We start from the raw sequence: 60,413 nt of genomic DNA on the forward strand, positions 1-60,413 counted from the left end.
CCTTAGTGATTCTGTGATTCTGTGATATTTCAAATACTGTAACTAGTGTAAAAAACAATACTGCTACATTTTTCATACATGAGGCCGATACCAATGTGTACTGTACTTTTTTTTTTACCTTAATGGCTTTAAATCGCTCAGTTTCATTAAGTTGATTGTTGTAACAATTATTGCAGTTGCAGTTGTTGCAAAAATCACCATTGGCAAAGCAATCACAGTATCTATGATTAACATGCAAAATAACATAAGAAATTAAAATATTAACCGGTTTAAGTATAAATTTTTAATTGTAAAGTCTACTTTTAGGCAGAATGTTCAGTTTCTATTAATGGAAAATGTTCCTTCCTCTGTAATTTAACCATATCTAAACCTCGACAAAGAGCTTCTCCCTCTTTCATTTTGTAAAATACACCCAGTCCATCAATTAATCAAACTTTAATTATTGTGTATACATCTCTGTGCATATTATTTATGTATGAGAGCATCAGCAAGACAAAGAAATTATATTTTAGTATACAGCATTTATATTCTACACAGGATTTTCCAGATATGCTGTGAACAATCCTTCTAGCTTCTCTTTTTATTTTTCATACTTCGGATTATATGCAGTCATCTACACCTCTGCACCAAATTCTGAGCTTGCGTGACACTAGTTTATATCAACTGTGGATCTTTCTAACTCAGTATCAGATGAGTAATTTTTGACACATATGTACTGTTCATTTTAAAGCACACATTTCTTGTACGTTTGTCCTTTCATTTATACACTGGTTTTAGCATTTGTTAAATATCGGTAAATTATTACTTACAATTTAAGACACTGAGATTTTGTGCAGTTACATGGTTTCTTAGACTTTCTAACCCCTGAACCAAAAGGTAAGCTACACAGGTTGAAAAAGGAAAAAATTAGAAAAAAATACACAAATACAACTACAATGAAAACTAATTATTTTATAGCTTTGAAACAATAAATACTGATTCTATTTTTTTACACCAATATTGGTGCTACTTAACAAGTGTAGCCTCACACAGAGTGTGTGAGAGAGAATAAGCAACCTGTAATCTCCCTCTGTCCACTAGATGCCACCACCTGAGAGAGGTCTGCCCTTAGTCATACAACCTGGTAATGATTGTGCAACTGCAAGGCTCTCTCACCTTTCACATTGGGGTTGCATCTCCCTCTTATTTAAAAATGAGCTGTGATTAAATAGTATTAAAAGAATTCCATTATTGTTAGAAATACCAGCTAAGCACATGATACTTAGATATGGAAATATATCAATTAACTTAGAAAACTAAATTTTGTTCAGGCAAAGGGACAGCACAATTGTACTGATCCTAAGAAAACCTGAAACCATGCTACATAGTCTTGACCGCCAGCAACTGGCATCATTACTACTGAGATATATACACAGAGCATTCTTACAGAACTGCATTTTTGTTACAAGAGAGAAGCAGCTATGCAACATGAGTCTAGGAGTCATTGCCAGTTTAAAATTCAAAAGCCATTGTGGATATAAGATGTTTCACGCATCTCACCCCTCTGAGGTCATTTTCACTGGCCCATGCAGATTTGATTCTAGATGGAATGTGGCAGTGCTAGCTACTGGTTGTAGGGGTCCATTTTCAAACTGTTCAACATAAAATGCATATATTGTGTTTATGTTAACTTTTTAAAAAATACTCTTGTAATTTAACAGAGAAAAATTAACACAAAGAAAATGCTTCAGCGATAGTTTGATTTCCAAGGTTACTGATAAAAACTCATGGAAGTAAAGAGTCATGAAGACGGCATGCATCTGCCCTTGGAAACTGTTCAGTATGTCAGGAATCCCGTTTCTCCCAGCACAAAGAACCAAGAACTGCAGTATTGGCACACTATTTTCAATTTATTGATAATTTGAGGTTCAGTTGCTTTTAAGTCTGGTAGTCAGTTGAAACTGGCTAGTGGCTTGATGATTTACATCATGTTCAGCTGCAATATGACATCTAATTAGTTGAAGACTAAGCAAAATATAAAAAAGAGTCATCTCCCAGGCCAAGAAAACACACTGCAGATCTGTTGTTTCTTGACACATATGATTAATAAGGGCCTGGTTATGGAGAGAGACAAGGGAAGAACAATTCAGATTACGCTGATATTACCTGTAACAGAGGGACAGTGAATAATTGTAAATCACTGTTATTTTAATAGCTGATTAATCTAGCTGGCCATAAAGAAGAGGACAATTAATATATTTAAAGCAAGAGAAGAAATCTAATAAACAACTAGTTTGTTGTAAAGTTAGAGAAGAACCACAAGGATGTCTACATCACTGCTCCAGAATGTTTAGGCACCAATTTGCAGATATACTGCCTTTAGAGATGAAAGACTCCCTAGGTCATTGTTTGATCTGACCCTTGGGTTTTTTATTCCTACTTTTATGGTAGTGGCTGTATCCACAAACCATTTTCTGTGTTTGTACCAACATCTCATATTCACTTCACACAAATCAGAAGTTAACAATTAGAAATTTCAGTGATTTTTGCTACCAGCTCTGTTGGAAGTAACACATGAGAAGCCAATCATCTGCAAAGATTTTTAGTCTTCTGTTCAATTTTCATAAACAAAAATTATAAAGACTTAATGACTGTTAAATCCTAGCCAAGAGAAAAGAGCGTAAAAAATCCTACTGGAAGAAAATATTATTCTTCTTCTGGTAAACATCAATGTGCTTTCCTTCACCACAAAAGAGTCTTAAAATGGTTCTCAGAAATAACATACTCTATATAATACCAAATTGAGGGTTTCAAAACCAGAAAAAAATTATTTTTCTTATGGAAAACTGTATTTTTAATTCTGGTATTATTTCTAGAAAATGTTGAAATCAGAAACCTTTATATGCAGAAAGTATGCTGAGAGCAGAACTAATCTGTCCAAAATAGCCAAACTGTCTTTAGAAAATGCATATAATTGTTACTTTCCAACACACACTTAACATTTGGAACATTACTTTCCACTTTAAGAAAAGGAAAAAGAGTGTATATTGTACTTAACAAGTCTAAAGGATAAAGCTTCTTTACCTCTTGTTCATTTAGAACCAGCTCACCCGGAACAGGCAAAAACTGCCCCAGTACAGCTGTTACAGGGTCGTCCACACCTGAAAAGAAGACATTTACCTGAAGACAGCAGATCTACTCACAGTGTATAAAATTTCATTTATGCATAAATATTTTTTGAATTAAGCATACAGGCAACACAGGTAAATTGGTATCTTCAACTTATTTGTTAATAAAAAAAAATTACCTGAGGCTGGCTGTCCTCTGTTAGCCCTTTCTCCTACAGCTTAAGTTTGAACCCAAATTTACTCTAAAATAAATAGTGTCAATGAAGGACCTAGAAGTTTTCTCTCCAGAAATGTTCTTCTCATTGAAAAAAAAACAAGACATAAACCCGATCACACAAAAATACCTGACATAAGAAGCCACCACCAATTTGTCAGCTAGGAATTTGAGCATAGTATGTTTTTCTCTATGACATGAAGTACATTTAAATTCAAGTGCCATAGACTTAAAATATTTTGATAAAATAAGAAAAATGTCAGAAACAATTAAATATATTTAACCTGAGTTCTTATTTTACAAATTTCCAGAGTTCTGAGAGAGAATCTGGAACAGAGGTCTGCAACTTATGCAACAATTTACAAAAAACCCAGGGAGAAAACCATAGCTGTAAGAGTAAGTCTTTGTGTAAGTCCTGTTGAAGAACTGCCTGTAAGTATATGAGCATCCTAGCCTATACAGAAAAAAGCAAACATCAGTCATAGTAAGATTACAAGATGGATCTTATTTATACATGTACTTACTTCCTTCTCATCTAAAGAAAGAAAAAAAAAAAACCTTAACTCAAAAGTTGAATAGTCCCTAGACACTTTTAGATATAATTTCTGTACCTAATTCTTTTACTTGCTGTGAAGATGAGCAAAACAGAGGAAAGCTCAAGCAAATAAAAACTAAGAAGCGTATGCCAACACACTCCTCCTCAGCTTTTTCTTCTCTAACATTACAGCAAATGAATGAGAGTTTGAATTTTATAAAGAACATGACCTTTAACTTGAATATGCTTGGTTTACTCTTTTGATGGCTTATGACAAATACAAGTAAATGGGCTTTATACCTGGAGCATCTGCTGAGAGTCGCTCACACTCAGCACCTACTGATATTGAGAGCAGTATCTGTGCTTGTATAGTGCTAAATATTAAGTCTTTGTTTTCTCATTGCCACCAAAATGCACCACTGTAATAAAATTATAATAATAAATAATTAATTGAATCACGTTAATAATGTTTTTGATGAAGTTATATTTAGGTAAAGAAATATTTATTTAAATTTAAACTAAACCACACTCATTTAAACTAAACCTCACACATTTTCTGCTATTCAAATGAAAATGTGTTACTCCATCTAAACAGCATTAACTTTAGGGCCTCAAAACCCACGTTCTTTAAAAATTGATAGCATTTAAAGTTCACATAATTATGTAAATACTGGTGAGATATTCTGAATCCTGAGGCTGAAGTATACTCATAGGCCGCAACGCTGCTCTTCATTTATAGAGAAACAGTGACACTTGGTGGCAAGCTAGGGTAAATGCAAACGTATGCAGGTGCTTAAGTTATATGTGCTTTATATGGAAAGCAATCTGTATATTAAAAACTTTCAATAAATTCAACATATACATTACATCGTTCTTATTACAATGAAGCTCCTCGAAATTTTTCAGTTATAAAATAAAGTAAAAAATAACTGGTGATAGCTACATTAGCTTTAGCTCACCTCACACTGTTGCGGCCTAAAAACATAAACACATGCAGTTGCACATTAACAATCTATGATATACTATCCGACAGGCTAGAGAAAATTTTCTTTTTTATTGTACCTGACTGAAGGTAATTATGTTGGTTGTGATACTCAGGAATTATTTGAACTGATTTTAGTTCTTGTGTGCCACAAGTTACACAGAGTATTTGAGTACCTCCTTCCAACTGGCAGATAACCTGGAATGAATAATGAATGATTAGCTTTACCTTAGAAACTGTAATTCTAAGCATATAAAGGTTTTCATAAGAGAACCACCTGTCTTATAAAGCTTCATAATCACAGACTGGAATCTCTCAAACAAATGGATTATGGATGAAGATGTTTGCTTTTTGACCCTTAATTTTAATTTATTTTAGGAAGCAGCTATTGAGATCTAACATTGTAGCTCCTAAACCTAGGTGATATAGATTCCTGGTTCTCTAAATTGCTCCATGGGGACTTGAGGAGCATATTGTAGCTATTTACTAGTGTGCTGGCTTCAGATTCAGTTTCCTAAACAGAACATGACATTATAATTGCTCATGTTTAATTTCATTTATTTAGCCATGATTTTAAATCAAACTTTTCCTTCAGATGAAGTAATCTTCATATTGTTTGGCTTTTGGTTGGTTTTTGTTTGTTTGTTTCTAGCTGTTAAATAGAAAAAAATGTTTTTTTTAATATACATACATATAAAGTAGCAGTATAACTAGATAAAATTTAGACTGAGTCCAAGGAAGTGACTGCCTTACTATTCTTGATACACCATTTACTAAGTGGGTCTTCTTGATGCTATCACAGTACAAATAAGTTAATTTTATCTAGCATATAATTTTGCTATCAATTACAGAATATAATTACCACAGGGTTGGAATCATTTCTGTGTGAACATCTGGATTCCTCTGCTACACTGCGCAATGCTAATAACTTGCAACCAGACTCATCAACATTTGAACTCTGAAAAATTGCTCTGTCTTGGTGATTCTCAATAACATTACTAACTGCCTCTCTTACCTCAGCCTGAAATACAAAGTTTTAATTCTTAACAGGCATGCTTTAAAATCTACTTTAAATTCCAAGCAAATACAACAAATGTAAAAGTTAACCTGCATAAATCATGTATTTTAAAGCAAGGATTGTATTCAAATGAAATACGGAGAATAGTTAATTTACTTGTCAATGGCAGAATGATTTTTGCTTATATTTCAAGTAAAAATATTCCTGAAGAATACCAATGAACCATAACATACTTTACAGTAACAATGGTGTTGAGTGTCTCTGCATCATGAAGCATCAACTGATTTCTAAACTGCCTTGGAGAGGTTAGGCAATAGTCATAGCAAATTAATGCAAAACAAGGATTAATCTTGAATTATATAACTTGACTGTGGATCATTGGGATTTAGTCTAAGTAAGAAGTAGTCACCTGAGACTGGACTGCAAATTCAGTTATACCTGTAAATCAGACTTCCAAAATGAACTTTTGTTACAGTGATCAACCACTGCGTGTCATGGCATTCTGTAATAGATGTGGTGCTACTTGCATTTGTTGAAAACCAATTTAACACCTGTCTTGCTGATCTATTAACTTATTACAATGTCATATTCACAAAAGTCACACTTCCAGATGAAGCTTTGCCCATCAATACACACTTTAAAACACTGAATGGACAACCTTGAAAAACCTGGTTACAAAATTCCAGTAATTTAAAAAAAATCTCCCTTTCATGAAATACCTGAATTTCTATAGTTTGGCTTACACATGTCTAGCAAATTATATTTGAAAAAAATTCAAGCATTTTAAGAGAATAATTTAGTTGCAAAGAACATGTCTCCATAGCCAGGGAATGCTAATGTTAAAGCCAGATTTTCATCCTCAGCTCTATTCCTTTATATGCACTGCACACATGACAAAGGCTCAAATACTAATCAGCTTCCCAAGGGTATTTGGTGGAGTCCCTCTAGGCAGTTTGTGTTCAGGTGGCCTTAGGAGAAGCCCCCTCCCTAACTGGCCTCAACTGGAACCAGAATGTACAAGTGGCAGACAGGAGCCAAGTAGACTTGAGCTAATAGGAACGGAAACAGGCAAAAAATACAAATACTATTCTTCCTTCCTCCACAATGTAGCAGTGTAGGAAATCTATGGAGTAACAGTTTTCTTTCCCTCCCCTCTCTTTTGTGAACAGATCAGATAGGACAGTGTTTGAAAGAACCTTTTACCCTCTAGCAGTTAGAATAAATCCCATTTTAGACATCCAACATTTGGACAGATTCTTCCAATAATAATAAAATCTTGCATGCATACTTACTATTTCATCACAGACAGAAGCACTAGTCTGAGGTAAGCCACAGATATCACTGGAATATTCTAGTACATAAAATAAAGCATGTTTTGTTTACAAAAAGATCCATGTTTTATACCAAGAACTCCTTTACAGCATCAATAAAAGAGATTTTGATGTCACTATTCTTGCGAAAGAATATCCTTTTGTAACAGACTTGCTGGGAAAAACAGACTTCAGTTTGGGTCTTTTGATGTCCTTAAAAGCTTTATTGTGCCCATTTGGTAAAACTCATTTAGCTTCAGGATAAACTACCTTGTAAGATCAAAACTAGCAAATCAGTTTAACACTGAGCAGGATTGTGAACAGGTTATGGGCAGAATACATCAAAGAACTGCTCACAAGCTTACTGTATTATGAGCATAAATTCAAATTACCTAACTTTCATAACCAGTGGTCAAACTTCAAAGTGAAATAAAAACATTGTTCAACTCAATTACAAAAAAATGTGCTGCAATAAGGAATATCTTCTTCACAGTTCCCTGAAGGAATGGGGAGGTGGTATGAGAGGAAGGGGAAATGAAAAGTAACACTGAACTATGCGGTTGAATCAACATACAAACAGTGGTCCATTCTCCTTTCAAATGTTCTTAGTTATATTAATGTTATCAGAAAAGGCTCATACTGTAATTTGCCAAATCCAGAAATTAATTATTTAGCTATTTAAATCCTTCCCTAAGATTATAAGAGGACCAAAAATAAAAAAACCCTCAGTCACTTGGGGTACTTACCATTTAATCAATTGGTCAAGTTTTGTAACTGTATAGTACTGTTTTGGGTTCCTTTAAATTGATAAAAACAAATACATTTATTCTTACCTGCAACTGGAGGTATGAATGATCTGAACACCCAAAGAAAAGAATGTTTTGTTTATAACTATTTTATGCATTAAATGATTCATTTTTAAAAAGCCAAATGAATAAACAAAAAACGGAGTTAGTAATGTTTGAAATTGGAGGTTATTTACATTTTCATGATGTAATTAAGCACATAATGCTGCAGCCTATTCAGCATTACCAGATACCATTATACACCTTGAATATTATTTCTGCTTTTTCTGCTAAACGTATAGCTATGGTTCAGATCTAATGCATTTACAACTATAATAACATCATGCTTAATACCTACACTTGTATTTTCAAAAACAAACCAAATGAACAGAAAATGGAACAGAGACCAACTATTTTCTAGTTTCAAATTAGAATTGAAACTGTTTGAATTAGACAATTTGCTCTCTGTCTGTGCTGTGCGTCCTCTTAATACATATTAACAGCAGTTTAGGAGGGTAAGCAAGCAGCGTAGATACAACCCATCCACTTTCTTTATTTCAATAAAGTTATTTCTGACAGAGCAGATCAAGGAAACATGCAGATTTAGTATGATAAACTGTAAGGATACTAGGAAGAGAGCTGGGCAGAAAATTTTTTTCTAAATCTCATTTTTAGGTTGTTGTATAGAGACTTAACAAATTTTTATTAAGTTTAACTTGACTTTGAAGAAAGCAACCGTTATGCCTTAATCACACCTTTATTTCCTAAAGGCTTCCACCTGTCTTTTGAATCTTATTAACGATTCAAAAGATTGAAGGTCTTGATTATTAAAGAACTACTGGTAATACTGAGCATGTGTGTAAACAATCTTCTAATCCAGAGATACTTTTAATAATTAATACTGTAATCTGAAATTAGAAAGAAAACCAAAACTGCCCATCCCTGGTATACTGTTCTATTAGGTAACTGTACGGTAGACCTCAAGCATGTCAGGATGAAATGCCACTGGGAAACAGACTGGGCTAGGTAGTGTCAGCAATGACTACTGTGATAGGAGGTTTACTGCACAGACAGCCTCGCAGCTGACACCTGGCTTCAGACTGGCACTTTGGTGGGATACTGCAAGGGAAAAAAATCAGACATTGTTTTCAACTGAGTGATTTTTGCGAGTTTGGGGTTTTTTTTTAATGCTTTTAATTTTTGAATCTGAGAACACCACTGTTTGTCAAAATATTTACATGGGAAAAAATGTCAAGTGATATGCTTAATTATTTCAAGATAGTTTCTCAGAGGAAACCTCAGTGCTCCTCTAGAAGCAGCCACAGTGCAAACTTAAAATTTGGAGATTTCTACAGATGACATCCTACAGCCATAAACAAAGATGCAAGGACACATAAGTATTCTACATATGAATACTCTGCATTAAACAGGTGGATTTGGTCCTGTGAGCATCACAAGAAGTTTTATGCTGCGTACATTTCTAGATAGGAGTTGATCCAACACAGAAAATGTAACTCCACACTCTACAGAAAAGCTGACAAAAGTAGTAAGCAATGGGAAACCCCTCTCTGACAAAACTACTTTCCTCATGGAGATTTAACAATACAGCCTATGGTTTACTGTGCAAATAAATTATTTTTAAAATTTATAGTCCAAATGAGTTAAAGATGACAAGTATGTCACCTGTGGAAATAAAGAACAACAGTTAATATCCTATTTGTACTTTGTACAATTACCTAATAGTTGCTAATGCAGATGGCAATACATAAAACCAAACTGGGTATATTTGTGGCATGGTAAGAGTTTTTTAAGGATCAAAATAACTACCATGCCATTTAAAAATATGGCTTATAGTATGGACAAAAAAAGAACAGCAGCCAGAATCATGTTCACACTGCATGCTATTTCTGACAATATAAACCAGAAATTTATTTCTGTATTTACTACTAAGTTTGTTCTGGTATAAAATTTATGACATAACTTTAAACATTATGTGGATCCCGTATAAATTTTAATGCAGCAATTCCCCACATTTAAATCACAAATAAGCATGAATGTATAAAAATTCCTATCTCACTTAATCTTACTGGTATCATTCTAACATTTTGATCGGCCCTTCCTTCTGGAGAGAAAATGCTTGAAGTTGGAATGTTGCAATTTTTAGGCTGCATCGCTACAGGAGAAAGAAAGTGGACACCATTTGAAGGCAGATTAGGTGAATGCATATGCTCAGCTTCTTCTGGAAGATTTAATTCCTTGTATTTTTCAAGATCATCATCATCACAGCTGTTGTTTCCAGGTGGATGTACTTCAACTTTTACTATTATATTTTGATTTTCAATGGTAAGTGGATACTTGAACTGATCTAACAAAGTCTCTCCCACGTTTACAGTGCGTAAATGATTGTCTTGAGTAGATAGCAATTCTTCTTCAATGGGATTATTAATTACTGCAGTTTCCAGATTAAAGATTTCAGAACTAGCAGGACTATTTTGGCTAAGTATTTCAGTTACAAATCCGCTGTCTATTACTGATCTTGTATCAGGCAATATCTCATCCTCCATAGTCATGGACAGACTGTCAACTGGATCTTTTTTTTTTTTTTCATTGAAGATGATTAAATTTTCTATTTTAGTATTCTTCTGAATAGTTTTTCTATCTAGAAGTGAATGAAATAGTCTTAACCAAACAACACATATAAATAACACTGACGATTAACCCAATTAACATGTAACTGAAAGAGTATGTTGGGGTTCTGAATCTAGCTTCGAGAAAGTAGAGGCCACCGTGCCAACACAAACATGCTGCTTTTACCATAAGAACACATTCTTTGTAACTTTTAAACACATTACCAGCATTCAAACTTAAATCAGAATTTTGCGACTTGGCTTTATAGTAACCCCAAAAAATCAATCACGTTTGATGCAGTACCTGTAGACAGCTATAATTACACTGTTCTAAGTTTGAGTCAGTCAGGCATGTTAAGACCAAGCCTTATCTATACTCTCCATGTCACTGTTGCCAATTACAGACAACAAAAGCCAAAGCACCTCTACCCAGAGATCACAAGGCCCCCATTTTTAATGGCCAAGATCCACCTGCACTGTCATCACCACTATTTCTGGATTTAGACTAAAGCAATATGGGGAGGGTCCCCGTGACTGGACTGGGATGTGGCAGCCCTCTAAAGGCTGAACTCTCTGACCCATATGCATCAACCACTACCAGCTCTGGGACATCCATGGGGCAGGAGAGGGAGACCAGCACTGCCCTGCTTTGGCTACCCTTCCCTCTCACCCCACATCACCACGCTGGTTTCCAGGGCAGAAGGGGAAGCAACAGGCCCCACGTCCACCCCGGGCCCTCAGCAGAGGGCATGCCTCTATCCCTTCCTCTAGGCAATTCACCTTCCCTCCCATAGCTGGCGCCCGCTCTTCAGTGAGTGGGGAGCAACGACCACGCGCCAGACCGTTATGGGAGGCTGGGCATGCGCCAGAGCACAGCTTCCAGCTTGCCCCGCCCCCTGGCTCTGCCCACGCAGGCGAGTCTAGCAGTCCACAGAGGCAGTAGCTGAGCTGAGCACACACACGGCCTGCGAATTATGTTGAGTGTTTGGGGGGAATTTTTTGTTTGTTTTGTATTTAAAGTATAATTTCCTTTGGAAATGCTCTCGCATTACAAGGAGTCAAAGATAAATCAGGACCCTGGTACAGAGTAAGAGGTTATTTGCTATAATCCATATAGAAGAGTGCTACTCAGCACTGGTAAGGCCATACCTGGAGTACTGTGTCCAGTTCTGGGCTCTCCACTATGAGAGACACATGGACATACTGGTGAGGGTCCAACAAAGGGCCATGAAGATGATTATGGGACTGAAGCATCTCTCTTATAAAGAAAGGCTGAGCTGGGACTGTTTAGCCTAGAGATATAAAGCGGAAGGGACGGTGCAAAGAAGATGGAGCCACGCTCTTTTCCATGGTGCCCAGTTATAGGACAAGAGGCAACAGGCACAAACTGAAACACAGGAGTTTCTCTCTGAATATCAGGAAACACTTTTTCACGGAGTGGGTGACTGAGCACTGGTCCAGGTTGCCCAGGAAGGTTGTGGAGTCTCCATACTTGGAGACACTCAAAAAGCCTTCTGGACATGGTCCTGGGCAACCATCTGGTTGGACCAGATGACCTCCAGAGGTCCCTTCCAACCTCAACCATTCTGTGATTCTCTGAAATAGCCGGCTTCCAGCTTCTGCTCTTAGAGCCCTTTCTCAACTCATTATGTAAATTTTGGAATTGTCACCCCAGTGCCATAAAGATTTCACAGTTTAGAAAACACTACGGCCATTTAAGATAAAAGATGGTTTCCTTGAAAGCAGAAACTGAATCTAAACTTTTCATTTTATATTTTAATGTCTTAATTTTTAGGAATTTTGTGTGTTAAAAAAAAAACACAAAAACCACCCACAGCAACTAAAAACTTATGCTGCTGGGACTGTTTAGCCTAGAGATATAAAGCGGAAGGGACGGTGCAAAGAAGATGGAGCCACGCTCTTTTCCATGGTGCCCAGTTATAGGACAAGAGGCAACAGGCACAAACTGAAACACAGGAGTTTCTCTCTGAATATCAGGAAACACTTTTTCACGGAGTGGGTGACTGAGCACTGGTCCAGGTTGCCCAGGAAGGTTGTGGAGTCTCCATACTTGGAGACACTCAAAAAGCCTTCTGGACATGGTCCTGGGCAACCATCTGGTTGGACCAGATGACCTCCAGAGGTCCCTTCCAACCTCAACCATTCTGTGATTCTCTGAAATAGCCGGCTTCCAGCTTCTGCTCTTAGAGCCCTTTCTCAACTCATTATGTAAATTTTGGAATTGTCACCCCAGTGCCATAAAGATTTCACAGTTTAGAAAACACTACGGCCATTTAAGATAAAAGATGGTTTCCTTGAAAGCAGAAACTGAATCTAAACTTTTCATTTTATATTTTAATGTCTTAATTTTTAGGAATTTTGTGTGTTAAAAAAAAAACACAAAAACCACCCACAGCAACTAAAAACTTATGCTTTTGGTTACAAACTTCCACCCCACCAGTCCTGGGTCTGCAGCCATGAAAGTCAGGGAAAAACAGAACAAAACAAAACTCCTTCCCTCTGAAAGGTTTCATCTAACAGATAATTCTTTTATTCTACTACTTCCCAACAGGAGTTCATTAATCTGAGCCAGAGCTGATTAATCCCATGCATCATGTACAACTACAGCAACATTTTCCAAGTATAAGATACATCTTGTAATTGCCACCTTTAAAAACAGGCAAAGGGAAGAAGGGAAAAAAATCCAAAAAATAAATCAGTATTTTCTGTGCCTAGAAAGTTTCCACACAGCATTTCTGTTCAGACTGAACATATCAGTTTAGCACTTCAGTATCCAGCCTTGGTGGGGAATGAGTGACATACAACCAGGAACTAACAGGATCTAAGAGCTGAAGTGTGTAATTAAAAATCACTGTGTTCTTTCATATAGTGAAGGCTGCAACACCCAGAAAAACTGCAAGCTAAATGACTGTGAAAATGATCTATCACACGAAAGTATTTGGAGGGTTTTGACGGTGGGGTTTTTGTTGTTGTTTGGTGCATTTTTTTTAATTCAACAGCAATTCAAAAAAACAGCACATGAACCTTGAAAGTGTAAAAAAAAAAAATCCTCTTCAATTGTCTCACTAGTAGTCCCTAGTTTTAATTCAATTTCAAAGGAGTTTTCAGGTACTGTGAATCTTCAGATAAAGCAAGTAGCATTTTAACAAGGTTAACTTTCTGTGCCTGAACTAGTTCTCCACTGCCTTACCATTCATATTCTATGGATTATTCACTGTAAAGATCAAACCAGTGCTATCCACTAGCTTGCAGACAGATTGTTTCACAGAAACATTCCAGCAGTTATTTGGATCTCATGAAAAAAGCCCATCTAAAATAAGACCAATGTCGTTTCTTTTTTCTACTGAACCTGAAAAAGATAAATTATTCATTAACATATTCCCTATTAACTAGCAAGACATGTATAAATCACTGCTCAAATGAACTGAATAGTCTGCTACTACCATTCCTAACTGGATTTAATAGCAACTATTTCACAAGTCCAGAAACAGCAGTGAGGAATCTCGGAAGAAGATACAAAAGATATTGAACATTGTACTAGGTAGCAGTAATTGTGAAATTTTGCTTTATTTTTTGAAGTCACAGAAGAGAGTAGACAAAGTGTTGAAGGTGAATAACCAACCACAGATGTAGAGTAATTGAACAAGATTAAAAAAACATAGCTTAAATTAATGTATTTTATACAAGAAAACAATTGATACAAAGGCTGAATTAGAAACATGATTTTCAAAGGCAGGCACATACTTCCTTAGTCCCTCAAAAAACTCAACCCTTAACAGAAAATTTAGTTTGGAACTGTGTTAATCCTGGACAATGGTGGCCTCTAAATGCACTTAATGCTCTCCTAATTTCTGGCATGAAATAGCTGAAGTAAGAAATTTGGAAAATGTGCATTCGAGGTATTCCACCAAAATTCCACACTGCTATTTAATAAACACGTCCATTTATTATCATCCAACCTGACTTTTACCACCTACTCAACCCTAACTTTGAGCTCTGAAATCACTATCTGAGAATAAATGATTCAACTTTTTAGTAACAAATTAATAGTTTTTCTGGAATGTGAACATTTTACTTTATTATAAAGTATACTGTACTGGAAGGTTCATTCCAATCTAGGTAATTTCAGTGACATTCCTATGGCTTTCGAGCAAAAAAGCAAGCAGTTTTACTGTATGTACACAATATTGAACATAAAGATTTAATTATTAATAACCCATATTCACTGTGGATTTCTAAGATTTACATCCCAAAAGCATATTTTATTTACATGCTGTTGACATTTTAGAGAAAATGAAATAAAATCTTATCTGTTTAGGCATTATGATCTATCCCAAATTAAAAAGAAGATACATTTAACACCACAAATGTTTAAGACATTTAAAACATTTTATGTTTTAAAACATAAAAAGCAGCTTTCTGTGCCAATTATACTTACTGTCTAAGAATGTAAAATTGCATTGCTAACTGCACTAACTATAATTAGACGGGAAACATTTAAAACCTGAGAGTCAAATCTAAACTTATTTTTTTAAAAGAAATCCTACCAGCTAATATACCCTAACGTTAATTGAAGCACAGATTGGTCAGTGGTCAATAGACTCCACCCCCCAAAAAAACCTCAGTGCATTATTTCTGCAGCTCCAAAAGAAAAGATCACTATAAAATTGTTGCAGTAGTTTGATAAATGCCAGGCTTGCCAGCCGCAGTAAGGCTTATTTCAAAGTGTCCTTTCCCACACACTGTACCTAATCAAATAATGAGCATCTTTGGCCAATTCCTGTGAGGGTTCCTACATTTATGTAAGCATGCATTTGCTTAAGTATGTGTCTAGGATCTTTGCGGTTTTCCACCCCAAACATACATACACACGTTTTAATAGCTAGATCAGAGTAAAAAAAAAAAAAAAAAATCTAAAACATGAAGAGGCATAGAAAGTTACAAATACTGGCCAGAAAACATTCAAAGTCTAATGAGAAGTTTTGTATGAACCTGAACGGCCTTTTAAAATCAGCATAGTTTTGGAGCAGCATTCACTGTATTACTAAACACCTGGTACCTTACCTTAAAAAAAAACCTATAAAATAAATTGTTGTGCTAACAGGTACCCTTTACTTCAATGCATGATGTAAAAAGTAACCACAACTATAAAGCATGAGGAAGAGAAACATCATGCATAAAGCTACTCCATTTTGTAGCAGCCATTTTATTTCTGCACTTGGAAACATTACACTCCTTTTTGAGTGAAATAGCTTTCCCTTCCCTCCTCATATCCTCAGAAACTCTGCTTGACCAAGAACTTCTCCCAGGAGGGATTTGAGAAGGCCATGATTTTTCCATTCTGGAGTTATTCTCCACAGCTTCAATAGTTTGCCCTTCTCATGCGGGTGGTTGGCAAGGATCACTACACCATGTAGTAGTGGTCTGTCCAGGCTGAAAGCAGGCAAACTGCAATTGATGCGCATATGCCTTGCTTTGGAAACTATTCAACAGGTTGCATTTAACTAAATTGACATTGCCTGGGACCCAGAAACTCTTACCTCAAATGACCACATATACTGTTCACCAAAATAAACACATGAGTATCTGTAGCTCTGAAACAAAGTTACTCATGCATTTCATAGGGACTGGTCTTTGCCATTTAAGATGAGAGCATCTCATTAGAGCTTTAAACCTAACTGCACCATGTGGCAACATATTCAAGTCTACTTATGCCACATCAACATAACTTATAATTTGAAAACTAGATCTGTATTACTACTGTTTTACCTCCTTGACCACTACAACAATGTAAAACCAACTCCCAGCATAAGCTTTTTTCCTGGATTTAGGATCTTTTTTTTCCTAAGGCACTCACATGAACAAGTACACAGGTACATTTATTCATACAGAAATAAAATCAACAATGTGACAAACATGCTTGTAAGTAATAAGAAAAATGTTATACCTCCTAATTAGGTGACACATTTTACTACCCAATGGTGGTTTTTTTCCCCAAAACCAAAAAAATTTCTACAACTTGGTATGTTACAGGGGGTTATCCCAGGGATTTTTGGGGTATGTTTTACGGAATTTACCTTTAAAAAAAAAAGGACACTAAAAAAACCAATGAAGGTAAACAGACACAAGTTTGTGAAGAACATTCTGCTATTAATACATAGCAAATCGAACTTTGTCTAGTATTTGAGTTTAAGATGGTGTGTTTTATCCCTTTGATTCTGGAATACAAGTAGATTAATTTTAAGTAAAAAAAGGGCAAGTGTATACAAATTAAGAGAAAACTGCAGGAGTTAGAATATACACGACTTCATGCAATGAATGATACTATACTTCATCCCTAGAAACATACAAGATTTCAAAAGTCATCCTTTGTGGAAACAAACTCTTCCAAACTACTGAAAAACAATAATGAAATATTTGATACACTGCTAAGATTTTCATAGATGATCAAGATGATGTTGACTCAGTTTCTTTGCCACCGGTTGTTTGACAAACCTTGCCCTCATTCACTGTTCAGAAGAGTTCTCATCCCAACAACAGGAGATGGCTTAGTGCCAATAAGGCAAATCACTTGGTACAGTTTTTAGTAAGGTTAAATAAACCCATGATGTCAACCATTGCTTTTTGGATGTTTTTTCCAAAACGATGAGAATCCTTAAAAAACAAACAAAAAAAACACAAAGACTTGTACTTTCAATCAACAATTATCTTTTAGGCAAAAGAAGAAACCTTTTAACATTTTGTAATTTTGGAGCTTACGGAATTAGGGCATGTATTTTACCATAAAATGGGGAACTTAAGCCACAGAAATTTTAATGCTATACAAATTAATCCAGGTTTATGTTATTACTGACTAATGAGTTCTTCATTATGCATTTACTTTCCTACAGACAGAATGGAAATCATCTCCTCCTGAAATCATATGCATCTATAGCTTTCTGTTAGTTTAAAATAGGTGGGGTTTGGTTTTTTTTTTATACAAGATATTGCAAAAGCTGATTTACAGAACACAACAGAATATTCAGAAAGTGTATGACTAATGATCTAGGAGTACTGAAAGAGTAGAAAAACATTTTGTATTTGAGTTCCTATCAGAATCATGAATCTTTTGCCATTGAAAAATTACATAAAATACTGAAAATGAAAATCACAACTATCTAAATGTAAACAAACTATGAACTTGTTTTGTTTATTCTAACTGTCAGGTGAATGGTGCAAGGAAGAAATCAAGTATATTAATACAAATTATTAGCTACATTACAGGACCTACTACAAAGACCCTACTGGTATCAAGGTCACACACATGAAAGGCTGCCTTTGCTGTATGGACCTTTGAATCGACTAATAAGAAAAAATACAGGGAAATTTGAAGTACAAGCTAACAGGCATCTGAAGATTTGAACTATGAAAAAACAAAGTTGTATTTCCTAATCTTTAATGATTAACCAAAGGCATCAAGATCTCTGGGACAAGTTAAGATCAAAATGGGAAAACTAGTTCAGCTATGTAATCCTAAAAAAATTCTGCATGTTTATTAAAGTCATAAAAATCTGAAGGGAAAGGGTGAATTGAAGCTCACTCAAAGCAGGCCTCTGCAACAGTAGGATAATGAATAGATGACGTCTACCGACATTCTAATAACGGGTGTTATTCTAATAAATTTTTGATTATGTTTCTTAAGCATACATTACAACTTCTGAGCCAACTTCTTTCAGTATTATTTAAACCAAGAAGGTCTACAGAATAGGGAGCATACATTTTACTCTGTCTTTACAAGTGCAGCCAGAGACAAGTCAAAGCAAAACTGTAATAACAAAAAACAGGAAACACCCATCTTACTGTTTATGGGACAGATATGAGTAATTTTACACATGTGTAATTCCCTGGAACTCACATAAAGATGACCTTGGGCCATATGCTTTCTTTATGCTTGAAATCGTAAGTGAAATAGAATACAGTTTTCTTTGTCCATAAAGCTATTAAATTTATAGAAGAGACAAAAAAACCAGCAAAACACCATATGTTGAGAAAGAAAAAACACATTATAACTGTGTGTTGCAAGTCCTACTAATTTTTTTAGACAACAAATAGAACAGTTTTATAAGCAGGTATCAGAACAGATTTATTAAACCATAGGAAAGGACTAACCCTTACCGTCTCAGAACAAGATATTTTGCTGGAGACATGAAAATGGATGGAATTTTCATCCAAGATAATATAAGAAACACCATAACCATCATCAGCGACCTAGATGAAGAAAGAAGAGAAAAACAAGTTCTAAACTACTTTTTTTCCTTCCATTCCTAAATTATCTTATACATAGTTACACAATTCTTACTGTGCAGTGTGTGATTTCTCCTCAAGCAAAAATTAATCTTCCACATTTAATGCATCATTTCTGAAGACTGATACTACTTAAGTTCAAGCTTAAGTTCTAGCTTCATCTGAAGCACATGGAATGAAATTTTGCTGAATATATGTTGTAGTATTTCCCAGCTTTAGTATTTTGAAATAGAGTACTTGTTCAAAGACCTCCTCCTATCAAGATCTGGCTCTAAGCAGATTCACTGCTTAAGTAGAAAGGAATAAAAATAGTTCAGTTGTACATCTAAACATCCTGTTTCATGGGATCACTCTGCAGATGTAAACAAATACAGTATATAAATATATACACGAGTATACAAGCCTTGTATTCATAGAGTAGTTTGGTTGGAAGGGACCTTTTAAGGTCATCTAGTCCAACCTCCCTGCAATGAGCAGGCACATCTTCAACTAGATCACGTTGCTCAGAGCCCCGTTCAACCTGACCTGGAACATTTCCAGGGGTGGGTATCTACCACCTCTCTGGGCAATCTGTGCCAGTGTTTCACCTCCCTCATTGTGAAAAATGTCTTCCTTATATCTAGTCTGAATCTACCCTCTTTTAGTCTAAAACCATTACTCCTTTTCCTATCACAAAAGGCCCTTTCTTATAAGCCCCCTTCAAGTATGGGCAGGCTGCGATAAGGTCTCCCTGAAGCCTTCTCTTCTCCAGGCTGAGCAACCCGAACTCTCTCAGCCTTTCTTCATAGGAGAGGTGTTCCATCTCTCTGATCATTTTCATGGCCCTCCTCTGGACCCAATCCAACAGGTCCATGTCTTTCCTGTGCTGAGGGCTCCAGAGCTGGATGCAGTACTCCAGGTGGGGTCTCACCAGAGCGGAGTAGAGAGGCAGAGTCACCTCCCTTGACCTGCTGGCCACACTTCCTTTGATGTGGCCCAGGATGAAAACTTGCCCAAAGGAAAGTCATCTGACTGTACAGCAAAGATCTGATGCTGAACACCCATATGATGAGCAGAGCTCTGGTCCCATTTTAACATTAGCAGCATTAACTGTCCCAAGTTTCAGCTTGATGTTATAAAGTATGCCTAGTAAACACAGACTATCCTGCTGCCACCCTCCTTCCTCTCTTTCCTAACTCAAAGGATTACAGCCTTCAAAGCTCTTTCCTGCCACTGCTGTTAAGCAGCCTGGTAGTCTTCCCTCCATTAGTGCTACAGGGTTATATTCTACAGAATGCGTAAAAAACCCCAAGTAAACCAACAAACAACACACACACATGGACAGTCTCATGTACTGAATCTCCAGGCTACTTCAGCAAACTAAAGCACATTTTTTTTAAGTATACAAGAAATGATGAGGGGAAATGTAAGCAGGGTTATTTGGAAAGGCAGACAACTGAAGGAACAAAATTAAAGGAATGAAAAAATAGTAAGAAGGGAGTTAATGTAGCATTATCAAAAAAAAAAAAAAGGAAGTTAGTGCTAGAAATTCTTGCAGCCAAAACCCTATTTTATTGCCAGACCTCACCTTTCTGGGAATTCTAAATACTGACTTTATAATCTGCTGGAGCAAGCCAGTTTCTCATGAATAAGCAGCATTGCAATAGCTATGCTTTCTTGATACTACAATTTAAACTTATTCCAACTTCAAGAACTCCTGAAAGCTGTATCAGAAACATGAATAAATAAATTAAAACAAAACAAAACAACACAAATCCCCAACTTCTAGCTTGACAAAACAAGCAAAATACACTGTACTTTTCATCCTAATTTCTATGTGGCAAAGAGAAGTTCTGTGATCCCTCTCATTGTTCTTTCAATAGAAATACTTTTTGAAAACAGATTAATCTAGTCTATAGCCCCATAAAGTCTACTTAACAGATCTCCTTAGCAACAATATCATCATCAATGGCCATGTTCAAATTCTGGTAAAATGCTACAGCAAGTCAGAAGCTTGTAAAATCTCTAACAATCCACTAGTTTCTTGAAAGTCTACAGAAGCTGTAGAATATGGTTTTATTCTTGACTTAGCCATTATATTCACACTTAGAAGGGCAAGCAGAACAGTTTGAGTAGCTTAATTTGGAGGAAAGCATGAATGCATTTTTAATTAATCAGGAAATATAAAGAACAAGTCAAGTATAATTACTTTTACAAATCCTAACCTTAAAATCTAGTTTAAGTAATAAGGCATTTGTCACGGTAATAATAGCCTGATGTACAGAAGCTCTGGGCATACATAATGTGATAGAAGTCCACACTTTATCAGATCTCTCTGCCATGAAGCCTTGTACCACATTTGAGAACTGAGTATTTCCTTAAGAATAATCCGTTCTTGTAGTGCGATATGAGAAAAAGGTGATGAAGATTTTCCTGAGCACATCCACATCATGGGAAAACATTAAAAACACATTTAAAAGCATGAGTTGTATCTATGATGTGCAACATTAAGGCATTACAGATTCAAAATTTTTACATTGGCATATTCAAAATAAATCTGTTTTTAAAGGGGCACTTGTATTTAGCAAACATACCGGTCCAAATCCGCCACCACAGGATAACATCTCAGGGTTCTTCTTTAGATCAATGTGTTGCTGTGGTGTCTGACTTGTTGACAGCCTCCAAGGCTCTGACAAAACCTTTTTTAGATATGAAAGAGATGCAAACAAGTATAACACACTGTTTAAGAACATGCAACTTCCTCAAAAACTAGTCAAGGTAAGTTAGCAAGCACCAAATAAAGCAATATTAACGATAACTCCAGTTCCCATTTCAATAGAATGAACAATTAAAAAGGTTAAAAGAAACAGCTAAACTTGCCCTGATATGCAGACTATTAACATATGAGGTCATGATGTCAATTCCTCAAAGAGAATAAAAGTTCCTTCAACCGAAATGCTATTTCAAAACAGATTAATCTGGTCTATAGCCTGGTAAATTCTGCATAACAGGTCTTGTTAACAAGATCATTAATGGCCATATTCAATTCTCAGTAAGATACTACATCACATTAGAAGCTTGTAAAATCTCTAACAATACACATGTATCTTGAAAGTCTTAAGAAGCTGTAGAAAGTTGTTTTATTCTTGCCTTAGCCACTACTCACATTTAGGAGGGCAAGCAGACAAATGTGAGTAGCTTAATTTGGAGTCAAGCTGGAACACATTTTTTATTAATCAGAAAACACGAACAAGTGCAATATAATTACATTTATAAAACCCAACCTTAAAATCTGCTTTAAGTAATAAAGCATTTGTCACAGTAATGACATTGACATGAACTTTGTGCATTTAAAAAAAAAAGCAATATACAGCTCCTTTAACTCACAGTAACTTAAAAGAAAGTGATTTTGTCACAGTTCCAAAAGAACATTCTTGAGAGAAAACACACAGCCTCTTTTGTGCTGCCTTGAAAATACGTAAAAACCACAAGCAACCAATATTTTTTTGGTAATACTGACTATGTCTTTCTTGCAATTCTTAATAACATCTATTACACTACAAAGCTCACAGAAAGCATTACTATAGGTCTAGTGTATAGAGAGAAAAATGAAACTAACTTGTAACCTACCAGCAGATGTTAATGAATGCTAGCTAAACTCTTACCTTTTTTCTTAGGAAAACCAGAGTTCTACAAGTATGTAAGTAGATACCACAAAACACTAAGTAAACTATAATTAAGCTATCAGTAAAAGTGACTTACTTCCTTAAGGAAAGGAGAATCTACAGCAAGGTACTTGGACACAACATAAAGGCAGAACAGATGGCGATCAATGCCAGCACCAGTCATGGCGAGACGATATAAGTGCTGATGTTTGGTAGCAGCAAGCCGAAAGAACTTAAGCTTATTTTCATTCTAACAATGAAAAAGAGATGAAGAAAAATCAGTTAAGTGAACTGGGTTGAGGATCTATGTGCAGAAACTAAGTTAGAACAATGGTTCTCAAGCCTAGAGAACTTAAGGGTCAAGTACAAGACAATGCATGCAACTGACACTAAATACTACTAGCCTCTGGCTTTTCAACTTTGTGTATTCAAGTTCAGGTATTAGCAAGTGTCAACTATTACTTGCTATAAACTGTGCGTAAAGAAAACAAATCTGTATTTTAAGTGTGATCTAACCCCAGAATCAAACATGATTACAACTCAGGTTTACTACATTATTGTATATTTAATTTCCAGAAACATTGGTCTTAAAAAGTTATAGAAAAGCAAATCTCAAAATGATTTAAGAAACACTGGAACTGCAACAGCCATTTTAGAGGGTAAACAGACAACACAATGTATTGGGGTCCATGAATGCTAGTAATTTTTTAAAAGCCTTCTCTTAAGTACTCAGGAACAGGTAATTCCAAAGCGTCTGAAGTCAAGCAAGCAGGCAGAAGGCCTGCTTGGCTGAGCAGGGATCTTTGTTTAGAACTTAGGTGGAAAAGGACAAAGTATGGATATTGGAAGCAGAGAGGCAACATGGGAGGACTACAGAGATGCTGTTCACCAATGCAGTGAGAAAATTTGTGCAGCCAAAGCTTGATTTGAGTTCAAGCTGGCTAGTACTTTGAAGGACAACAAAAAGGGCTCTTTAAAATATGTTAACAGCAAAAGGAGGCAATGATATCAGAGATGATAACATTGCTCCCTTACTTGAGGTTGGTCACCTTACAAATAGACATAAACAAAGCAGAGAGGTTTAATGCCTTCTTCATCTTTGTCTTTAACACCGGTAATGGGCCCTGAGACCCCCGGAGCCCTGTGTTGGAAGGCTGTGACTGAGGGGATGATAAACTCTGAACTTGTTTGAGACTTGCTGCTCCAGCTGGAGGCACATAAGTCTATGAGGCCTGGTGGGATTCATCCCAGGCTGCTCAAAGAGATGGCCAATGTTGTCATGGGACCTCTCTCCATCATTTTTCAGTGGTCTTGGGAATCCGGAGAGGTCCCAGTCAACTGCAAGCTGGCAAATGTTGTTCCTAATTTTCAGGAAGGGTAAAAAGGAAGACCCTGATAACTACAGGCCTGTCAGTCTCAATGAGTGCCTGGTAAAGTCATATCGAGATGGTCATTCTGGGAGTTATTGAAAAACAAGTGAGAGACAATGTAGTCATTGCTCAGAGTCAACTTGGGTTCCCAAGGTGAAAGTCCTGTTTAACTTAGTTTCCTTTTACAACAAGGTCACCCATACAGTTGGCCAAGGGAAGCCAGTAGATGCAGGGTTTTTTGGATTTTAGTGAAGATTTGGATAACAGTCTCTCACAGCATTCTTCTGGACAAAATGTCCAGCATACAGCTGGATAAGTCCACAACAAAGGGAGTGAGCAACTGGCTGATGGCTTGGCCTCCAAGAGTTATAATAAATGGGGTTACATCAGGCTGGCAGCCAGTCACCAGTGGGGCTCCCCAGGGCTCAATTTTAGGGCCAGTGCTCTCTAATGTTTTTATAAAGGATCAGCACACAGGAATCAAATGTACATTAAGTAAGTTTGCTGATGGTACTAAGTTAGGAAGAGCTGTGGACTCCTCCAAGGTTAGAGGCCTTACGGAGAGATCTGGATAGACTAGGGAGCTGGGCAATCACTAACCCCATGAAATTGAACAGGAGCAAGTGCCAGATCCTGCGCCTGGATTGGGGTAATCTTGGTTATACATGAAAGCTGGTGGACGTGAGCCTGGAGAGCAGAGGGCAAGACTTATGAGGAGCAGCTGAAGTTACTTGGTTTGTTCAGCTTAGAGAAGGCCGAGGGGTGACATCATTGCAGTCTACAGCTTCCTCAAGAGGAGCAGCCAAGGGGGAGGTGCTGATCTCCTCTCTCAGGTGACCAGCAATAGGACACAAGGAAATGCAATGAAGCTGCATCGAGGGAAGTTCAGATTGGACAATAGGAAAAGGTTCTTCACTGAGAGAGTGGTCAGTCATTGGAACAGGCTCCCCAGGGAAACGGTCAGGGCGCTAAGCTTGCCTGAGTTCAAGGAGCATCTGGATGATGCTCTTAGTCATATGGTTTAGTTTTAGGCAGTCCTGTGAGGGGCAGGGCGTTGGACTCAATGATTCTTATGGGTCCCTTCCAACCTGAGATATTCTGTGATTCTATGAACATTGGATGGATGTTGCAAGGGCTGAAAGAAAGCGTCAGTTCAAAACACAGATAGCCAATCTGTTAAGATTTTTATAATGTGGAATACAACACACTGAATATATGGCAACCTGTCCCTTCTTATCTCCAGCATCAGGGCATTTTACACCACTTATTAGAGAAGGCCGAGGGGTGACATCATTGCAGTCTACAGCTTCCTCAAGAGGAGCAGCCAAGGGGGAGGTGCTGATCTCCTCTCTCAGGTGACCAGCAATAGGACACAAGGAAATGCAATGAAGCTGCATCGAGGGAAGTTCAGATTGGACAATAGGAAAAGGTTCTTCACTGAGAGAGTGGTCAGTCATTGGAACAGGCTCCCCAGGGAAACGGTCAGGGCGCTAAGCTTGCCTGAGTTCAAGGAGCATCTGGATGATGCTCTTAGTCATATGGTTTAGTTTTAGGCAGTCCTGTGAGGGGCAGGGCGTTGGACTCAATGATTCTTATGGGTCCCTTCCAACCTGAGATATTCTGTGATTCTATGAACATTGGATGGATGTTGCAAGGGCTGAAAGAAAGCGTCAGTTCAAAACACAGATAGCCAATCTGTTAAGATTTTTATAATGTGGAATACAACACACTGAATATATGGCAACCTGTCCCTTCTTATCTCCAGCATCAGGGCATTTTACACCACTTATTTGAGACACAGTGAGCAGCCTATTTGCCTCCAGCAGGAGAAACTAATAAATCATTTGTAGTTATGCTAAGCATGCCTACCATTGGCATTCAGGAGTAAAGATTTGTGGATAGTCCATGGAAAATACAAGTGCTCAGGAAAAATTCTAAAGAAAAACCCAGAGAAAAGCAGAAGCAAGCAGTAAAGGCAGAAAAGTATTTTTAAAATAATATATAAATGTATATAATAAAATATTCATGACACATAAAAACTAAAAATTGCATTATGAAGGCATGGTTCCTCTGCTCTGCAGCTGATCATTCCAGATGAAGGGCAGTAATGAATCAACAAAACTGAAAAAGAATCATGTTTGTTGTAACCATTAAAAAAACCAAAAGTGTGCAGAATGACATCTGCTATATATGGTCTTGCCATGTATGGGCTACCTTATTCCTTTGACAAAAATGCAGATATTAGGACTATTACATCTCTGCAGTTAACATCAGAATTAACAACTACATCAAAATTACTTTCTATACACAGGGTAGTTGTACACTAGCTGTGCCATACAGTTATGTATGACATGTTGACATGACTGGATTTCCAGACTTGCACTGGTTTGATCACAGCTCCCAGCACAGCACATTGAGAAATACAGGGGGATTTTACCTACACAGAACTTCCAGGAAAAGGAAGGAGAAAAAAGTTTTACTCTCTATGCATCTATTTTCTTGCAGTAACATTTATTCAGAGAATCATGGGGATAGAAAGAACCTGAACCATTTACCTACTTAGACTTCTCTGCCCTAAGATCTGATCAATGAAAACTCTTTCCTGAAGGACCATTATGTAACTTTTAAAGATTTTCAAACTGAGAAAACAACCTCCCCAAGTAATTATTTTCAGGCTTCTCACATTTCTCTCCTTACTCCTTAATCCTTACTAGCAGAAAATGCTTCCCTAATGTGTTTCTGAAATTTAACACCATTACTTCTTGGGACAGAGAACAGATGTTGCCATCATCTCTGCATCAGACTGTTTATCCTCTTGAGCACAACCTGGCTCCCTACCTCTTCCACAGTGTTCTCTCTTCTTTAGACTAGGCAAGAATAATTCAGTACAAACTCTCCTCATAGATCCTCTTCAGAGGTTTCTAACCATCTTTCTTGCTCTCCTTTAGACTCTTCTCCAATTCATCCATACCTCAGGTGTGGTGTCCAAAACTGGACACACCACTCAGTTAAAGCTGTACTAGAAAAAACGTGCAGAAACAAAAGACTACTAAAAATAAAGTGCAAGATTAACTAAAGTGAGGGCTCAGTTTCTCCTAATGGCAATGTGCTATGTCAGTGTTCAGTTACTGTTATTATAGTCCTAGAACTTTTTCATTAGAACTCCTACCCATGCAGCTGTTACTCAGGCCTAGATGTACCTTGAGTACATTCCTATCTAACAAAAGCCTCTTTTTCAGGTCAAGTTTTTATTGACTCTGAAGAACTGGAAATCCCCTTCAGCTTAGCAAAACCTGCAAATGTAATGATTTATTTCATCAACTGTATCCATGAAAATTGTGACTAGCAGTGGATTAAAGACCAAAAAAAAGCCCTCGACGATCATCCTCCACCATTGCATTTTGACAGCAAACATTTTAGCCAGTATTGTCCAAATTTTCCAAACCAAGAAGTTTTCCCCTAGACTATGCTTGCTTTGTCTGCTAATCAGAACATCACAAGAAAGATTAAAAAGCCCACTGAAATCAACATTATAAGAGCAACTACTTATTTCCTGTGAGTAATACTTGCTTTCCTGTCAGAAAGGAAAGCCCAACTGGTATGAGATTACCTGTTGTACAAATCTATGTTTGAGTTTTACAAGTCACAAAAATTTCACAAGTCATTTCAGTTTTCTGGAGTTCAGGAACTGTAACAATTGGCATATTTGGCTAAGTTACTGACATTCTCTTTTGGTATAGCCTTGAATTTCTGCCATATTGACAGAAAATTACCCTATGCTGCACTTCCTTCCTAAAACACAAAGGCATCACTCTAAGTGTTTAAAAACTATTTGGGAACTCATACAGACACCTAGCGATAATTCATGTTCCTCAGGGACTGTATAAGGCAACAACACCGTGAACTTACACTTTCAGTTGGGTCTTCCATGATTCGAACAAAATTACATGATTCAACAGTACACGAACGAACAGTTTCAGTCCTGCCTTCTCTGAACAAGCGTGTCATAGAGGCTTCATACGTTAAAGAAAATTTTCCCATGTCCTTGAAAAGGGAAAAATAAGAACTTTAAAGGTTTAGCCAGACTTAGCCCCTCTTTCATAATCAACAGTTCAAGGTAAGCACACAGGATATGAGTTTAATTTGTGGAGTGATTCAGCTTTAAGTTTTTAGTAGCCCATCATTAGCAGTCTTACCCAAAGATAATAAAGGCACAAGTAAGATTAGTAGCACAATTTCATAAATACTAATAGAACAACCAAACTAGCAAGGACTACCCTCTGTGTTTTATATTCGGTCGTCTTCAGTTTATAAGAAAAGCTGATTTAAAGGCTATCAAAAACCTATTTGACAGTTCAGTGGTTTCCTAATTAACACAGCTGTGGTAAGTAATTGAGAAAACTGTAAAATCCTTAAAAGTATTTTCAGTTAAAAGTTTAATAGCATGGAGATGTATGCCAGTGTGGGGATTTTCAAGAATGTGAGAACTGAAAACAGTTTGCAAAATCCAGGAAGTATGGCTTCTGTATTTCCTGTAGATGTAGACAATCTACAGATTAAAAGTTGCTAAATGATAAAAGTTTATCTAACACATGTTAGCAATTCTACCTGTCTAAAATATACATCAGAACAGATTGTGAAAATTTGTTCAGTTTTAGATTAAGAGGACGGGTAAGAGAGGTGCATGCGTAATCAAACTATTTGCCATGTAGCTACACTGCCCAATGGTAAGAAAGACTGTAAGTGCTGATAGCAGCCAGAAAACTCAGATGCTTTGAAAAACCAGTTGAAATTACATTAAAAAAAGAAAAAAAAAAAAAGGACAAAACATTACCTTAACAGTGACAACTAGAAAGCAAAAGGAAAAACATGCATGCTGCTACACCGGTGTTTTCTGAAAGCACGTTATAAAGAAGGTGAACTAACAAAAGAAAATATAGGAAGGAATTTCCATTAATCCTCTTAAGGAGTGTCCACAACTACTGAATTAAGGGTGACTCCACACTAAAAGATATATGTTACATTGTTTAGATTATAACATTTTTTAGCTTATAAACACAGCTACTAGAGGTTTCATATCTACTTCTTTCAAGTCCAAAATGCCTAGGGATAGACCAACTAAGCAGAAGAGAAAAATTTGCACAAGTGTCAATATGCCAACATTTGGACAATTAATTTCGAGCTATTAATCTGTTTAGGGTTTGTACCAATTTCCATTTAATGTCTTTAATAACGCTGCACACACAGTGCAAGATTACTCTAAAGTACTTTACACAGTCACATGTTTTAATCACAAGCATGCTATAACCAATTTAATGAGATTCTATAAGCCAGAAACAGTCTATTCTTCTTACCCGATAGTGAGCAAGCTGCAGGGCAAGTTGCACGAAGGCATCAGGGCTGGTTTTTGCTTTCTTTATTAGTCCCTTCCCAAAAGCATCAAAGAAAAATGAATGGAAGTCCACATCATCTGCCAGAGCTACGGCAGTGCTCAGAGACCTCTCAATCACTTCTTGACACTAAAATAAATTAATAAATAAATAAAATAAATATGCATATGCACACATATGCATGTGCACATGTTCAATGGTCAATGTGTTTGATGTTGAAAAAGTGCAAATATTTTTAACTGATAAATAAATGCTGCCTTTATGCATGCCAGGAAGGGAAAAAGAGAAGATGCTACCTTTGCCAAGAAGTTAATATTTAAAAAGCTAATAAAAAAAGCAAATACACATCTGGAGTCCAAAAATTACACTTTAAAAAAACACCAGCATTGAGACTGTTCAGATCACTAGAACATAAAAGATGACCCACAGAGATGGGCTTCTAATCTGCCATACATACTTAATTAAACATATCACCAACCATTACATTTTTATTCAAAATTAAAATACAATAGGTGATGGCAGTTTTTCTTTAACTCAGGGAAAAAAAAGACAACAACCAAACCTTTAGACGTATACAGAATTTTGAACACAGCCAATCTCAAGGAACTATTACACAAGAGCATTTGTTGTAACAATAGTAATAAAACCTCAGCAACTTAAACTTCATTTTAATACAGTTACTATTTCAAATAGGTGGCCACTTATTTTTAGCATGTTGCCACCAAGAAAGTTTCTAGTAAAAAGTTGACATTTCCTTGGCCAGAATTTTTAGAGAGTGATGTTAAAAACCCCTGATATCTTTTTAAGTAAACTGAGTAATGTCCACATGTGAAATACACATCTTACAGGACTCAAAGGAATTTGAAGCTGATTTCCTGACCAGTCAAATCATTTAAGTAATTACTGATAACCCTATAAAAGAGGAACTCCTTCCTCAAAACACTAGCTGTTCTGTACTTACTTCTTCTGGAATTTCCCACTGTAGTTTGGTAGGAATAGGAATAGTGTGATTGGTATCTCCTTTGCAATGCCCATCTTCTGAATAGCCCAGTTCAAGATACTCAGTTGCCATTGCATTCTGCAAAGAATGATACTTCTTCAGAATTGCAACACATTACATGCTGCTGTAATTAGCATAAATTAGGATTTCATTGTGAAATCAACATAATCCATTTTCGGTACATAGTGAAATACAATGTACAATCCATTCCCAAATACCGAAAACAGCTGCAAGTGAAGCCACCTGTTTTACCTCTTGTTTTAAGGCATTTTTACTTGTGTTCTGAGTGGGAAAAATGCCAGATATGCACAAACACCTATTCAATTACACTGGTGCATTTTGTTAAATGCTACAGAATTAATCAAAATGTTTCAATTAAAAACCCACCTCAAACTTACTAGTACTAAAAAAAGTCAGTCTTAGAGCCTTGGATTTCACAACTTTTGTTCAATTTAGATTCTAGAGAATTTCTGAAAGCTTGGTTTCTGTCAAAACTTGTTCAGCAAGAAACAGTTTATTTCAGAGTAAGTGAATATTCCTGCAAGAATCTAATAATTTAAGATTTGCATTCCACTCAAAATTGCAGTTTATTTTATACATGCATTAGAGCTTTTGGGTGAGGAGGTAGAATGTTTCCAAGATGAACAATACAATTTGAACAACAAAAAATGGTCTGACTACACAAGATTTCAAACAACTTCAATGTAAAAAAAAAAAAAAAAAAATTAAAAAAACCCAAACAGAATTATCAATAGATTTGAGTTTGCTCAATATGGAAAGAAAAAGCTTGACAAAAATCTATTGCATGTTCTACACAGAAATTTCTAATCTCTTTTAATTTAATTTTCTCACTTAGTGGTCAGAACATGCCAGAAATAAAGCATAATCCATTCTATTCTAAAAATAGAGAATCTATAAAGAGCTAACAACAGATAACTTTTTTAGGAAGTGAGATACTACTTAGTTTATTTTACTCATCTTAATTCTTAGCAGAAAATGAACCAGCTAATAGTAAGTACAGCGATACGAACTAAAGCATATAACATTCATTAAAAGAAAACAAAGTAACTCGTTTCCATTGAGCTATTCTAAACTGCACTGTCAAGTCAATCTCCAATCAGTTTGACCTTCTTTCTTCCTCGGTTAGAGGATGCATGAGGATTTTTTGGTCTTACATACATGGAAATGCTCATATAATAAAATTAGGCAATTACTTGCAGCACTAGTCAGACCTAAGACCCATCTGAACAAATACATAATGAAATCGGTACTAGCTAACATTTATGAAATAGTTTTGAGTGATTGAGTCATGTAACTGTTTATATGTTTAAGCTTCGAAAAGAAAAAAAAATCAAATAGGAATTTAAGTAACAAACTAAGCTCATGATGAATAAACCTGACAAAAAGTGCATTTATTCCATTCATTGCAAATAAATACAAGAGAGAATTTAAACAGCTTATCAATCTGAAGCTCATCAAACAATGATGAGAAGTTAAACTCAGTACATTTCCTTTAAATTTTGAAAGTAAGTGTGGGATTTTTATAGCACAAGAAAATTTAAGTGCTTCAGGAGCATGTATATACATAAAATACAATGCCGTATCAAAGAGGCAACAATCTATTGACTTACAATATTATAAATAAGTTAGATGGTGAGCTGTATCACTTTTCTATGAAGACATCTATGCTCATTAAAATGCAATAAAGACCTTTAATTTAGAGGAGTGCAACCTTTTTTTTAAGCAAGGTTGTTTTGTTTGTTGGGTTTTGTTTGGGTTTTGGGTTTTTTGGGGTTTGTTTTTGGTTTGGGTTTTTTTTTTTTTAAGTTCTATAGTTTTTGTAGACACAGGCCCATAATCACTCATCAGCAATGTGACTGCAAGGAATTGAAAGGAACTGCTGATGTTCAGGACCATATCACATTATCTTCTGCATTAACGTTTTGTACTAAACACCTACCTCCCACAGGTGTCCAACAATAGGAGCATCTGCCCACGAGTGCTCTGCATTCAGACCCACTCTACCATTTTTGAATACTATAAGAGTGAATGTTTTATCAAACCACCTACAAAAGAAATCAACATTTCTTTATATTTTTGCGCATTTCAAGAGCATTTTTATACTGTAACTTCGTCTCTCTCAAAAATTCACATTCAAATGCACTAGTTCTTGGCCTCTTTTTTCAAATAATAGTTTATTTAAATAAACAGACATAAATTTGAACCTCATGAAGTTCAACAAAGGCAAGTGCAAGGTCCTGCACCTGGGTCAGGGCAATTCCCATTATCAATAGACTGTGGGATAAATGGATTTAGCAGCCCTGCAGGGAAGGACTTGAGGTACCGGTGAATAAAAAATTGGACCTGAGCTGACAATGTGTGCTTGCAGCCCAGAAATCAAATCATATCCTGGGCTGCATAAGCAGCAGCACGGCCAGCTGGTTGAGGGGAGGCAATTCTCACCCTCTACTCTGCTCTTATGAGGCCCCATGTGGAATATTGCATCCAGTCTTACGGTTCCCAGTACAAGACAGACATGGTCCAGGAGAGGGCCATGAAAATGGTCAGAGGGCTGTAACACCTCTCCCATGAAGAAAAGCTGAGACTTAGGGTTGTTCAGTATGAAGAGGAGAAGGCTATGGGACACTTTCTTTCAGCCTTCCAATATATAAAGGTGGCTTATAAGAAAGACTTTTTGCCATGGGCAACAGTTAAAAAGTGAAAGAAGGTAGATTTAGATTTGTCATAAGGGAATGTTTGTGGTTTTTTTTTTTTTTTTTTTTTTGGGGCCAGGGGGGGGGTTAAGGCTGGGGGGGAAAAATACGTAAAAAAAAGAAATGAGGTGGGACGGTTGGATGCCCCATCATTGGAAGTGTTCAAAGTCAGGTTGGACAGGGCTTTGAGCCACCTTATGTAAGAAGTATGTCCCTTCCCATAGCAAGGAGGGTATAGACTAGATGATCTTTGAAAGTCCTTTCCAACCCAAACCATTCTGGGATTCTATTAAATGTATCAGCTTGTAAGTCATTCATTCATATGTATTAGCCACATGAATTAGTGAAATTCTAAAAAAAGAGAAGGCATTCTCCACAGAGTCAATACCGTACCTGTCATAACATCTGCCATGTATTAAGGATTTTGCGTATGCATCCAGTGACCTCACTGGATCTTCTTTCCTGTACCCTTGCTCAATGTCATCCAATGTCACAAAAAATGCTGCTTTTTCAACAGCATCTAGGGACTGTTTGTTCTTTCCATGGCTAAAAAAAGCCTGTCGAGCTTTAGCCCATGGTACTCTGCAAAAAGAATTTCATTTATGGCTAGATTATGTGAATTTGTCAATGTTTTGTCACCCTTAAGATCACTATGAGACATTTCTCCTACTTCCATCAAATTTGAAGCAGCTACTACATTTAAATTACATCAGCAGTGAAAGTTCTGAAAATACATATACAATGTAATCCTAGGAACAAATTCAACATATCACACAGGTACAAAGCTTAATTCTCAGAAAATCAAACTTTCTGTGGCATGCAATACGTATAGCATAGATCATCTACATTTATAACGGAACAAAAGAAAATATCTATTATGTAGAAGAAGAAAAAAGTAAAAATAATGAAAACAATCAGCAGATATATTAATATCCATTGTTGTAACACCTAAATCTAGGAGTCTGGACAATTGCCAATATAAAGTTCCATGGTAAATGCCTGAAACAGATCTAAGTTAGAGAAGTCCTGAGCAATGTAATTTCTGTCTGGTTGCACCATGTTTATTTATAAATTTACATGGTTTTCCCAACAAAAAAAAAATTTCAGTTTGTTTTAAAGTAGAAAGTGAGAAGAAGGAAGGACTCCTACTAAGAAAATGTATTAAAATCCAGAGCTCTTTCTCTCCCTTGACCAGAAACAACTAGACAAATTGACCTAAGTTTGTCACAATTTAATTGAATTCAGTGATCGTGCACCTAGAACCAACTGAGTACATACTGCTTTACGTTGTAGGTGCAAGTCATGAATATGAAGTAACAGTTACTGAATTCACATTCTCAGTCTTGATTTTTGAGATATTCTTTAAAATGCCAGTGAACCCCAGAGTTGATATAAAACATATAGTTCAATATGTGTAATACTGTAAAGCTTCCAATTACCAGTCTTATGATTACCACAATTAAACCAAACGTCTCCAGCTATGTATAGATAATCTGTATACAAGGTTGCCATTGCAAAATGACTTTTAACTTCATGTAGTTACAAGTGACTGAAGAGCTGTTACATGCTAGCAATACAAAAATCAGTGATCAAGGTATAATCAACTGACTGCAGGCTATTTTAAAATTCCAAAGTCAGTATTCAATTAGTATGTTATGCAACTATTTCTAAATATTAAAATTAATTTAAAAAACTAAAAACCACCATACCTATCTCCAGCAGTAAGAGCTGCTAGCTTCTCTTCACCAGCCTGAGGCTCTGAATCATCATCAAGAATTCTCTGCATCTGCTGTTCAATTTCTCGGGGTTTCAACAGTCTACCATCATGGTACAGCCACACTTTAAAGTAACGGCCCTTATGATACACAACAATGTGTTTGCTGTCTTTCACATGCTGGAGGGTATCTAGAATTGCAATCACTTATGTGAAAACAAAGCTTAAGTCTCAAAACACTTATTCACTAAATAACATCAGATGCCTACTGCATGTAATACCAGTTAGCCGCAGCTTATTTATTTCAACAAAGTAATAAATAGTGTGGAATAAACCACTCCCCTATGTTATTTCAGCACAAAGATTCCTGTATGAAACAGTCAAATACCTAGATTTGATAATCTTACATATATAGCACCACCAGTTTCCACACTGGAGGCCAATATTAAGCAACTGAATCTGTATTTCTGTATCTGAAAAGCGAGTACTAGTAGTGTAGTCTGATTAAGCAGTCAGCAAAAGAATATGCTAGATGAGTCTGAGGAAAGATACTTTTAAATCATTTGCATTCAAGTACTACACAACTCACAGTACAGTCTGTAGGGAGTCTTAAGAGAGCCCAAATTTAGTACCATAAGCTTTTGTTCACATTTGTCCTGGCAGATGCAGATTGAATACTCCATCTGTGGCCAAAAAGTGTAGCATTATGGAAGTCAGTGAAGCAGAAACTCAGGCCACAGTTTTTTCCTCACTATTATTTATATGGCTTAATTGGGATAAGCCTGAACTTTGTCATGAAGGCATTGTATCAAACCACAGATGAAGGTTTCTACAGCAGACAGGAAAAGCTCTCAATTGATGAAAACTGTTAATTTAATTCCTTCACTACCCCAGAGAACTGTTATATTCCTATGAAACTGAAAAGACCCATTACCAAGACGGGGAAGAAAGATGATATCAAAAATGAGGGCTGAGGTTAAAAGTCATGATTCTAAGAGATCTGAAAAACATTGTACCAGGAAGGAGTTCTATACTTTGGGTGATCTCAGCTATTCATAAAGTTTTGGCAGTATGCTCCATCTACCGATCAGAAGCAGTTTTATGCTAATGATGCCTTTCGCTTTCCACTTCACATTTCTGCCAAAGACAGGATGCCTGTGATAAAGTACTAAGATTGCCAGAAGTGTCACTCCAACTGTCAAGTACAATGGTTTGGGAGGAGAAACCCTACAGAGGGGGGAAAAAGAAGCAGCAAAGCAATCAGCTAGCAAGGCAACTTTTTCTGTAATTCCAACCTGAGTCAGGACACCCCAAGTATTTGTCTCATGTACATGATGTGTCCATAGAAAAAAATAAAACCTCTTGACTGTAAAAAGCAAAAGTGAGTTCATTAGTCATCTACATCAACAACTGACTTCACAACAGCCCTGGCAATTACCTTTCAGACACCTTACTTACAGGCCTAAATACAGATTTATGCACCTGAAGTACATATTTGTTATAACACAAAATCTTTTCTTTTTTCTTGCCACTCCAAGAAGTTATTTATGTACATCTGCAGATGCATATAACATGCTGCATGGACTTCCTATTTTAAAAAATGGGAATGGAAAGACATAAAGGCTCTTCCCTGCTTAAAAGATGTCATGTTCAATGTATAAACTGTGGGGAGTTGGCCAGGGGCTCCATGTCTTGTGAACTGGCTAGGCATTGGTCAGCAGGTGGTGAGCAATTGTATTGTGCATCACTTATTTCATATATTCTTTTAATATTATTAATTTCTCTTCCCCTGCTTTCCTATTAAGCTGTTTTTATCTCAAACCAAGAGTTCTACCTTTCCCCCCCCTCCCCCCCTTCAAATTCTCCTCCCCATCCCACTGGGAGGGTGGGAGAGGAAAGGAGTAAGCAAGTGGCTGCGTGGTGCTTAGCTGCGGGTTGGGGTTAAAACACAATAACTCTATAGTGTGTTTTGTTAAAAGACATGAAAATTAAACAACTGCTCAAATGACAGGATACAATGTTCATTAAGATTTTATCACCAATTAACATGAAGACATGCCATGGAATTTTTTTTTCTTTTAAAAAAAACAATACACGGCTCCTTTAGGAACTGTAACATACATAAAATACTTAACATATAATTGAAATCAGGGTGCCAGAAATCAAGCTACTCATGAGAATCTGGGAAAAAATGTCTTTATAACTCACTTATCCGCATACAGAATGACAATAGTAGTTTTTCCTTTAGAAAAAGAGAAACAATGAAAAACTGCAAAAGTAAAATGGGAAAAGTGAAGTTCTTAGAAGGAAAATAAGGTAATTTTATGATGCTGACTGTACTTTAATTTGAAAGACACTTTAAGCAGGAGAAACTGAGGAGAACCATTAAGATATACAGGATGTATTTTAATCAGGTGTTAGAATGAGGCACTTTACACATTTGTGCAAAACTCATTTCAGAGTAAGAGAACACCAGTTCCAAAGCTAAGTGCAAATAGTTCATACCTTTTACTTTATTGAGAACCGGGGAGGGGCAAAGGGTAGCACTTTCAGTACTTCAAGCGTTCTAAATAACAATAGCTCATACACTACACTTGCTAATAGAGATGTTAAAACTTGCTAGTCTACTTAAACTACTAGTTCATGATCAGGGAATAACCACATTAAGGACATGTTTTTCTCCATTTTGCAAATAAAGAAAGCTGAGGCATAGCTGGGAAATAATTCCTCAATAATCTACCAAAGGCCAGGAACAGAACTGAGAGTAAAATCCTTCTCTTACACCTGCACCTACAGCTATATCCACCAGCCAGTGCCACTTCCCCCACTTATCCAACTTCATATAGTACAGCAAAAGTCAGACCTCCAGCAGGGAAGAGTAGGCACATCCCTGTGTCTGTTTAGAAACTCCTGTGTTTTTTATTCTGTAGTTGAGTGGGACTAACATGCTCAAAGGCAGCTTGAAATGTAAGAGTGAGTTACAGATCTCAAAGAAAGTTAAAAAAAAAAAAAATATCCTGTCGTCAAGTGACAGCCCATATGTACATTCCCTTGCATTCCAAATTCCTAGTAATTGTCCTCTGCATTAATCATGACTGTTAGGATAACTCTGCCAAATGCTGTATTTCATTCTGATGCTGCCACAATCATGCAGTGTGAACTAAGTTCTAAGAGGCTCTTCAGCTTATAACCAGATCAGAGAAACCTAGATAACAGCTTAAGCTGTTGTGGAAAGCACAACAACATAAGTCTGCACTCAAATCTGCTGTGAAATTATTTGTTTGCTTCTCAAAGAATGATAAAATGGATAGCAACATTTTCTTCCACCTGTTGACTATAATTATTAGTATTTTTAGATGCAATCTGCCTATTTTTACAGTGACAACACTCAGGGAAAAAAAAACGAACAACAACAAAGTCACTTTAATGTTAAGATCATAAAAACCAGCTTCAGCCTGGAAAATTTAGGATAAGCTGATGGAGACCTTTGGAGGCTACCTTGGGGAGAAACACATGATGAACCTTTATAACATACATTATCTTTAGAAAAATAACACCATATGGAGAAAAATCAGCCTCAAGATCTTGGATGATATATTGACCATAACAAAAAAATAATGTATTTTAATGTTGAGATGCAACAAGAAACAAGGTTTGGCATTGACTAATGTGAAATGCTACTATGTCTGTAGGCAGTGTTATGGAATGCATGCAGTGAGAGCATATGTACATCTACAGTAAGAAAGTATATATGAATTGTCACTTATAGATACAATTTTTTTTTTTTTTAACTGAGCTAACGTGATGGCTTGTGATCATGTAAACATATCCCTAGTCTCCCACAATAAGCAGAAGTTGCAGGAACAGACTCAGGTGAAAAAGACCTTGCTGTGAGTCAACAGGTACACCCCTCTATGCCACAGTAAAATGTGAAAACTTAGTTACTCATAGCTTAAAATAATCAGACCATTGCTGGTAGGTAGGGCAGGGCAGGAACTAACAAAACCCAGAATATATAATTTTGTAATGTATTAAACAGAAAGTTTTGGACACAGTCCTTACTACAGGTGATTTCACTGCGCTGATGACCTGACATCTTACAGTGCATACAAAAGGTCAAGGTAACAATGACATTGAAGGAAAAAGGGAAAGTCAAGAAAGCAAAAGATTTTAAAATGGTTTAGATAAGAGAATACAACTTTTACAAAGATAAAAACATGGATATCAAGGATCCTGAAAGAGTAGATTGGAGGAAAGTAAAGGTTATTTATAAATTAAAAACATAGGGTAGACAACAGTTTCTTGAAGTTAGTTTTTAATGTAAGTAAAGGAAGAAACCAAAAACACTGAACTTTCAAAATCACCCCAAAAGGAAAGTAATCTATACATTCTATAGCAATTCATTACTTCCTGAGTATCAGAACACAGTACTGGTGTGCCCTTGTGTGTCACATCCTTATCTGTGGAAAAAAGGATTTTAGCAGAAAATACCCCAGAAACTGAAGTCCATGTTTATTCTCCTTGGCTGGTCCTGCTTACCTGATTCCTCTCCTGGGATACGGGAGGTATTAAACATCCGTTCCCACTGAGCTGAGCAGAGTGGAACAGTAGATCCCATCAGAAGAATCTGTGTCATGAATGTACATTAAAACGTAATTTGGCATATAAAATTTGCAAATCGTAAAGGAAGGAAAAAACAGGACCTGGTTAAAGACAGGCTGTAGAACAGTAAGATTTATAATATATCAACTCAAGGTTCCACCCCTCTTCTGTTCATGGTCTTTTCTCGAACTACATGTGGAAGACTCCACTGACGTTCTAATAGCTGCATTTTTTTCTCTCCTACCTAAAGCTCACCCTTCAGGAGGTGAAGCTAGCTAGCACCTGAAATCCAAAGATCTCTCAATGGCTGGTCTAGATGCAAAACTTACACATGCAGCATGCATTACCCCTTAATTTCTTATTTTAAAGCTATTTCTGGCTGTGTAGGAACAAAAGGTCACATTTCTTAGATTTGCAGTTACATACAATTAATAACATTCCTGCCATGACCTTCAACAAAACTACTTAATTGTTTACACAGTATTTGTTTGCTACAACACACTTCCACTGGACAGAAGAGAAATTCAGAATGGGATTCGCTTTGCCTATCTTTGCTACCTAGAAATTAGTGCAACATAGGATTTTATCATCATCTATACTTAGGCTGACACTGGCCCACTCTTGGCCTCAAGGTCCAGTCCTTTGTCCCAGTCACCCCTTGTGCTCACACTACATGATACCACAGACTCTTCAGACTTCAGTGGCTCAAAAGTACCACTACATGCTTAGCACATACCAATAACAGGTTATATGGAATACTTAAGATATGCAAGTACAAGCCTCTATTTGTCTTTTGAGCAAATACATATGTTAATTTCGAATACTGCAATTAGTTGGCATAACAGAATCCTGAATTTTTGGTAGTTAATAGTTTCTGCCCACGTGCAATTCGAGTGATAACCAAAAAGTTTGAGACCACAAATTTAGTTACATCTTACATGTAGTTCTGACGACAAGACATTCCTCTCCTCTCCCATTCTGAAAATTGATCAACTTCTTACAGACTATGCTGGAAAAAGGTCAAAACCCATTTAAACTGCTTTACATACCGGCTTTATTTCTTGTCTGTCCAGTTTTTTCCGATAGAGCAGGATGGCATGGATAACATTACCGGCTCTAGCTGCCTGCAGGCTTGTGGGAGATAAATAAAGGAAGTCCTGTACAGTACATAAGAATCGTAAGTTAATGATTACGAGGCTACATGTAAAAAAATAAAAAAACCCCTGATAGTACTTCTCATCCACATTCTTAAAGTTTATTCTGGTCAATATGGAAAAGGCTTTAAAACATATGAGGCTATAAAACAAAGGCTTTAAAACATAGCGCAGTGAGTTGATGACTTGAAACTTAAATTTCTTCAAACAGTCACAGTCTCCTTAAACAGCATCAGTCCTAAAACATATATGACAACTGTTAATCTTCCCAGTAGAAAAGGCAATGTTACTTAAAACTTGAATCCAAGACTGCCATATTTCCTCTTGTGCCTTTTAATTTTAGGGTCTTTTACAACTTTACTTCCTGTACAGACATTTGCGAATACGAGCACACACCGTGTTGAATTGTGTTACCCATTAAGATTTAGACGGAGCTTTTGAAAGACTGCTTGTTGCAGTAAGCACAAAACTGTATGACATTACTGCATGAGTTTGCCTAAGTGGCAGATGTGCTAAGTTTATTAGTAAGACTGTACTTGAAGGCATTGGCTGCAGGTTATACTAAAAGAAAGGAAAACAAAGGTCAGACATTCAGTGGCAATGGATTTCTAAACAGAAAGATATCACGAAATAAGAGACCTGGCAGAATTTTTACAGCACTTCTTTGACACATAAGGTGTTTACAGTATTTACCTACCATTGCAAAATAGTTACTATTAACCATAATCGGTCCACGTCCTCTAAGGTAGATATATTCTTCCCACCAATCACTAACCTGCAGCAGGAAGGAAAACAAAAGCAGTAAAATCTCATAACTTCCACAGTTTGTGTCGTCTGTGTTAATGACTCCTCAACACATTCCATACAGAAGCAGAAAGGAAACTGCTAGCTTGTCTCCCTACTTAAAAGACAAAAGAAAACCCAAACTAATTTGTGTTAAACTTTAGGGAAAACAGCAGTGAGAGAATTAAATTAAATTCAGCTGTAGCTCTCTGAGACACTTCTGAAGAAGTCATCATCTTCAGATAATATTTAAAATGTATCAGAGTTCCTGAATGTTTTGCAGCCTTTTCCCAGACACTAGCTCAGCTTAGGCTACTGGGTACAGCTAGATGTTAGATAATTTATCAGGAAGGAATATTACCATTCTCACTATGATGTTTGGGTTTTCTTTTTGGTAAAATAAATAAATAAATAAATAGTTACAATTCTTTATTTCTTTTCCGTGTGCTTTAGCTGCTCTATATAAAGAAGTTGTCCTTCATCATTCTCCTAAACTGCCTGAGTAGCCCGGCCCATTGCTGAGTTATCAAGATTAACAAGCCAATAAACAGACATCAGAAGCTATCATAACAGCAAAAGCTAAATCACCTATTCCAGAATAACAAATACAAAATGAGGATTCATTCTTTCAAGTTCCATTCACCACACTGTTTGTTTACCAAATCACACAAATTATTTCTTTGCAAATCAGGTTGTTTCCAATGCATTTTGCAAAAATATTAGGTAGTTTCAATTGCCTTCTTTTACATTTAAGAAAGAATGAAAGTTAAGCCAAAAAAGGCAACAGGGAACAAATTAAGCTATGCCATTTGAACGATTGCACCTCCTATTTATCTACTCACATAGTTTGTGGCCCACCAGGATTTTAACTTCAAATACCACTGAAGCCTTGGTCCTAAATTAAATGCAAAATCTTTGGCAAGACCCTCCATTCTTCTGAACTCTTCGTCATCCATAAGTGGCCGAACTGATTCCAGATACTAGAAGACAGAAAAAGAATCAGCATCAGTATAGTAACTAATACGTAGCTTCTCACCATTTCTACACAAAGCATTTGAACAGTAGACAAAGGACTAGACAAAGTGGACTCAGTTCATAAGTTTGCAAATACTATGTTGTTAAAATAAGAGCATACACTCTTCTACACATCTGCCTGCAAAGTACAAAAATTGTATCTTTTTCCAAACATTTGTCAGCAAATCACAAGTGGAAGAGGTTACTTTTCTAAAGATACATTTTACGTTCAAAAGGGGAAGACATACTGCTTCTTCAGTATCAAGCAGAGATATTTTCTTCATCTCTAAAAAAAAAAATCAAACCTTCAGTTTCTGTGACATACTGTCCTACTTAACACACTTTGCTATAAGGTTTCGTGTCATTAAACACACATTTATATGTTCAAGCTGTGGAAGATAACAAAACATGTTTCAAGAGCCCTGGAAATCACACTTCATTGCATAGTCTTATATCAACAGATATCACATGATCCAATATGAATTATGCCAGCTTCAAATTGTCACCAGTTTCAGTGGTTTGTTATACCCTTTACTTTAATTTCTACACAGAAGTTTTAATTTATTACACCGTATTAATATCATCATGCAATACTTTTATAAGGCATGGCAAAAAAAAACCTCACAAGGGCATCTAAATATAGATCCAATGTTACTGAAGAAAATGAATTAGTTAATGTACACACCCTATTGACCGTGTCTTTAACAGCTGGAACTGGCAATCGTGGTAAAGATGTCTGGAAACTGTATAACATAGGTTTACGTCCTGAGAAGAGTTTTACGAGTGTCTGAAGAAAAACAAAAGCAAAATACACACCTCAAATTATTAGGTTCAACAAAAGAAAAATGACAGAGTAAAATGTAATGTAACTCATAATTCTTTTCACTTGCAAATTATACTGTACTAAATTTTGCAAACTGTCATATTTATCACGTATTTTTTACAAATTAAAAAAAAGGCACTGACATTAACTTTCTAACATGTCAGTGGAAGAAAAAGGTGGCCATAATCATTCCTGACTTTCCAGACAATCTTCTGGTCATTAGGCAATATTGTTGTTTATGAATGGAATACCTTGATCTCAACAGAAAATACAGACAGTTATTTAGCACTTCTTTCCTTCATACATTTCCCTCTGTAAAGATTAAAAGACCAAGTCTACCAATTGCTCTTTTACTATATAGTAGATACTACAAAAATATCTATATTGTGCTTCAAAACAGGAATCATTACCAAGCCCATCACTCAGCTAAGGATCCTAGATAACTATAGCCACCTTTAAAAATAATAATTATGCTTTGGAGTAATGGTTTAATATCTTTCAAAATTATAGCTCAACATCAGTAATAGTGTTGATGTTACAAGGAGTTCTTCAAGCATGAGTCTCTATCAAGTAGTCTACTGCACAATTTGCACATACCAAATTGTGCAAGCATGACAGTGACATACTTAGTGCTTATGTTACAAAAAACAACAACGATGAAACAAAAGACGACAGAGATTACATTTCCCATCTTAGCTTCAGATATTACAGCATCTCCTGTTTTCCATGGGAGACTGAGGACAGAAGCAGCATTTCTGACTATGACTACTTCTCAGCTGTGACCCACACTAGGCTGAAAGTCTAAATGATGCAACTTCTAGGCTACTCATGAAAGGATTTTGACATTATCACCCTATTTCAGCATGAAAGTAAGGTCAAGTATTACACCAACAATCCAGTGGAACCTTTATTGTCAAAAGTTCAATCTTGGTCCAACATATTATACCATATACTGCATACAGGCCAACAGACTAAAAACAGAAGAAAGAAAGATGATGTATTTCACTACTAAATTCCTAGAACTTCTCCTTTCTATGCCCTCTCAACTGACAAAACTACTTGTTAAAATGTAGAGTTTTTCTCCGCTCTCTCAATTTCCTTGGTCAGCACAGCTACAGGAGGTAGTATTAGGCAGCGCAAAACTACTAATAACTGCAAGACATCCCTGCAAATGGACACTTATCAGAGACTTGTTAGATATATATGGATGCACCACAGTGATCAGCCCAATGAAATCTAGTTGTTCTTCGTGACAACATAAATTTGAAGTCAGGTGAGAAAAAAGCTCAGCTTTTCATGAGAAAAATCTAATTCCATAGGTGAAGACAATTTTATTCCAGAACTCTTAAGCCAGGAAAGGCTGAAATTACTTTCAGACAGGCAGTACTTGCTCAACTGACAAAAACAAACACATTTCACAGTATTTATCTGTTTAGTAAACTTGTAGTAGAGATTTCATATTAAAGACCATTAAAGTGATCTGACAGACACACATACTTAATTATATCTGATTTCATATGCAGGCACAGCACATAATCTCATTCTAGCATGCGTTGCATCTGTTCACAGATTATTATTATTTTTTAAAACTGCAACTAATACTTGGATTTTTCCCCTAATCCTGGTAGAGGAAATTGGACTTTAAAAGATGAAATATGTTCATTAAAAGTGCCACCAAACTTCCAACCAGCCTGTAAGTCACTTTGCACTGCGACTGAAATCAGAGCTCAGGTTTTTGATCTGCATGACTATTTGAACAGATGACAGTATATTCATGATAGCATTTTTCATGTTGTTAATTAGCATGAAAAAAGCTAAAGTAAAAAAAAAAACAGGAAAATGACACAATATGAAAGGATAATAAAAATCAAAAAAGCTAAGGTAGTTGGTACTGTTTTAGTAGCGAAACCAGTCTTCTCTTTTGTTGGGACTAGCTAAAGAAAGAATAAAGTGTTAAAATTGAGCTTCATATTAAGTACGGATGAGACACTGTTGGGCATACACCTTTATAGTGTTCTGTATTTTAAAACATACAATACACAATAAAAAACATATGCAACATATACAATAAACAAAAATATATAAATACAATACACAACGAAGCATGGTAAGTAGCATTACAGTTCATAATGTTTAAGATCGATAAGGTAAGCTTAACAGCTTTAAAATATCTATCTGGTAGGACATGCTGAAAACCCAGACAGCAATTGATAGAAAGCCTTACCATTCAGAGCCTGTACTGTACAAATTTGAGTCATGAGGCTCCTGATACTCCTTCCAGGAGAAACTATCAGTTAGAAATTTCATTTGTAACAGGTGAACATTAAATTCTATTTTAGTGTACCCTTCTGGATACCTGTTCTTGGAACATATTTCATAATAAATCATGTGTTGTTAGTCTAACACACATCAGTTAATTTTTTGAGACTGCAGAGACCAATTTTATTGTTGTAGGCCACAAGTTATTTCTACAGGAGTGACAAAAGTGAGTTAAAGCAACCAAGTCCAAGTAACAAAAATCCACTTAATCCCTTGAAGGAACTATATGTACATTTCCTTACTCCATACCTATCACATCCTTTAAGGATCTTTTCCCAAAGCACCACAATATTCAACAGGAACCAGATTACAATCATCTTATCCTTATGTGAAAACTGCATACCAAGCTACCTACCTTATGCTTTTTCTCTAACTCATTTTGGAGACATATCACTAAATCAGTTGAAAGGATATTCAACATTATTTTCTTCAAGCATTAGATTAATTTTAGAATGGATGACTAGAAATCTTAATATTTCAACAAAGAATTATGGTAGCACTTTATGGGGAGGAGAAGATTCTTCGGTGCTGCAGCCCAAGTTCTTTAAGCTGTACTTGCACATAGAAAAAAAGTAGGTATTTGAGTCACACAGTGCCAAGTTGTTGGCAAATTTAGAAGTTATTCTTGAAGTATTTACTCTTCCTTCTACAAGGCCATCCTGAATAGTTTAATTATAGCATCAGAAGGATGACAGTAATTAGTAGAAACATCTACCTAACAGCCTCCTGGCCCACAACACAGAAAACACAAGCAAGGAAAAACCTCCAAAATTTTCTCTTTTATGGCTTTGAATACAGATCAGATAGAAGTTAAGATGAAACAGAAGACAACACATCCTTACCATCCAAAACTTGGTGCCTGCAGAAAGTTTGCCGTGTTCAGCGAACATCCAACCGTGATAGGAAAGCAGCATTTTTAGAGAGTAGCGCATTGTGACAATAAGGGCAACCCAAAGCCCTGTGCCAAAAAGTATTCCACTCACGATGTTCTGTGTTTGGTTTGACATATATCCACTATTTAAAATAAAAGCCAGCATGTGCCAGTTAATGTCAGTTTAATTTTTAAAGAGAACCAAATACTGCAAACCTAAGTCTAATGGTATTACAAGCAAGCATTACACAAGCTTCATGCCTGTTAAGCACTTTTTCATAAAGTCCTTTCCAAACATCCTCTCATGCAGCAAGATCAGAGGCCACAGAAGTTGCCAAATGTGTTTCCCAAATACTCAGAGAACAATGTAGTAATACTGATATACAACCTACCCATTTCATACCTTCAACACATCTGCTTATTGAGCTTACTCTGTCACAAACATGATGTTCAAAAACGGATACATTTTCACAGGATTAGCTTTAGGAGTAGCTACAATGAAAGTGGCTTCCTTTAGAGGAACAGTAACTTTTCAGTCTACTTACGTTGTATCAAGTGTTCGGTTGATTTTAGCTATTATTCCTAAAGAAGGATCAATTTTGGCATACATTGTTGACATCACACCCACAACTACAATAAGCCAGCTAGATGGGCTAGCAGGATAAACGCCAGTGATAATTCCATTCTGGAAAGAAAAGCCTTCACATAATTTTTTCATACCAAAGTGGTTGACTTCATATTACCGTGTAAAGAAACCAAAATCAACACATTTAAGTCATTTAGTTTTAAACAATAAGTTAAAATTATAAAACATTTTATTACATATGCTTAACTCAAGAGCAGGGAATGCATTTAGTTAAGTTTGACTGCTACAGAAAATTGTCATAATTACATCAAGAAATAAATGAACTTTTAAGTTCTTTTGTAGACAACACTGATCCTGCTGTGTTACTTAAAATTACTAAAGTCTTTAGTCTTTTTTTTAATCTTACTAAAAATACTGAAATTAGCAAACAACTTTGGAAAAAATGACACTTCAGTAATTCCCCACTTACACTGAGTTAGGTCTCTCTAAATGAACACATGGCAAAAATATTTGACTGAACGAGACACTGAAAACTGGAATCAAGGTTTTTTTATATCATTCATTTAAACAGTCCTTCTCATAGCTTTTTAAGAAGATTTTATTAAGGCTACTGTTAAAAATGTTTTTGAAAGAGCTGTTGAAGCTAGCCTGTATCTTAACTAGTTTGCTACTAATAAAATAGATACTTACCATTTATAATCCCATGAACAAAACAATAAATTCACAAGAATCTGTATAAAATACCTCATCAGAAACATTATTTAGCATAACTTGTACAAGACAGATGTTCAGGTAACTTTTTAAAAGCAGCAAACATGCTCTTTAATTTGAAAATTTAATTTTGGCAAAGAATACATAAAATTTAAGAGTGTAGTCTTGTATCTCTAAGTAATATGACACTGAAAAATCACAATATTTCTGACATGCTAAAAGATTAAATAACTACATGATATATTATGAACAGTGTGAAGTAAACTACAGCTATTGTTAATTTCTACATCTGTTTCACCTTGCTTCTATAGAAAAAACCAGAGATGTACCCTTTCAGTCTTTACAGCATCATCCAGTGCTACCTTCCTCGGTATCCCCTATCTGAACTAAAACCCACACAAGTCTTTCACAATAAGGAAATTTATTAGGCAAAAAAATTAAGTTTTGCCTAAACAAAACTTCAATAAAGCTATAAAACATTAAACAACCCTCAAGTTTGGTGGACTTGACTAATCTGAAATACCTTGAATCTGATGAACTTTTTCTTCCATGAATGGACACCAGATAGATAAATTTGTTTGAGTGCCTCATGGCTCATTCGCAGGTCAATCCCATCTGGAGTTACTGTAAATTGAAAAGCTACTGCTTGATGAGCTTCCGCCATCTTCAGAGAGAGTTCTGTGAAAAAGCAAAGTTCAAAAATTATTTCCTTTTTTTCAAAGGAATTAGGAGCTAGTCTATTTCTAGCAAGATATCTTCTACATGGTAATTTTGGGAAATATTTCAAAGTATGCCACATTTACATACAGTACTTGCCTCTTCCTTAACACACTGTGCTTGTGCTTCAGTCTGAGTGTCCAGTATGTTAACCAAGGAACCTCTTCTAACCACAATAGCTGAAAATGGAAGCAAAACACTCTCATGTAACTTAGGCCTTTTGGCGGGATTACAGCAAGCTGAATATAATGCATATATGCAATATATAAAAATTCAGAGCAGAGCAGAAAATTAAAGTCATAATATTTAGAAGAAGCATATCACAGGTACCTAGTATCTCATTCTGCAATGATAAAGGAGATTCAGAAATTTTTTTTTGTCATCATCTTGAAACAAAAGGTATTTAAAGTCTTCACCTCAGCTAGCAAAAGAAAGCTGCTTCTGGCCATATATTCCTCTGAAATTTTTTTCATATCTTAATTTGAAGCTGATTAGTCACAGCAATATAAGACACTATAGCTCCTGTGGCTCCGATTTCTGACTTGTAAATAGGTGCAAAATCAAAACTGTGCAGAGTGAGGCAACCAAATCAAAACTGTCAGAAAAAAGACCTTCACATAAATCTGAAATTAAGAGGAAATTTAATTGAACTGCAGCTTAGTTTAACTACCCAAATAAACATCAACAGTGCCAATATAGATAAAAGACCATCATAATGGACAGGCTCAAATAAAAACAACTGGAAGTTAAAACAGAAATGCCACTGTGATTCTGTTTATATATTTATGTCTCAACTCTGTCTGAGGATATAGCCAATTCAAATTGAACTGTCTGCTCTTATTTATCTGCTCATCTTCATAGCTTCTTTCTTTCTGTAATGAGCATTTCTACATAAATATCCTGGAAGGTACCTGTACTCATCATTAACTCAGAGTAATGTTGTTCAAGTACTTACAATCAGGACATAGATTTTTGGAGACAGGCTCTATATAGAACATTGAAATGGTCCAAATGACATATTCCTGAGGAGACCATTGTGATTGCAAAGTGTTTTGTCCACATTCATTTATTAGCTTACCAAAACTTCTCTGCATAATCCTAAAGACAACATTCTCTTAGAAGTATAACAAAAAGGTAGAGGAATCCACAATCCCATCTCTAGGTCAAGATTCAAGGGCAAGTTTTAATTCCACATTTTTACTGGTACAAAACACAACGTTATCAATATCAAGCATTTTAAGGTGGCACTGGCATTTTTATTTAAGCAAAATCAGAAGAAAGCACAAATACTTCACGCTTTTTGAATCCTAAAGGCTGAAATTCACATTTATTTTGCAAACCTGAAGCTTATACTTTGTAATTAAACTTAAATTTTGGTAAATGTTCATCCCCTGTTGAACAGCACGTGCGGGCTAACTAGTGCAGTTTAGCTGGGCACTTCAAAAGCAGTTTATTATGACTGTAGTGCTTCTCCTCTAGTCTGTAAGTATTCTACTATGTCAAAGTCATTGGGAGCAGGAGCACAAAGAAAGGGTGCAAAGGTGTATGAGTAGACAACTAGGGAATGTAAGCACTGAGAATGCTACAGTAACAGCAGACTTATGAAATAACTACACAATATAGGAAGAGAACGAGTATTAGGCAGCGATGAACAAAATAAATGCTGTTGCACAGCATCTAGTAAGGTTGCTGATCAACAGGTAGTGACTCTTTGCAATATTTAAAGTGCCTATCCCTATATCAGCCTGCAACGATCAACCTCTGCAGTACAACTACTACTATTGCTGACAATAATTCACAGATCTCCCAAATTCATCAGCCACTACTCAAGTTTTAGATATTAAGTTCTGGGTGAATCAGGCTTCTGGGTTTCCAGAAGGGTAGGTAAAGCTCACAGTGTCATACTACGCATGTACAGTGTCTGATTAGGACAACAAAGAAACCAAATCAGCTTTGAACACAAGTTTCAAAACCTTTAAGACAACCCCTGTATGCCCTAGTAACAACTGCAATTCATAGTACTTAATGACTCTGCCATTAACAACGGCTTATTCATAGGATACTTGCTATAGACAAGTATCAGGAAGTCAAAGTCAGATAACCATTCATTCAATTGTGCATCACTAGTTTGACGCCGAGAACAAAACTGCAAGAGGGCAATAAAATAGAGACAGGCAGCAGTAATACATGGTATACACTGGACTCATCAGGATTTGCAAAAGAGGAAATCACTCAAAGTTAAGAATTCATCATGTTTATCAGTACTATTAAGAATGGGATAAAAAAAAACAAACCAAAACCAAAAACCACACAACAAAAACAACCAGATCCCCATATGGAGAATCAGACAAATCCATGTGTCTCAAGAAGAGCCAACAGGTTCTCCAGTTCACTCATCAAATTTTGTGTTCTGGAATGCCAGTGTCTTAATACCAGATCAACTAGTTTCTATTACCCTTCAACTCCCCTGTAGCCTGGGCATTTGTTACTATCCTCCTCTCTGTTTCTGAAGAGAAAGAATTTCAGGAACCCTTCCCTTTTTAGGCATATGCTTTTCTACTGTGCGAGGCAGCAAAAGATTATAAATACCATTAATCATAAACAGTCAACCCAATATTTTAATGAATTAAAACTTAGCCTGATCATAAAATTAAGTAAGCTTCAATGAGGAAAATATTCTTTATTCCCAAATGAAGAAACATTAATCCAGGAAGAATTAATGCCAAATCAAGTAGTCAAGCCCTGAAAACAAAGACAAGTCAGTTCCAGGACTGTATTACTTGACCTTAAGATGTAAAACAATCAAATGACTTGTTTCTTTTCATATTCTTTTCCTTTACTTAAAAAGAACTGTAAGCCTTTAAGACTGTTCTGAATTATGATGGCTGAATACTGAAGACTTCCTGAAGTCCCTTTCTTCTTCGAACACTTATTTTCCTCCTTAAAGGCCAATTTAATTATAAGCTGCTGTACACTTCCCCTCCTTTGCATTCCTCTGCTATCACGTGCTTGCTAGCAAAGTAGGTAAAAGGGCACAGGCCAGAGGAGCATGCGTTAGACTTATAAGCTTGATTTACCAATGTTAGTAAAGTAGCACCCACATCAATCAGCTAACACTCCTAACTTCAGGTATTTTGGTAAGCAAAACATTTCTGTATAGCATATACTTCCCAACAGAGAGCCATAAAAAAGAGCTTTTGACTTAGTAGTTTGGCCAAGTCTTACTTAAAGGGGAAAAAAAAGCAGCACAACAATTTCTAAAAGTAATACGAAATGGCTATTTTCATTCCTTTCAGTGTTCTCTCATAATATTAATGTATCTTAAAACACACACTTGCCCCTTCAATTTTTTTTTCTTTTAATTAAAGGAGAAAGCTTCCTGTTCCTTGCTCTTTTCTGGTTTTACTTCAATTCAAACATGCTGTAACAGCTGCAGATGTTTCTCCTGTTAATTTTTCATACCTCTGTTTGAGCCAATAAAAACCTTACCACAATTTTTTCCATTGTTACGAACAAGTACTGCTACATTGGATATCACTTTTTAGTCAAGACAACACTAGCATACTAGGCCTAAGCCCTGATGGTCTGAAAAACTACGCTTCTATGCCTACTATGCATAAAGCCTCCTCAGACTGCTATTTTTGAGGTTTCAGGATATTTGCACTACAAAGACTGAGGTTTAATTCACAGACTGCTCACAGACCTCATGATTTCAGGTTGTAGACACTGAACAGTCAACTGTATTACGGCTTACACGTTCCTACAGCCACAGGAGGAGGGCCACAGGTCTGCAGAGTCTGAAGCTCAAAGAGATCCCATGAGCAGAATGCTTCCATTTAGCCAGGCATGCAAGATGTGGTTTGTAATGTGTCCCTGAAGCGCATATCACAGAGCACAGTGTCTAAAAGACAGTGAAAGAATTACCATGTGCATCTTAAAAAGCACCAAGCCATGGTACAAAAGTCAAATGTATTACAGTACATTGCACAAAACTAGGTATTAATTCCTGAAGTGGTTACTTTTGAAAATACTGGTTACTTCGGAAAGGTATGAACCTTTCTATGTGTCTGTAGATTGCATAAACTTTATATGGATAAAATGACAGTGCTAAAAAAAGTAAAGTCACCACCTCTACCTCGCAAAAAAGCAACTCCTCAGCTTTAAGGGGATATCCATGTCACATCTTATCTCAGAGCTCATCTTAATCACTTGCTTCCCATATGTATACAGAGGGGTTAACAGATGGAATTTTGGTCTGTGAGAAAACTGCAGTTAGCATAGGAGAAAACGGATGGCTGGGTAAGAGATACTATGCTGGGTGAGAGAAAATAGCCCACAGAGATAAGAAAGTTGATCAAGGTTAGGGGAGGATGTGGAAGACGTGAAGTAATGGAGGAATATAAAGCACAATTCACAATTTTGTTTGCCTTGTAACATTCTGCTATTTGGCTTAAGCATAGTTGGTATCTGACTGCTGGATTATGGTAAGATGCCACATGAACAGAGCCTACGAACCAATAGACAGGAAGGCTGTGGTGTGTGCAGCACGTCTGGCCAGTGGGTGCATACACCATACTCCCTGTGTTGAGAGGTGGCAACCAAGGCGTGTTCCGACACTCGCTGGCCACACGTGTTGAAACTCGCTCCTCTGCAAATGTATAAATACCAGGATTTCCCAAAGGGCAGTGGGCTGGTGTATGGCAAGGCCACCGTTGCCTCTGTGGGGACACCCATGTAAGGCTGGCACCTACCAACTGCTGGGCTGAGCTCGCAGTGCAGGATGATACAAGAATGTACAGATGGTCCATCTTCCTCACAGTCCTCGGGTTGGTAAGACAATTGCTTTGCAAAACACCCTTAGTGTAATGCATGTCTGTAGTTAATAAAACGCTTGCTTTTTTTCCCCGTGTAGTCTGTGTGTATGTGTTTATCCTTCTCGGGAATCCTCGAAACCACCCTAAAAATCATACATTGCTTGGACCAGGCAATCCATTTTTCCCCGCATTTCCTATTACTCTTCAAGTAGGAAAAACCCTGCCATTTCTCCTTGGCAGGAGTCCAAACATCCACTGGAAAATGAGACATATTATTTAAATGTAGTTTTCACATCTATAACTCCTTTTCCTGCAGAAGAAGGAAGTTAAGACATGCAGAGGAAAATTGAAAAGTCTTTCATTCATGCGACCCAGAACAGCTAAAACCTTTGTGGAAGACTTAATTCTATGACTCCCACATGCAAGCTACCTCAGCAATTTAGTTTGAGGCTCTCCTCACAGATTGTTGATATCTATTTATAGATCAGCTTTTATATACAGGGCATACACCTGTCAGTAACCAAACTAAGCTCACAAAGCAACTCTCTCCAATTATTCTACTTTGATGATCAAAGGTTGACAGTTTTCTTGGAAAAACAGTGACTGCTGCATACAGTTTCTCCACGAACACTGCTACATACCATCCCCACACAGGTTTCATACTGTCAGAGCCCTCAAATAGACATCTTTGGCACCCAAACCACAGGCTGTTCATAGATAGTGGGCAGACTTCCAGCATTACATTTCCCTGTGCTAAGATCTAAAATATGCTGCATCTTGAAGTATGATGGCAGTTTTGAATTCATAAGCACCTGGAAGCCATTCATGCAGATGCAGGGTACCACCAATAAAGCAATGAGAAGCATCTTATCACATAGGTAGTGTCTTCTGACTCCTGCCAAGTTACTACTAGCAAGCTTAAAATTAAAAAAAAAAATCAGAAACCATAAACATGACTTTAAAGAACTCTTCGCTCCTTTCTTAAAATAAACTTGCAACTTCAAAATTTAGCTTAGCACTGAGGTTTCATGTCGGAGTTGAGACTGGTGAGGAGAAGAGAGTGGTAAACAATGTAATTGTGAATGATTTTGTAAGGAAGTTTCCAAGATGGGAAGTGGAGAGAAGTATCAGTTGAGAGTACATTAAACACAATTTTACACAGGAAACAGAACTATATTAAGATTTCCATTTAAAACTAGACACCTTGAAGGTCTCAGGAAACCAAGCAAGTACCTTAGTGTCTTTGAAATAAACTATCTGGGGGGCAAAGTGGGGGCCAGGGGCAGAATTCAATTTCTATCAACAGGCAAAGCAATAAGAGTTACTGTTTGAATGTTAAAAGTGGCCATACAGAACCAGGAAAAAATTTCTGGAGCTCTCACAAGTTCTCTTAAAAAGACTTCAACTCTGAATCTTGTTTAAGTATTGAAAACGTTGAAGAAGTTTTATCCAGTATTTTATTGTCCACACATCAGAACTCCCTTCAGGAGATGAGCTTGCTACAGCTTTTGGAAGAGAACAGACATCCAAAAAGTTTCATTTGTATGTTCATTTGTTAACATATTTTGACACTTTAGGATAGATCACTGAATTCCAAGAGGCAATAATACAGAGCCAGTATTAAAACAATAGAACAGCTGCACTGTTTTGTGCTGAGACAGTGATCAAGTACTTTCACCTGTTTAAGCTGTTACTATAGAAATGTGCATTTTCTACTCGCCTAGAAAGCCAAAACTATGAATGCATTTTGTTTTACACAAATCAACGAATAACTGTTTATGCTCAAATCTGTTGATTTCATACCAGATACTAAACTAAAAGCAAGAGAACTGCAAACATCAAGATGTCCATCCAAGTCTCTTTATGCATTGTTCCAAATTTCTCTTCAAATTCCTGTTACTGGTGCTCCCGTCAGTCCAAGCTTTCAGTACCACCTACACAAAGTAATTCAGACTACCCTATGGCAGCTGACTTGGCTTAGATAGTGTGTTTGCAATGAAATTATATCTAGTGAAGCACAAAGCCAGTGCCAACATCCAAAAATAACTTGCTAGCATGTTAGTTTACTTCCAGACTTTGCCACCAACTACAGTTTAATGGCAACATTGATCTATACAGCCATCCCCGAAGTGGATGCAATCTATGAATAATCAATGTGGCTTGAGTTTTTGGTTTTGTTCAAAAAGAATCGTGCAAACAAGGTTCTCCAAACCAAAAAGTGTATCAAATACTGAAATCTCTTCTTACAGAAAGGTAAAGGGTTAGAGTCTTCCAAAATGTAAGTGTAGTTGTCTTTGTAACATTCATCAAGTATGTCTTCACCTGTCTGAATTCTGCAGAGGTTCTGAAATCTATCAATTTGACACCCTTCCAGATGTTTGATGCAAAAGTAGTAGCTGTCAAACCTATTTAAAAGGTTGAAGACAGCAAAAAATAAGGAAAAAAAGAACCAAACTGCTGATGGATTTACAAGTACAGGGACTGAAACTGGGAGTAGTGGCTGATAGACCAGAGGATTTCACTGCCATCCAGATGAACCTCGACAGGCTGGAGAAATGGGCAGGCTAAAACCTTAAGTTCAACTTAAAGAAGTGCAAAGTCCTGCACCGAGGGAGGATTAACCCCATACACTAGTACATGCTGGAGACTGGCTGGAAAGCAACTTTGCAGTAAGTTGCGCACAAGGCAGCCAGGTGGCCTTGCAGCAAGTGCGGCTAACAGAATCCTGGGGTGCTTTAGGAGGAGTGTTGCAACCAGGTTGAGGAAGGTGACCTTCTACTCAGTGCTGGTGAGGCCTCATCTCAAACACTGTGTCCAGTTCTGGGCTCCCCAGTAAAAAGAGAGAAATGAAACTACTGGAGAGAGTCCAGTGAAGATCCGCTAACAGGATTAAGGGCTTGAAGCATCAATCCTATTTTTTTAATACAATTTTAACTGTATACCTAGCTTTATGAAATTTAATGTAAGAGTTTTATATATAGATCTGCTTCAAAAAATAAACTTACATTAGAACACTAAGGCCTGAACAAGAAATCCTGTGCTTCAACTGCTTTAAATGAACAGCACACCTTGGAAGTCAAAGTGGTAGTAGCAGTCAAATGTTAAAAAAAGAGCAAGTTTTCTGCAACTGACAAAAATGTACTATTAGTTTGGAGGATAAAAGAAGTTAGATTTTACAGTAGAATTTTTACAGAGATTTTGCATTAGTTTTTCAGACAGCAGTTCATCTGAATTTTTCAACATTATTCTAGTAATGTTGCCCTCACTAAAAAGCACGTGTGTCATTATACGAGGTTTTTAAATGTATGTTACCATTTTAAACACTGCTACATTGTCCAATAAGAGTCTGCTGACCTTAAGTGCCATGTATACTGCAGTGAGATGGTGGGAAACAGTACAAACTCCTAATAAAAAATAAGTCCTTGGAATTTAATGTTATGTGTAAGTACCTATCTAGAGGAAACATTGAATTTTCCTATCAAATTAAGAAAGCCTGCATTATCAATAATAAAACCGATATGACTTCAGTAAAGTGTTTTCATGGAGTTTGCTGTAAATGTAATATTTTAAGACACTAAAGTATATACTGTACAGCAGCATCTAGCAATGACTCAGTAATTCAAGATCCCATCCGCTCTTATGTGAATGACTGCCTCCTGTATTTAAATATGACATAAATAACAAAATTCTTCCCTAATGCTAGAGGGTCAATTAAGTAAGGCTGCTAACCAGAGAATGCCAAAAGGATGCCAAAAATGCTTTTACTCATGTGCATCCAGTGCTCCTTTGATGTGCACAGTTGAACAAAGTCAAAATTAAGGCTAAAGAAAGAGCATTCAGTTTAACAGAAATCCAAATGAAGATCGAAGTTGTCTACAGTTTTATGCCTTTCAAAGGAAATTCAGGTTTTGATCTAAAAAGTCTTCATTAAACAGTATAAAATATACAGCTCAAATATTTAAACATATAACCAAAGAGACTGGTCTCTCTTGTATCTGTTTCTTGGATATTCTACTAGCTAATGCCACTTTCTTGCAGCGTATACTACATTTCTGTAAAAAGGTAACAAGATATCAAAACCTCAGAAAGAATAGAGAGCTTATTCATAGTTCATGTGATATTCCACAAGGCACTGACTTCTGAATTTACTACAAAAGATTAACCAGACACTCTTATTCACTTGAGAATTTCTATTTCTAAATAGCTTCCTTGCATACTAACCTTCAATAGTATCTAATAGTGCTTCAGCATATAAAGACACTGATACTTGCTGCTCTCAAGGTTTACCAATTACTCACCTATGTTACAATGATTAATCGTATTCTATAGACACAAAATCATTAAGAGAAATCTGAGAGGAGAAGCAAAATAATTTATGTGCAATAAATAGTCACGTGGATTACATTCACTCAACAGGGCTTCTTAGGTAAACCTAATGACTATGGCGTAGAAAAAAAACACCCCACCCCCGCCCCACATACAAAAAACCCCACAAACAAAACAGAAACCGAAGAATCACTCTCTAAAGGAGAGAATTAACAAAGCATTTAATTAATTTTCATTTGTTCTGATGAAAACAAAGTTAAACTGACAGGTTCTCTCATGCCACTTTAGTTGTGACTGACACATGCTAAAACCAGTTTAAGCCTTCTAAAAGTTGAATCTGTTTTTTTTATGCAGCAGTTCTCATAGGGTCCCCAAAGTAAAATTACTATGCCATGACTGAAGTGGCTTAAGCCAATTGGAAAGAGGCAAAAGCCTCTCCTCCAACAGCCATCATTTGACATGTAAATTTCAAGTTATCATCTTTGGTTATTGCTAATCATTGGCTCAAATCCTTCCCACGCTCACCTACAGCTGACAGCTGTGGTCCCTTGGAATTGTGAAAGTCTTAAAGGATATCTCACATCTAAAAAGTGAACAAATGCTGTGGTTCAAGCCAAGGTGGAGAACTGAATACATGCATTTGCCCAGGTACAGCACCACTGGGACCCACTGCAAACTTCACCCCCAGCAGAAAGTTTGAAATCAGAACAGCTAAGGAGTTTGCCGTAACTTGGCGTCCCATTGATAAACCTATCAGTTTGTGTCCTGTCCTCAGCAGTCTTCCAAGATCACCTATGGGTAAATATTAGCTACCCTCTGCAGGCATCTCCTTTGGAACCTTGGGCCAATTTCTTTATTCCCTTCCCAAGTGGTAAACTGAAGCAACAGGCATAGGGAAGAGATAGTAACAAACAGATCAATGAATGAAATGTAAACATACCTGAACAACTGTCTTCCTTAAAAGTGAACTTGAGGTCTATTTGTCACACAGAAATCTTTTGTCCTGCAAGATGACTGCAACTGGGATCTTGAATATGTTAGGACACACTAAGAGGCAGAATTCATTCCAATGCTGCTAGCTCCTAATAGACATTACTATAGCAATGGTAAACCGTGAGTTGTAGCTCTGAAATAGAAAGTAAAGAAAAACAGTTTGAGCTTTGATTCACCCATAGCTTTCAACCACTCAAGAGGGACTGATGGCAATGGAGACAACAGTCACAAACAGCACTTCTGAAACACTGGTTTCCATTACACTGGATGAATGTATTTCCTGGATCTATCTGTCTTCATTTAACAGGTCTGAGATTGTAAGGAACTGTGGAGTGAAAGTTCATCTGCTACCCACTCAGTCATTTCTGAGGGCTCAAGCTAGTGATCGCTAGCTAGTGCTATAAGCAAGGTGATCTCAGGGGCTAGACTCCAACACTAGTTTCAGCTTTCAGTCTAAGACATCCAAGTGTTTGCCTGCAGGCTTTAAACTCCCATTAGTCAACATAAATGTCGTCAAGATTTCTTGGAGAAATGTTCACAGAATAGACTGCTTTTCACTGGCACTTCCAGAAGAAAAGCCACAGATAGTAAGTTGTCTTCTCACCTGATCAAACTGGAGACAGTCACGCAAAGAAGTAAAGGAGACTGGCTATAGCAGACAATGTGTTAATTACTAGGCTAACATTAAGGAATATTAATCTCTATGGTTTCTGGATCATATGGCCTCTCTTCTCAAATAGCATGTTCCTGTAAAAGATAGTTCCAAAATGTACACTTCAACAAAAAAAACCCAAAATACCAGAACACTGCCATGCCCCACAACTGTAATCAAAACAGAAACTTTTACAACTGTCATATTATTTCAGTTTTTTCCCCTGTACAGAGTATGACATAGTATACAGTTCCTAGGCCTTTTAGATTATTCTAGTCTGTAATGCAGTACATGTTATATTGTACACATCCCAGCAAGCTTCCTCCTCTGGCCTTCTAGAAATTCAGAATAATCTTGCTGAGTAAGAGATAAGCATACAGAACTAAAACACTGCACAGGTATCACACCATGCAGAAAACCCCTCCCACCTCCAAAAATTTAGGCTCTAGGATCTGTGTATTTCTTTTTAGTACTTCTACAAAAGACATACCTAGGCATTTAGATTATATGAGTTTTATCCCTTCTTTCTCCCTTTGCACTAATGAGCTTCTATGCTTACTCTATAAAGAATAATTATTATCTTTTCTATAACAACAAATATTTCTGGAATGTCAGGACTTTTAAGAGACATGCAAGATGACACATTTTAGGACTTTGGATATCCTGGAAGATGGACAACAATGTTTGGTGACCAAAGGCAAATTGAATGGATTGCTCTCATAGTAGTTCAATGATCATTTACTGTACAAGGTTGAAAGACCTGAGTAAGGTCTTTCAGCCTGTATAAGGTTGAAACACTGAAGAACCTGTTCCAAGCATTTTACAAATATTTAAATTGACCACTCAAATCAAAGTTAATCCAGACTTGGAAAAAGAGGGATGTTTTTCATCTTGTTTTTCTGAACATGTAGATTCAGGACTATGATACAGCATGCTGTAGGACAAAGACAATGGTTTTGGAGTATTTACAAATACACAATTATGAAAGTTTTTTTGTTTGGGTTGGGTTTTTTTTGGGGGGGGATAAATACAAACATTCACTTAAGTGGCCTTTTACCTGTATTTTTTCCAAAATCAGTCGTGCTTGGGATTCAACATTCCAACTACCCCTGCATGCAGCGAACAGAAACCCTCCCTGCCCTCCCAGCCAAGCGCACGTCTACCCGCCGATTGCTTCAGAACTTGTATTTGTTTTTATTTGCTCCGAGGCGTGCACTGTTGTCTCCTCTCTCCACAGTTTCCACCCCAGAACGTGGGGAGCTAGCGGGCCAGCTCCAGCTCCGCGGGGAGGCCTGTGCGGAGCGCGCCCCCGCCCCCACCCGCTCCTTGGTTCT

At 36.7% G+C, this 60,413-nt stretch overlaps 2 protein-coding genes across 3 annotated transcripts; both read right to left on the minus strand.

The window, feature by feature from the left end:
- Positions 1-118: 118 nt before the first annotated feature.
- LOC104617011 (tesmin-like) lies at positions 119-10,515 on the minus strand (the record flags this gene model as incomplete). Its single annotated transcript, XM_010282218.1, has 8 exons — positions 10,029-10,515; positions 7,149-7,207; positions 5,701-5,859; positions 4,919-5,036; positions 3,064-3,140; positions 1,540-1,631; positions 810-881; positions 119-221 (listed from the first exon to the last, which is right to left on the minus strand). Coding segments are annotated over exons 1-8 (1,167 nt in total), but the record flags the coding sequence as incomplete, so codon positions are not given.
- Positions 10,516-16,941: 6,426 nt separating this feature from the next.
- On the minus strand, positions 16,942-48,249 carry CPT1A (carnitine palmitoyltransferase 1A (liver)). Of its 2 annotated transcripts, XM_010282215.1 has the most exons (18): positions 48,101-48,249; positions 46,826-46,965; positions 46,252-46,423; positions 42,953-43,054; positions 42,096-42,233; positions 41,168-41,245; positions 40,366-40,473; positions 39,254-39,341; positions 34,710-34,905; positions 33,394-33,582; positions 32,247-32,352; positions 30,248-30,364; positions 29,251-29,415; positions 27,806-27,940; positions 22,624-22,776; positions 21,456-21,560; positions 18,754-18,846; positions 16,942-17,253 (listed from the first exon to the last, which is right to left on the minus strand). In XM_010282215.1, exons 1-18 carry the CDS (start codon positions 48,239-48,241, stop codon positions 17,167-17,169), a joined length of 2,313 nt encoding a protein of 770 aa, XP_010280517.1. In that variant the 5' UTR covers positions 48,242-48,249; the 3' UTR covers positions 16,942-17,166. The 2 variants fall into 2 exon arrangements, with proteins under 2 accessions (XP_010280517.1, XP_010280519.1); XM_010282217.1 differs by lacking the exon at positions 42,953-43,054 and having other exon boundaries at positions 16,979-17,253; positions 48,101-48,241.
- Between the last annotated feature and the right edge of the window lie 12,164 nt (positions 48,250-60,413).

This window comes from Phaethon lepturus, unplaced genomic scaffold (assembly GCF_000687285.1).
Source record: "Phaethon lepturus isolate BGI_N335 unplaced genomic scaffold, ASM68728v1 scaffold542, whole genome shotgun sequence".
NCBI lineage: Eukaryota > Metazoa > Chordata > Aves > Phaethontiformes > Phaethontidae > Phaethon > Phaethon lepturus.

What these genes read in the sequence shown, in the direction of transcription:
- CPT1A (XM_010282215.1), bottom strand. Translation starts at nt 48,241, where the DNA reads ATGGCGGAAGCTCATCAAGCAGTAGCTTTTCAATTTACAGTAACTCCA. An exon ending in AACCGAACACTTGATACAAC is followed by an intron (nt 46,424 to 46,825) that starts GTAAGTAGACTG and finishes TATTTTAAATAG; the next exon opens with TGGATATATGTCAAACCAAA. An exon ending in TATCCCAGGAGAGGAATCAG is followed by an intron (nt 34,906 to 39,253) that starts GTAAGCAGGACC and finishes TTGCAATTCTAG; the next exon opens with ATACCCTCCAGCATGTGAAA.